Source organism: Equus asinus, chromosome 30, assembly GCF_041296235.1.
Source record: "Equus asinus isolate D_3611 breed Donkey chromosome 30, EquAss-T2T_v2, whole genome shotgun sequence".
Classification (NCBI taxonomy): domain Eukaryota; kingdom Metazoa; phylum Chordata; class Mammalia; order Perissodactyla; family Equidae; genus Equus; species Equus asinus.
Genome location: NC_091819.1, coordinates 9205683 through 9277771, shown reverse-complemented (window position 1 = coordinate 9277771; position 72089 = coordinate 9205683). Strand labels below are relative to the sequence as shown.

Genomic DNA, 72089 nt, shown 5'->3' with positions numbered 1-72089 from the left:
AACCTGAAAAGTTCCTGGCTTCTCCGTAGACCATGTCTGCTAAAGCAGATTCAATCCACTTTCCAGTGTAGGGGGAAGTTATCCACTCCCCAGTGTAACCATTATGGAAAGATTGACATCTAATTAGGCTCTTTAAGTTAGATCTTTCAAATTTCTGTTGCTTCCTGGGCACGAGGTTGAAGAGATTGGGGTTGTATGTTATCAGGGCCACTGAGTGCAAAAGAACTATTTCTGAAGTGTGAGGTGCTCAGAAATGGGGGAGGACATTGTAGCATCTTCCTAGGACAGGCAATTTCTGTCTACTCCGATGAAGCCTCGCCAGTGTTAGGTCTGTGGTAGAGGAGTGTATTAGCTTGCTGGACTGCAATAACAAAGTACCCCAGACTGAGTGGCTTGAACAACAGAAATTTATTGTCTCACAGTTCTGGAGGCTGGAAGTCCAAGATCAAAGTGTCAGTAGTGTTGGTTTCTTCTGAGGCCTCTCTCCTTTGCGGGTGGATAACCTCCCTCACTCTCTTCTGTCTTTGCTTGGTCTTTTCTCTATGCATGTCTGTGTCCTAATCTCTTCCTATAAACAGATCAGTCATGTTGGGTTAGGGCCCACCCATGCGACCTCATAGAACCTTAATTATCACTTTCAAGGCCCCATCTCCAAATACAGACACATTCTCAGGTGCTGTGGATCAGGAGTCCAGCATATGAATTTAGGGAGCTACGATTCAGCCTATAAAAAGAGAGAGTGACTGTATTGATACCACATTTGCTTAAGGAGAACATTATGCAGCATTCTTAAGGAAAAGATCATTTGCAAGCATCAAGCTCAACAAAGACCTCTCTTCATCTTGAATGCGACCATGTATTGCAGTTCATTACTCACGTACAGCCACTGCCAAGGACAAGAAGCCCTCAATAGCATGAAGTCATGATCAGCTAGGGTGCCTGCTCTTTACAAAACCAATAATGCTATTTTGAGTGAGACTGTTCCATTCTTCTAAAATAATTGGCACCCCTCCCCCTGAGGTCAGGGATTCTATCTTCTCTAATGCCACAGGGTACAATTCTCCAAAAAAACGACCTTCCATGATTGTGAGGTGACTTTCTCTGGCTACTTATAATTGGCATAAGTTGCATATATACTTATATATGAGACAGTTGTCGTATAGTTGACAAAAGAAAATCACATATCTAACCTCTGTTGGGGCCAACCCCCTGTATATGCATAATTCATATGCAGTTGAAGAAAGTGGTAGGTATGTTCTAGGCAGATAAGAGTAATTACAGGAGCACAGAGAGAGGAGGCAGCTCACAATGAACTACATACAGCATTTGGGATGAGAGCAGCTTAGGGAAGGGACGTCTGGTGGCAGAAGGTAAGATGGAAAGAAGGGAAAGTAACTCATGAAAGACCTGTGACACAAAGAATTTCAAGTTTATTCTGAAGGCTTTTCTCTGTTGTTGTTTTCTTTTTAACAGTAAATGTATTTTTATTCTTTCATAAATGATCCATGACTCAGAGTACCCGCCTCTTGGGAGTTTTACGGAACAACGGAAGTCACAGGTTCTCACTGTCATCAGACTATTATAAAAGCTTCAAGTTCATGAAAATATATTATGTAGGTGCTCTAAACACCTGATGAATCACAATGCATGTCATAAATTTATTCAGCAATGCCACATGTGTGCCATAGGGATTTGAGTTAAATGACTGAGATTTCATAAGCAAGAAAAGAACACTGAAAACAGATATGATACTTAAAATTTGTAATTCGCAACTTCAAAGGTCAAGTTAAGACATAATTAATTGAGGAAAATTCTTAAATGCTTTATTAAATTTCCTTTAAATGAAAATAGTCTCTGAAGCCATTTGGAAGTTACTGTCATATCACATGGTAAATGATAAACTCAAATTCAGACAGTGACTCAAACTGTGGAGGTTGTATATGTGCCTTTAAAATATTTATGCGTCTACTTTATTCCTCATGAGTGAAATGCTGCCAATTTAGCTCTTCACTTTAGGATTTCACTAGGAGTTTTTTAGAGAAAGCATTCCACAACAAGCCTGAAATGTTGTGTTCCTTCCGTTTTTGCATCCTCATCCATTGGCTTCATCCTCACTTCATTTATTTCAATAGAATGTTGACATTTGTCTCATATTATTTCTAGGTTATCCCTCCCAGCCTTTTGACCTTTATCCTCCAGTCTGAAATGTCCTTTTCATAGGTCTGATATTTGTGAAAATGGCAAGGATGCCTTTATTCGGGACTATAGCAATGGGTGTCAGTACTATTGCAATAGGGAAGAGAGAAGGCACTCAACCCCAAATGCAACAAGGGCAAGCGGGGATTTGTAGTCAGGGAGCAAAATGAGGGGATCAATGAATGAAAATTGCTAAGAAGAGACGTGAAGGGTAGGGGGATTCTTGCTAAACTGATTTAGCAGGATTCTTGCAGAAGGCAGGCCAGAGTGATCAAGAGTGAGGAATGAAGAATTTGATCAGGTATAAAGGGTGAGTAGATATCAAGGGTGGGAGTAATTCTTACTAAACTGACTCAGTATGATTCTTGCTAAAACTGGGGTAGGTAGACCCAAGACAAGGCCCAAGGATGAGGCCTACTCTAAAATGGGACTTAGAGGAGGCTGACCAAAGTTTTGTCAAGGGCAGTCTTTGTCAGTAGTCTACGGTTAGCCTTCCTTCTTATAGGAAATATGAGTTACCTCACATTTACTGGGTTTTTTTTTTGATCCATAGGCTGACCAAAAGAATCCGTTAGCTAAATTATCAGTACTTTCTCTGGAGACTGCTCTTCAACTGTTGCAAAGTAAAATTAGGAACAATAATTGTATGACATCTCAGCCAGGTTTTTGGTGAAAACATCCCAACCCAACCTTTGCATATTCATCTTTCAGCGTTTGTTTCCCACCTTTAAAAATACATTCTTCTTTGTCAAGATATGTGTAAAAGTTGCTGTGACTCAAAACACTATGCTTACTCCCTCAATGTTCTTGAATTTTAATTTTTCTCCCATTTAAACATTCCTTTCTTTAACTCTGTCCAGATTCTCTGACACATACGTATATCTCCAAACTACTCAAATGTAGCTGAAATTTACTGCTGACCCATTTTTATCTTCAGCTAATACCATATACACAGTGCTATGTCTTTGTTTGTGAGGAGAGGCTTTCGGCTCTAGACACTGTAAGGAATTATGTTGGCAGCACGTCTTCATCCCTCTCATTATTTTAAGTTCTTTCCTCCTTCCCCTCTCTAAACCTGTGAATAGTATTTTAAGCCTAGTTGTCTTTTTTCCAGCAGTTTACTTTTGGAAATGCCTATTTTTGCATAATTATAAAAAAAACACTCAACTTACTTGACCAACTGCACATACTTTCTGTGAATTTCAGAAAAAATTATTCTAAACTTCCTTTATATTTTTATTTATTTCCCCAAAGTCTAACAAATAGTCTGCCATTTTCTGGCCCTTTGTGATAGACTGCCGTGCTTGGTGAATCTTGACCTCTGACATTCTTGTCAAACTGTGTAGCAGAACTTTTGTAAAAATTCTCTAAATCAATGCTGAGTAATGTCAGAGGCTACAGTGTGGATGGCCTCCCTCTCCTGCCGTAAATGCCACTGTTGACACATCTTGAGCCCTGTGCCGGTCATTTCATCTTCTTCTCACACATCATTAAAATCAGGAGGAAATTCTTTTTTTCCAAAAGTCCTAAAGCCTTTGTTCATAAACAATACTATTTGATGACGAAACATTTTCACTCTTTAAGAGCTTGAGTGTGTCAACCAATTCTCTGTCTACCAGTAAATGCATTTCTTCATTCTTTGTCACCTGATGATATTCACCTACGTAATTTTCGCTTCAGCTACCAAGACATAATCTTCCTTCACAGGCAAACATCATGAAAGAGTTGTCTTCTCTTCCATTCCCACTACTATGGCAACTATGTACTGGATCAAACATCTCAATGAAAAAGACAAAAAATATTAAATACAATTTTAACTTCTTGTTAAAGAATATGCAATCTGGAAGAAAAAAGTTTTCTTTCAGATTACTGGGACCAAAAATTACTTGAAGACAGGAACACAGAGAATTAACTAAAATGAGCTTTCACCTTAAGGAATTTTATTTATGTACTTTTTTTAGTGTTTTCTAAATTTATTTTTATTTATTTGTTTTTAATTATTTATTTTTTTTAATTAATTAATTTTTTTAATTCAGTAACTGGATTATAACATTATATAGCTTTCAGATGTACTTTATAATATATTACAGATTCTGTGTAGATTACATCATGTTCACCAACCAAAAACTAATTATAGTCCATCCCCTCACATGTGAGCCTAATCACCCCTTTTGCCCTTCCCCCCTTCCCCCATGGTAACCACCAATCCATTCTCCGTTGCTATGTGTTTCTTTGTAGTTGTTTTTATCTTCTACTTATGAGTGAGATCATACGGTATTTGACTTTCTCCCTCTGACTTATTTCGCTCAGCATAATACCCTCAAGGTCCATCCATGTTGTCACAAATTGCCAGATTTCATCACTTTTTATGGCTGAGTAGTATTCCATTATGGATATATACCACATCTTCCTTATCCATTCATCTCTTGATGGACACCTAGGTTCCTTCCAAGTCTTGGCTACTGTGTATAATGCTGCAATGAACATAGGGGTGCATGTATCTTTATGCATTTGCATTTTCAAGTTCTTTGGAAAAATGTCCAGCAGTGGGATAGCTGGATCATATGGTAGATCTATTCTTAATTTTCCGAGGATACTCCATACTGCTTTCCATAGTGGCTGCACCAGTTTGCACTCCCACCAGCAGTGTACAAGGGTTCCCATCTCTCCACATCCTCTCCAACACTTGTTGTTTCCTGTCTTGTTAACTATAGCCATTCTGACCGGAGTGAGGTGATACCTCATTGCAGTTTTGATTTGCATTTCCCTGATAGGTAACGATGTTGAGCATCTTTTCATATGCCTGTTGGCCATCTGTATATCTTCTTGGGAGAAATCTCTGTTCAGATCTTTTGCCCATTTTTTAATTGGGTTGTTGGTTTTTTCATTCTTGAGCTGTATGAGTTCTTTCTATATTTTGGATATTAACCCCTTATCTGATATATGGTTTGCAAATATCTCTCCTAATTGTTAGGTTGTCTTTTCACTTTATTGATGGTTTCCTTTGCTGTGCAGAAGCTTTTGAGTGTGATGTAGTCCCATTTGTTCATTTTTCTTTTGTTTCCCTTGCTCGGTCAGAGATGGTACTTGAAAATATGCTGCTAAGACCAATGTCAAAGAGCGTACTGCCTATGTTTTCTTCTAGAAGTTTCATGGTTTCGGGTCTTACATCCAAGCCTTTAATCCACTTTGAGTTGATTTTTGTGCACGGTGTAAGGTAATGGTCTACTTTCATTCTTTTGCATGTGACTGTCCAGCTTTCCCAACACCATTTATTGAAGAGACTCTCCTTTCTCCATCGTATGCTCTTGGCTCCCTTGTCGAATATTAGCTGTCCATAAATGTGTGGGTTTATTTCTGCACTCTTGATTCTGTTCCATTGATCTGTGTGTCTGTTTCTGTGCCAGTACCATGCTGTTTTGGTTACTATGGCTTTGTAGTATCTTTTGAAATCAGGGAGCATGATACCTCCAGCTTTGTTCTTTTTTCTCAGGAGTCCTTTGGCCATTCGGGGTCTTTTGTTGTTCCATATAAATTTTAGGATTCTTTGTTCTATTTCTGTGAAAAATGTTGTTGGAACTTTGATAGGGATTGCATTGAATCTATAGATTGCTTTAGGAAGTATGGACATTTTAACGATGTTAATTCTTCCAATCCAAGAGCACGGAATATCTTTCCATTTCTTTGTGTCTTCTTTAATTTCTTTCAACCATGTTTCATAGTTTTTGGTGTACAGGTCTTTCACCTCTTTAGTGAAGTTTATTCCTAGATATTTCATTCTTTTTGTTGCAATTATAAATGGGATTGTATTCTTAATTTCTCGTTCTGCTACTTCGTAGTTAGTATATAGAAATGCAACTGATTTATTTTTTTTTAAAGATTTTATTTTTTTCCTTTTTCTCCCCAAAGCCCCCCGGTACATAGTTGTATATTCTTCGTTGTGGGTCCTTCTAGTTGTGGCATGTGGGACGCTGCCTCAGCGTGGTCTGATGAGCAGTGCCATGTCCACGCCCAGGATTCGAACCAACGAAACACTGGGCCGCCTGCAGCGGAGCGCGTGAACTTAACCACTCGGCCACGGGGCCAGCCCCAAAATGCAACTGATTTTTGTATGTTGATTTTGTATCCCACGATTTGACTGTATTCCTTTATTGTTTCTAAAAGTTTTTTAGTGGAATCTTTAGGTTTTTCTAGATATAAAATCATGTTGTCTGCAAAGAGTGACAGTTTCCCTTCTTCTTTTCCAATGTGGATCCCTTTTATTTCTTTTTCTTGCCTGATTGCTCTGGCTAGGACTTCCAATACTATGTTAAATATGAGTGAGTGGTGACAGTGGGCATCCTTGTCTGGTTCCTGTTCTTAAAGGGATAGATTTCAGTTTTTCTCGGTTGAGAATGATACTTGCTGTGAGTTTGTCATATATGGCCTTTATTATGTTGAGGCATTTTCCTTCTATACCCATTTTATTTAGAGTTTTTATCATAAATGGATGCTCACCTTAAGGAATTTTAGCATTCAGGGACACACATGCTCCCTGAGAAACCTCTAGTAGTATCTGCTCAGTTATTCTTTGTCAAGGCTGGATATTTTGTTGTAATTCTGACACTTGCCAATGATAATCACAAGCTTTCTCATTGCCCTTGGTCTTGAAACCTTACATCTGCAGCTCCCTTGTCCCAACTCCAGACTTTCCCATTCCATTAATGGTCTTGGTACTTCTGGGTATCATGGGGGAATTCTCAGCTGGTATCTCCATACCATCTAATGGGGTTACAGAATTCTGTAAAGTTGTCCTTGGGCTTAATCACATTTCTCAACAATTGTTACTCTACTAATCCCATGCCTTTTGAACTCAATACCATGCCAAACATGAGAATTTCCTGAGAAGCTTGCAACAAAAGGAAAAAGGAAGGAAGGAAGGAAAAGAAGGGAAGTAGACTTTCTATTCCTATTATTATTAAAAATAATAGACTATTATTTTTAGATTCCCCCAACCTATTTTGATCCTCCCAGCCACTCTGTACCTGTTTAGATTCCAAGATGGGAATAAGAGAATTGCATCTCAAAACTTCTCTTCTTTATTCTCCCTCTTTTTAATATTGTCCACCTTGCTCTTATCTTCATGCCCTCTCTTAAACACACTTCCACCCAGCACTAAGATTTCTTTCCCCTGAGAGCTTTTTTGAAATTTTCCCTGTTCTGTGATTGGATGTAGCCAAACTTGTAAGTCATCATTCAATCATTTGTCAAAAATATGTTGAGGATCTATGATCAGGAAGGACTATTCTAGACCCTAAGGACTGAGAAATAAGTGAGACAGACAAGATCCCTGTTCTAATATAACTTTTTTCTAGCGGATGGAGACAGAAAATAGACAATTTTAACATAATATAAATAAAGAAAATATCACAGATTATTAAGTGCTATGCACATATTTAAACCAGGGTAAACACATATATGGTAAGTACAATATATTGAGGAGTCAGGGAAAAATTTCTATAATGGTGACATTAATCTGAGATTTTAATCACAAGAAGAAGCTAACTATGTAAAGATAATATAGAAGAACATTCTATGCAGAAATGAAGACCAAGATGGCTGAAGTATAATCAGCAAGGGGAAAGTTTATTGAAATTTTGTAGCAGTCAGAGCATATGAGACTTTATAAATTAGGGAAAAGAGCCTAGATCTTATTCTATGTGCAATGAGAAGCCATTGGAAGGATTGACATCTTAAAATATCATTCTGGCTAATGCCTGGAGGAGTGATTCTTAAACATTTTGGTCTCAGTACTCTTTTAAATTGTTAAACATTTTTAAGGACCTCAAAGAGCTTTTGTTTACATAGTGTGTATCTATTGATATTTACAGTGTTGGAAGTTAAAACTGAGAAATGTGATCATGTTCTTTACTGATTCACTTAAAAACAACAGATTCATTATATGTCAACAAAAATAACAGATTTTTATTTAAAGTAACTATATTTTTCAAAACAATAGTAATGAGAATATTGGCATTGCTTTGTATTACTGCAAATCACTTTAATGTCTGTCTTAATACAAGAGAGCTACGTTCTTATTCCTGCTTCCACTTTAAATCTATTGCAATATGCTTTGGAGTTGAAATATATGAAAAAAATCTGACCTCCCACAGTTATACAGTTGAAAATTGGAGGAGTGTTTTCATAGCTCTTTCAGATAATTGTGGATATTCTTCTCTGATACTACACCAAAACTTGACAAGTGAAAGTTTTCTTAAAACTTAGTTGCAATGTGGAATTTGAAACCATTAGTGAACTTCTCAAACTTTGTTATTGTAAAATCTCTTGGTCTTTCTTGCATTTAGAATAGTCGTTTTTCCTGTGCATGATTTGGTAAAACATACACTACTCATTAGAGAAATATTAGTTGCACAATTAATGTGTATCTTCCTCATGTTGGCACATATCATTAAACAATTTTCAAAAATCTCATTTGTAAGTGTCACGACTGACCTCATCAGACAAGTGTTTAGGTGTTGGAAACTTGTCAGTCTCATGGAAGTGCATCCAGTTTTTGAAACTTCTAATTTTTCTCATGAAAGCTCAAATTTTATCATTGGCAATAAATACTGTCAGTTGTTCTTGAAGTGACAATCTGGCTTCATTCATTTTAGAGAATACCCATGTCTGAATAACCTCAGTTTTTCTGTCTGTCATTCTTTCAGCCAAAAATGGTGCTCTATGAATAAGATGCTGTTAATTCACCCCATAGCATGAAGTGTTTTGTCTTATGCAACTGTCATACCTTCGCATGCAGCAAAAGTGTTTTGTGTATACTTTGATTTAGTCACACAGAATAGTTAAAAGATATGTGTTTATAAGTTGGAGTTAAATAAATTTAATTTTGTTTATCACGGAGCTTCATAAATTAAACCGACTTCTTTTCAACTACGAGTGTGTGGTGGTGACAAATATAATGACTAGTAGTAGTTTTGTGTCATTGCCTTTATTTGCGCTAGGGCCCCGGCTGTTTACCCACCATTGCTTTTGCATCATCTGTGTCAAAGTTCACACGGTGAAAAAAGGCAAGTAAGATATTAGAATTATTATAAAAATAGTTTTGACCAGAAAGACTCCCTTAGTCTGAAAGTCTTGGGGACCCCCTGATGTCCATGGACCTTCTTTTAAGAACCACTGGCCTGGAGAATAATTAGGGAGGAGGGTGAAAATGGAAACAGCTCAGAAGCTTTTTGTAGTTTTGGAAGGAAGAAGCATGGGATTTTCCTTCAACATGCAGGTGATGAAACTATAAAGAAGTAAATGAGTTCAGGATATGTTTTGGAAATGGAGTCAACAGAACTTACTGTAGATGTGCGGTGAAGAATAAAGGAAAGAGGAATCGAGGAAAAAGCCAAGGTTTTGCCCTCAGGAGATAGAGAACTCTAGTGACACTTATTAAAGTAAGGAAGATGGGCAGAGACAGATTTAGTGTGTGAAACTGAAAAGCTTAACTGGTTCCAAAGAACCCCTTTCCATAATCTCAAAAACTTGGCTTTTTCTCTCTAGATCTAAAAAGTCTACTGTCTGGTTTAAAACCTGAAATTGAACACAGTCTTCTTTATTCTAGGCGTTTTCTTCTATCCCCTTTCCCTTTCCTTTTTGCCTAGTTGTTATGGTGCAATAACCAAATAAGTAAAATATCCCCTAATTTCCTAACCACCACTCCCGAAAAAGAACCTTAATGAGAAAGTGTAATATTAGGGGACAGGACTCAAACTACCCTTACTTTTGACACTAATTGCAAGTTTGAGGGTCTTCAAGATCATTCTCAGATTTGAAAACCCACTAGAAAGACTTACAGAACTCACTGAAAGCTGTTAAATCCACCATTTTTTACAGTGAAAGGATGCAGATTAAAGTCAACCACAGGATGAAACACATGGGACAGAGTCCAGGAAAGTTCCCAGCATGGAGCTTCTTCTCCCAGTGGAGTCATAGACAATGTTAACTTTGCCAGCAATGACATGCGACAATACACATTGCCAACTACGGAAGTTCACTCAAGTCTTGGTGTCCAGAGTCTTTACTGGGGCTTGGTCATATAAACTTGGTCAACAGCTCACGTAGGTGATCTCACTCTCTGGCTCTCTAGAGGCTGAGCTGATTTCGCATCATGCAAAGTCTCTGCCACATATCACATTTTTAGACTACTTGGCATGACCCGAGGTCCCCAGGTAAACAAAACACTTTTATAAGATGAGAAATCCCAGGGGCTTAGAGGTTACCTTCCAAGATCCAAGAGCAAAGACCAGACCTCTCATTGAACCAGGATAAATTCTTTATTACACTTGGATTCTTGGACCCAGGATTCTCTGTTCTAGCAGTTTCTTCTATCCCCTTCATCTCTCCTCTTGGCTTAGCCTTCATGGTTAAATGACCAGATAACTAAAATGCTTTCTATCTCTCTAGTCACTCCCCCCAAAAAAATTAATGAGAAAGGAAAATATTGGGTGATATTTCAAAATATTTTTTACATCTATGTAAAGAGTTTGCTATAGTACTTGGTTAACATATTTTGAGAATCTGCTCTGTGTTAGGTACTGCGATTTTAATGCTCATGATCTTATAAGATAAATAATGTCTGTGTCCTAATTTTACAGGTGAGGAAACTGAGACTTAGAGATGTTAAGCGATTTGACAAGAGTCATACTCAGAAAGTATGTAGCAGAGCTAAGGCACACATCCAGTGTGGCTCTGGGGAGCCTTCTCCAGACACCTAAGCCGTACATCTCAATAAGTGGAGGCGTTGTATCCATCTTACAGGCATTACTCTTATAACCATTCTCAGTCCCTTCTCTTACACGCCTAAATTTATTCTTCTCATTCATTTAGGTAAAATTTATTCATAAAGATTTTTATTTCATTTAATTCTGAGCCCTTGACTTTACTAGCTGTGGCTGTCCATATTTTATAGTATTGTCTTTGACAATTTGCATGGCTATGAGAGATTCCTTTCCACAAAAATGAGAGGTTACACACCATTACTCCTCCTTTAAATGCAAAACTCAAAGTAATCTTAATTTTTATTCTCCTCGCTTAGCACACCATACCCACAGCACATTATACTCAAGGCGTGGAGACTTCTGTAATGTATCTTTGGCTATTTCCTACATCACTAATAGCTTTTCTTCCTAAATGAAAAGCACCTGTTAGGTGATTATTCCCATTTTTCCCTTGTCTCAGTTTATATCACCATATTTCCCTATGCAAATAGGTGTTTCACTGAAAAGAGTTTCACTGAAATCAGAAAAATAATCACAGGATTCTTCGAAGCAATTCTATCACCGCTCCTCTTCCCCACAGTTCACCTTCAATGAGAATCGTTATTTAGCGTCAACCTTCAAGGAAAAAACACCATGACATACTTTAAATAGTTGTGTGCTCCTTCTCCTTCTTATTGATACAGTTTCCAGAGCAAACCCATCCTTTCAGCAGATGTTAAGTGCTCACAGACCTCCTCATTTTCAGTGATTGCAAACACAACACATGATCACTGGTCCCACAGTAAATGAAATAAAAAACGGAAAGAATAATCTAGCAGCATAAGTACTCACAATGAATTTCCCCTCAAAAGGGCTCCAAAATTATTTGACTAGAAACCTCCCTGCCTGCTGTTCAATTGCATTCTCTTCCTTGTTCTTTCCTCATTTTGTTTGTTTCCTTTACTGTTTCCGTTCTGTTACTCCCACCCAAATTTCTCCATTCCATCCAGTTTAAAGTTGTGGGGTTTTTTGCTTTCAATCCTCTCTAGTGTTCCCTCTTAGAGGTTTCCCAATGTGTCTGAGAGGAGAAGGTCATGGTGTTCTTATCTGTGGCTGTAGGTGTGGTTGAAGTTCAGAATGTGGGTCTCCCAGTTCCGGTGGATCTGCCTTTGTTGCTGTCCCCTGACATTTATTTCTTCAGCTGGTTCTGCATCACTTGTGAAACCATTATCTTTATAAGAAATCATTATATCTTCAACCCTAAATCCACTTCTCTGAACCACTGTAGAATCTAGTTTAATTGCTGCCGCGTCTTTTTTTTTAAAGTATGCTACTCACACCTAGGTTAAAACTGTTTAAAATTTATAACGCTCCATCAGTTATTATCCCATTTAGAAAGATTTAAAGAAGAAAAAGAGGTTAAATTACCTTTTCAAGGTCACTAAGCTTGAAAATGACAATGACAGACAGGCCTGGCAAATAAAGTCCATTATTTAGAGAACCACATTGCTTCTAAGTTGTAGTATGATAAATGATCATTTAAATTATACTACACATTAAAAAATTAAACCACTAAAAGATGGTCTTTTTAAGGATTTAACGGAGGAAGATGCTATTCTTTGCAAAAATACTATATTCCAACTCAACTACCATGATCTTTCTTCTACGTAAAGTTTCTAAAAATTATTTCCGCCTTGAAACTTCTTGATGAGACAAACATAGGTTTTCCCTGGTGACAAATAAAATGATGCTATGTTGGTTCTTCATCACAATCATATCATCATAAGAGTGTTGGCACAATTAAGGTTTTCAGGAGAAGTAAACTTATAATGAATATTCATGTGAGTTTTGATAAATTGCTGAAACATTTCCTATGAGGAGTAGATTTAAATCATAGGTAAATTCATTCAAAACATGTAATTTTAAGTTTCAGCGCTTCAACTTGCATTGCAGTGAAAATGGAATATTTAAGCTAATCTTTCTTAACATTATAAATAGAATCACTTACATCAACAAGCAGTTTCTATGTTAATTCCAGCACCACCAACTTCCCCTTCATTTAAATGTAATAATATTTAAGAGGTATTTTACTGAAGAACTTTTAACGGGATGATAACAATCATTTCTTGTGAAAACAAATTTAAAATTAAATACCAAAATTCCATTCGGAATATTAACTTTTGAAGGATTCTTGCTAATGGGTTGATTCCCTAATATCTTTCTCTCTAAGATGTATTTGGGAAAGTGATTAAAGCTTCCTTTTTGTGTCAGTCCAGATGGGTAAGGTTATATCGTGGTAACAAGTAACTCCCAAATCGCGTGATTAAAACCTAAGATGGAATAGTTTTCGCTTGCACTACATGCCTATCAAGGAGCACAATATGGGCCTCATCTCATCACAATCACCCCTGGTCCCACCCCCGTCACAACTGGTCCTAGCATCTGGGAATACTGCCTGACTACTGCTGACATCTCTTCCCCACCCCCAAGTGAATCTTTTTTTTTTTTTTTAATTTTCTGTATTTTTTTTTCTCTCACTGTTCACAATATCTCTCCATACCTTTAACTCCAGACTTAGAATTTGTTGGTTTATTTAGGACCTCGCCTTTTAGAAGTTTCCAACTGCTATTGAGAACAGAAGTATTCCATATTTATGTTTGAATTTGGGAGGATACAGAGAATTCTGAAGTTTGTTGCACCACCAATTAGATGCTCAGCCCTAGAAGGACATATGTTACTTTTGCCCACAGCTTATTGTCCATAACTGGTTAGATGACTACACACAACAACAGTGACCTAGGAAAAATTCCACTACTGTAAGCCTGGAATGCAGAGAAACAGAAATCTATAGGGAACAGCATTAATATTAAACAGTCCAATCTCTGGTCATCTACTTTGTTCATTATCCCTTCCAAAGCAAAACACTTATCCCCTCCCAAAAGGAGATAACTGTAAAGTCCCATAAAGTCAAGATGCACTCCCCAAAGTCCACGATCTCTAAGAGATGAGCAGCAGTCACTTCAGCAGGTCTAGATAGGATTCTTCTTTGATCCTTAGTTACATCAGAACTGAATGACCCACCTCCAAAATATCTACAGTGATTGAACAAAAATAAGACAATCAAAATAAGCACCCCCATCCGCAAATGGGAAGAAAGGAAAATACACAGATGTTACTGGTCCACAGCAATTCTAAAATCCCATGGGCAAAAATATGAGACGACCCTATTCTGGTTGTGGTAAATGTATCTCAATAAGGTCCCTATTACACTCTCAGGAAGAGCTGGTCTTTAGCTTAGCTCTGCTCTGCCTCCTAAGGTATCTTCTCTCTCCTGTTATCTTGGCACTTCTAAAGTGGGCACTGAGGACTCTGATGTCCTTAGGTGCTGATCAGCTTTCTCAGCCTGCTTCTTGTCTGTAGAAAGTTGACAGTCCAAGAGTTAAATTTCAAATAATCACAGATGGTTTTATCCCAGGCTCATGGTCCCTTTAGCAGTGTAACTCTCTCAAAAAGTTAGTTTCAAATCTATTTTATTCTAGCCAGTCCCATGTGCCATGAGCTACATCCAGAGTTACTCGCGAAATATGCTTCTCTCTTGGTTTACCTATAGGTTCTTTGAGCCTTTCCAGTTTAGCAGGAGAGTCAGACCCCTAGATTCTTTTCCCTGAGTATTTTGTCTAACCAAATGGATGTACCTCCCATCGTCTTAATCCATCAAGAGATTTTTTTTAACAATAGTTGTGACAGCTAAACCCTTATTGCATTCTTGCTGCATGGCTGAGATTTAATCAAACATCATTGTCCAAAGAATTCCTCAATATTATCTTTTACTGGTCAGCATTGAGAAGTAATTGCTTTTTCCAATCTGACAATTCCTCACATTTTTGGACTCTAGTCTCTAGACTCTTTCATTCCTGCTTCCAAAGTGGCAAATTATTTCTGAGTCCCTTTCTTCATCTGCTCATCTTTGCATTTCCCAAATGCGGCCAACAGTAACCAACACATACTACTAACATACTATTTCCCCAACAGTTTCCCTAAAGTTACAAGGTCAAACGTTCTGCATTGTAAATGATCACATTTGACAGTTTTATCATGTGTTTCTCTTCTACATAACATAGATGAATATCCTCCTAGTCTCTTATAATGCTTTCCTCGCCATCTAAGCAAAATTTTTAAAACAGTATAAAATATGTTGTTTCATTAGTATTGCATGTGGCTTCTGATGCCAAAGTGGCATCAGTTAGGATAGGGTAGTTTAGGCTGTGGATGAAAAAAAGTAAAGAAGCAGAAAAACCTTCTAAATCTCAATACTTTAAGGGCACAGAGTTTCAGCTTTTGTTTTCCTTCTTTGTCACTATGGCTTGGCAACCATCCTATTACACACAATCTTCAGTCAGGGAACTAATCTGCCAGAGCACTCTCTTAAATGTTGCTACTCACCTTATGTATTCTTTTCCTATTGCTTTGTAAAAAACTACACAAACTTAATGGCTTAAAAGAGTGCACATTTATTACCTTATAGTTTTTATGGGTCAGGGCCTAGGTACAATCTAGCTGTGTCTTCTGCTCAGAGTATCACACGATGGCAGTCAAGATGTTAGCTGGACTACATTCGTTACGGAACTCATGATTCTCTTCCAAAATCACATGGTTCTTGGCAGAATTCAATCCTTGTGGATGTAGGACTGAGATCCCCTTTTGAGTGTTGACTGATAACCAGGGCCTGATCTCATGTCCTAAGTGTCACTCACAGTTCTTTGCCACATGCTTCTCTCACAGACAACATAGTGGCTTACTTCATCAAGGTCAGCAGGAAAATTTCTCTTTTAAGGGATCACCTAATTAAATCAAGCCCACCTAGAATGATTTTAATTCCAAGTCACTTGATTAGAGACCTTGATTACATCTGCAAAATCCCTTCAACTTTGCCATATAGTGTAACCTAATCCCAGGAGTGATATCCCATCATATGCACAGGTCTTGTCTACCTCAAGAGAGGGGGGATTGTATATGGAAGGTACACTAGGGGTAGGAATCTTGAGAATCTTAGATTTTGACCTACATGAGGGAACATGAGAATTTTTGAGGCTCTTGCCCTACCATTCAATGCCCATTCCACAAGTCACTTCTACTTACAACCCATTGGGTGGAATTAGTCTCACAGTGCCACTGAACCACAGGACACCATGAACTGCAATCCTACCATATTTCTAAGAACATTAAGTCATCCAATCAATGACTCCTACATAGTCTACAGATAAAAAAATGTATAGGAATCACTAATTATCCACTATTTTGAAGGAACCAAATCTTGGAGATATGATAACACAGCTTCAAAATCAGTGATGTGAGAAGGTAACATTTTAGGCTTTTTATGGATCTTCCGTATTCATCTGGGTATAGAGAACAGGTCTTGAGTATGCAGAAGAAAGGTCAACCTCTCTGAGGTTAAAATCTTGCCTTTGGTCATACTGAGTGTTAGTAACAGAGCTAGCATTTAGCCTAGTTTGTCCATGCTCTGTCCACTGCACCAAGCTATTTTCTGTGTATGTGGACTGTGTAAGAACACTTTAACGTGAATTGCCAGAGTACTGGAAATTTGAAGTACAGATTTGTTTTGCTTGATTAGTGATAAAGTTCAAGTCATTTTTCCATTGACATTTATTTATCAAATGGGTATTGATCACCCACTACATTGCAAGGATTAGCTTTGAAGTAGAAATAAAGCTATATTAAGACACAAACCAATACTTAAAATTTTTTCATTAAAGATAAATGTGTAGATGACTTTTCTGAAGTTTCATACTTAATAGTAAATTCAATGAGACAAGGACTAATCATTACCTCCCTAACATCTCTTCTCCCCATCCTTCCTAGTATGAGAACTCTTTGGTTCTGTAGCGCAGTGACAAGACGATGTTCTGCTTGTGAGATGTGAGTGGAAGCCTTGGGGCCTCTGGTTTAACAGCCAAATCTAATTCTGATGCATCTCTCCACCAATGCCGTTGTCATCATTCTTAGAGACTTCACTACCATGAGGATGATTTACCCAACATCCTGGCTTCTCAGTTTCTCAGGTTTATCAACCCCGAAGATCTGCGTTTTCTACCTGACCTCACTCAGTCATCCACATCCACATCCTCATCTTGATTCATAGCATGAGTTTATTTTGAAAGCTTTTTTTCACTTATTGTTAAAATGTCACACACTTCCGGGGCCAGCCCCATGGCCTAGTGGCTAAGTTTGGTGGACTCTGCTTCAGTGGCCTGGGTTCCATGCCTGGGTGTGGACCTACATCAGTCATCAGTGGCCTTTCCATGGCAGCAACCCACATACAAAATAGAGGCAGACTGGCGAAGACATTAGCCCAGGGTAAATCTTCCTCAGTAAAAAAAAAAAAAATGCCACATATTTCCTCCCTGTATCTTACTCTTAGCTGATGACACAATATGCTCACTAGGCTGTTCCCTCCATGTGGATGCTTTTCTCCACATATATGCTTGGCTAGTCCCTTCTCAGCTTAAATATAATTTTTAAGAAAGGCATTCCTAGAGCAGCCACTCTGGAAAACAAGATGGAGATTCCTCCAAAAAATAAAAATAGAACCACACTATGATCCAGCTATTCCACTTCTAGGTATTTATCCAAAGAACATGAAATCAATAATTCAAAAAGATATATGCACCCCTATGTTCATTGCAGCATCATTCACAATAGCCAAGTCTTGGAAGCTACCTAAGTGGCCATCAACAGATGAATGAGTAAAGAAGATGTGGTATATCTATACAATGGAATACTACTTAGCCATAAAAAAGATGAAATTGTGCCATCTGCAACAACATGGATGGATCTTGAAGGTATTATGTTAAACAAAGTAAGTCAGATGGAGAAACACAATTACTGTATGATTTCATGCATATGTGGAAGATAAACAAACAAAGAAACACATAGGTACAGAGAATGGTTTGGTGGTTGCTAGAAAGGAAGGGGATGGAGGGAGGGCAAAAGAGGTAAAGGAGTGCTTATGTATGGTGATGGACAGCAACTAGACTTTTGGTGGTGAACACGATGTAGTCTATGCAGAAGGCGAAATATGATGGACACCTGAAATTTATGTAAAGTTATAAACCAATGTTACCTCAATTGAAAAAACAAAAAAAAGAAAGGCACTCCCTGCCTATCTGAGATAAAGTGCCCCATTTCCCCGATTAAATTACTTAACAATAGCTTTCATTGTATGAAATTATTTATGTTTACTTCCCATTTCTTCCCTATACACTAAAAAGAGTTTTTTTGGTCTATCTTATGTTTTTCTACTGATCTATACCAAGGGCTGAGAACAGTGCCTTATAAGTAGAAATTTAAAACATACTTATCAAACAAATGCATTATTGTATGGTTTTATAATGTATCCATAGGAAAAAAGTCCCGCTGGAAAGTTGTTAAATGAATTGCTAATAAAATGATTTAGACAGAAGACGTGAGAAAGAGAGAGACACTCCCTTTTTGATATATTATAGCAAAAATTCATAAAAATTTAAGGATAAAACTCTGAATAAGGTTAAAAAATAAATTAAATGATTACATGGAAGATATTTATTTAATGAAAAATATCTTTATTAACATGTGATTTTTATTTATACAACAATTTGTATTTGTATTTTCATCAGATTTTAAGAGTGTATTTTGCATAGTATAACTTGTGTTGTGTATACAAAATTCATTTTGCACAGACCTGAAAAATACCTCAAAGTGATAGAAAATTGATAGGCAATCATCTGCCACATAAAAGTAACACCAGGATGGATTTTCATCAAATAAGGTGGTTACGCTGGGGTGGAATACCATGAAATACAGACCACGTAGCCTACACGTAAGTCGCTTTAGGGGTTACTGAGGGCGTTGCAGAGAAAGAGGCAGAGATCAATGGGAGCTGCTGACTCAGAGCCACAAAGAGAGATCTTTGTGATTGCTGATTGGCAGAGATGCACTGGACATAGTCAGAAGCCGTGGACGAAGAAAACCAACAGTGATTTCAAGTACAAGCTCCAGATCTGAAAGCATGGGGCAGATTCTCCTAATAGTGGGCAGCAATGTCCATTGAACTCTTCTAGGCTGGCAAATGTGATACAAGTTCAGAGGATGAGTAGCAGCAAGGATGTATATAATGATGGTCCACAGCATCACAGAGTAACTAATACTAAATTAAAAATACATATATTGTATGTTTAGGTTTTCATAAAAATGCAAATAATGCACGCAGCAATGTGATCCCTTAGATAATAAGGTCCCCTTCATGATGTCAGTTTACACCAGGTTGGGACCTGCCTGCAGAGCCAGTGAAGAGGGACAGGAGTCTGAGTAGGACTGAGTCACAGTTGAGTGAAGCAGGCCCAAGAGCCAGGAGGGAGAAATGACATTATATCCAGAAAGAAAATGAAGTTAGAAAACAACGCAACAGCTTTCTTACGAAATAAATGTTGGCTGAAAAGGCAATGCTGGAGCTGAAAGATAAGCCGTAATAGCACTTTGGTCAGAATAATTGAGGAAACAGGCCTGGAAGAGGTTGTTGACCAAGGTCCTTACTTGCCAGCAACCGAGGTGAGCTGTGTGAATTCCACTACACCTATATCACGGACTACAATGCAAATATTAGAAATGATATAAAACCATATTTATTGACCTACAAAGATATCCCTGACATATTGTTAATAAAAAAAGTTTACAGAAACATGTATAATATATTCTCCTTTTTTCAATGCTAAAAAAAGAATAGAAGAGCGTATTCCAAAACTAAAACTTGATAACTTGGAGTGGAAAAAATATAAGTAATTTATTCATTTTTCATGCCTGAATTTTCTATTTTTCTTTAGACCAAATACCGGATATTAATTATGTAATAAGAAGTAATCACATACTAAAAACCACTAGTTTGGAATAAATCATTCAAATGATCCACATGCATCATATGCATCGTTGAACATGAAAAATATATATTAAGATATACCAGATGAGAAAGACAAGTCAACCCAGGAGTCATAATCCTTATCGCATGCACCAGATACACTCCGAAAGAAGATAATACCCATGTGGTCAGCCTGAAATATAAGCAAATGGCATGCTCATTTCATAGAGAATTCTAGAGCAATTCACTAGCATAATGACAACAAAAAAGGCATTTTCCTAAAATCATTGAGAAGTCATTTTTTTAGGTAATACATCTCAAAATAAGTTTGATAGATCATAGTGTTTGTTTTAGTTCTTCATACTACCAGTTCTGAGAGAGAGTTTACTTACTGTGAGATGTGTTTCAAAGATGCTCTCAAAATCTAAAGGCATTACACTAGAATCATATTTCCATCAACTTAATTTTTATTTGTAGACAGAATTACTATATCTACCATTTTTTTAACATAACTATTTATAGGATACCTGGATACAGACTATTACCAGCAAAGAGCATGGTGACAAGTCAAGTAGCTGAAATTTTATATAGGGAGGGCCGGTTCCATGGGTATGTGACTTGCATAGTCACACAAGGCCCAGTGCTTAGAAGGTCCCCACACTTGGTTTGATGCTCTGATGTCGCCCTCCCTCTTGAAATTCTTAAGCATTTTTAAACAAGAGGCACCTAATTTTATTTTGCACTGGGCCCCACAAATTATGTAGCTGACCCCACTTCGCTATGTTATAACTTGCGATCTGCATTGTTTGGGGGTGAGTTGGAGAAAGTCACACCATCAAACACAAAAGATTGATCCATTGGATGTCAAATATACAGGTATTAGAAATAAAGTCAAATCCTCTTTGGGTGTTGGCTAAAGGGAATATTAGTTTGAAACATATTGGGAAGTTTAACGCTAAAAAGATGATAAGTTTGGTAGTCTGGTAAAGCAAATATTACTGCTTACGATTTGTAAACAGGAGAGGAGAAAAGCTCTGCATACCTTTATGATTAGCTTCAAAGGTGTTTTGAAAATGGCTTCAATTATTTCCTGCTATAAAAGAACTCTTTTGTGAAGGATTTAAGTTAACAAAATCAGAAAGTAAAGTAGAATTTCTAGAATTGAATAATGGGTTATTTGAGCAGACTCTCTCTATGTCCGAATTTCTGACCATCAGAAGCTGGCAATTACAGGCCATCCCGGATCTCGCGAGAGTGGTAAGAAGCAATTGAACACTTTTATACTTATTCATTAAATGTAGAATTTGCCCAAGCATTGTTCCTGCTTCTTTGGCATTTTTTACACAGCCTTTGGACAGGCAGGCCGGAAGCTGACAGTGGTAGCCTTAAAGTGGAGCATATTTTTTTAATGTGAGAAGAAGGTGAGAGAGAAGAGATTTTGTTTTTCTAATAAAAACAGAACACAGCTTGATGAATATGACACCTTCTCACAAATCCATAAAGTTTATGCAATTTTAAGATACCTCAGGAAATGTTCATGAATATCTTTTAATTCCAAGTCATTTAACTTGCATTTAAACACGCTAGCCTGGCAAAATCACATTGGTAGTTTCATTGGTATAAATGAAATATATCTGGATGGAGTGGGATTTGGGGAAAAGAAAGAAAATTAAAATGATTGCCTTTAGGAAAATAACATTTTTACAACCGAAGAAAATTTTAATAACTTTAAGTTTATCTACCCAAAAATAATTTTTTTAAAGAGTGAATTCAAGCAATTAGTTAAGCTGGAGCGACAAGTGTGGGAATCCTTGCTTCTTTAGTTAGGAGCTGACTAGGGCATGTTATGTAACCTCTCTTGGTGGCAGGATGCTCATCTACAAACTGGGGCTAAATGGAATGCTTTTCTTTCAATGTTGTTTGAAGATGAAATGTGAAAATATATGCAAAATGATTGGCATATTGTTGATGCACAACAGATGCAACTTCTCCTTCTTGATTTGTATTTTTATTTAATAAGATACTATACACATATGCCACATGTATAACTATTGACTATCAGTTTATCATCTGTCTCCTCAATTGGCATAAAAGAGAACGGGGGCACGTGTCTCTCTCTCTTCTCCAAGCCCCTCAGTGTACCGGAAGGCTCTTAACTCCTCCGTCCTTCCCCCAGGGTCTGACTGGTTCTTGTTGTCAGCCTCTGGGCTGTTAGTTCCATCAAGTACTGGAAGGGTATATGGAGCACTTTAGGAATTCCAGGTGGGAGGGGAAGGGAAAAAGATGACCTCTTCCCAGTCCAGCCTTGAAATGAAACAGCTACAAGGCAAACATATTTCACCACAGCTAAGATTGTCTACACTTAGCACGTGAATAAGCTACCAAGAGTCCTGTTTTCCTTTTCCACCTTTCTAAAGTCTCCCTTCTGCTCTCTCGAATTGATCGGGCCATGGCTAGAAGGTGATGTGTGTGGTGCCCTGCTCTGAGAAAGAGGTAATCCTGGGGGTCAGGAATTCTAGAAAAATAAGTATGTCGATAAAGGTGTGTACATAAACATAGAGTATATTTCAGATTATCAGTTAGCAAGTGAGCTACATCTTGAAGATTTCATGGGTAAATGGACTTTTCTGAGCGGTTTGGATGGTTTCATTGGAGGAAGATGAACAAAGCAGAGCCAGCTCTGTGATGTTGATCTGAGCGAATGTAGACACAGGCTCCACACTAAATTCTCATAAAGTCCCAACTCCCGTCTACAAGTATGAATTGCTGACATTAGAATATTGGACTAAAAACGGTAAGGCCTCTTGTGAAAATGATTAAGGAAGCCTGAACGAGTCACAAAAAATGGCAGTGGAGAAGAATCCATGAATGGCGGTGGTTGTGAGGTGGTTTTCCTCTTTGAATCTGAACACGTAAACACCAAGTAACATATTACAGAAAAATTCTGCTCCATATAAAGTCTTCATTTGTCCAGCAATGACAAAGAAAAGACGAGCAGTTATATTGTTTAAAAAAATTACTTGAACAATTTAAGCTAGGTCAATATGCTTTCGTTTGTCATTAGGACAGTACAGTTCAGATCATAAATTACAGGCCTGGGAAATGCTATAGCTTAGTGAGGTTATTTTTTTTTTTTAATTTTTTTTTGCTGAGGAAGACCCACCCTGAGCTAACATCTGTTGCCAACCAATCTTCCCCTTTTTTTTTTTCTTGAGGAAGATTAGCTCTGAGCTAATATCCGTGCCAATCTTCCTCTACTTCGTATGCGGGTTACTGTCACAGCATGGCTGACTAGTGGTGTAGGTCCACACCCAGGAACCCAGGCTGCCAAAGCAGAGTGTGCTGAACTTAACCACTTAAGCCACGGGGCTGGCCCAAGATTAAAATTTTTAATGTCATACAGTGAACTGACATCGCAATGTGCACTTGTGTTTGTGTACTGTTTGTATAAATAGGGGCCTTTTCATTACTTTATATATACTTTATATATAGAAACTATACTTGAAGTTTACCAACGTGGTTAATTGCCCTGAGATTCCTGAAGGAAGAACCCTTATAAGGAAGCTCCTTTGCCTTCCCTTGAAAGCTACATCAGGGACCGGACTAAGCTACCTAAGTCTCAACATTCTGGAAGCTCTCCATTCTCTATCTTAGCAACACTGAGTGCCTTTAAGTTGGCAGACTCAAATAGCAGCTGCTTCTTCCACATTATGGGAATTTCAGAAATGTATGTCTTTCCTGGTCAAAGTCTAGTATTTAGTTGACCTCAGCAATTAATCAATGAAAATAATATCTACTTAGAATTTTAAAAGACTATGAGAACTAGCCAAAATGTGAAGTATCTTCTAAAGTAACAATGCGTGTCTCTCTCCATAGATACACACATAACACACACATTAACACAAACTCCAAGACACGTATGTACACACACTACCCATGCACTTTGAAGTGAAATAACGTTTTTTCTAGGAAGTCAGTGGCAACTATTTTAGATATTAAATATAATATAATAAAGTACGTAATTGGTCTGATATAACTAAATTTTTCTTAGTAAACATGTTCAGCCTTATTCTAAGTAATTTATGTATGAATTCCCCATGTATATTAGCTCCACCCTAAGAAACTTTTCGATGTGGATAATGTGAATGTTAAAAAGGCTGATGAGAGGGCCGGCCTGGTGGCACAGTGGTTAAGTTCACGTGCTCCACTGTGGTGACCCAGGGCTCATAGGTTCGGATCCCAGGTAGGGATCTAGCACTGCTCATCAAGCTGCACTGGCAGCATCACGTGTAAAATAGAGGAAGGCTGGCACAGATGTTAGCTCAGCGACAGTCTTCCTCAAGCAAAAAGAGGAACATTGGCAACAGATATTAGCTGAGGGCCAATCTTCCTCACACACACAAAAGAACATGCTGATGGGAAATACAGAGAAAGTGATCTCTTCTTCTGTCAAAGGATTTGCATTTAAGATCAGAAAGCAATAAACACAGCTTTTATGAAATAGAGAATAGTGTTATTAAAGGGATTGGCAATAGAAGTTCAAAATACTGAATTTAAGTAACTTGGTCACACTCTCCAGAAATTATTCCTTTGTTTAAAAATAATTATAAAAATATTCATTCTACAAAATTCTTTGCATAAACCAATATTAAGTCCTGGAACTGATGCTATACTATCTAGAAATAAGTAATTTATGTTTTATTTCTCACTCATTTCTCTGGAGTGTCTCCACTGACTGGAGACAAATAGAAATACACCTATAACGAATATTACGGAACTGTTTGTATCTAAAATAGCATAAGGTTATGATCCAGCAATTTCACTGCTGGGTACATCTCCAAAGAAAATGAAAGCAGGATCTCAAAGAGATATCTTCACTCCCATGTTCATTGCAGCATTATTCATAATAGCCAAGACATGGAAACAACCTAAGCATCTATCAATGGATGAATGGACAAAGAAGATGTGCTGTACATGTAAAATGAAATATTATTCAGCCATAAGAAAGAAGGAAATCTGCCATTTGCTACAGCATGGAAGCACCCTGAGGGCATTACGCCAAGTGAGATTAGTCAGACAGAGAAAGACAAATACTATATGATATCACTTATATGTAAAATCTAAAAAAGCCAAACTCATAGAAACAGAGTAGAGTGGTGGTTACCAGGGACTGGGGGCTGGAGGAAATGGGGAGATGTTGGTCAAAGGGTACAAACTTCCAGTTATAGGATGGATAAGTTCTGGGCACGTAATACACAGCTTGATGACTATAGTTAATGATGCTGTGTTATATACTTGTAAGTTGCTAAGAGAGTAGACCTTAAATGTTCTCACCACAAAAAAGAAACGGTGATTTTGTGACTTGTAAGTTAATTTTATGGTGGTAATCATTTCACAACATGTAAATATATCAAATTAACATGTACATTGTACACTTACACAATGCTACGTGCCAATTATATCTCAATAAAGCTGGAAAAAATAAATAAAATAAAGTAGCATATGGTTACAACAAAAATGCAAAAGGTAGATTTCTTGCATTCCTCAGTTATTATGCATAACAGGTGGCCCTAAAAGCACTCATTCATTAATATGGATAGTGTATCTTTACATTCTCATCCAGTATGTGACATCATAATAGAGACATAAAATTATGCAAATATGTAAAAGTATGTAAATTTTACTCCACGCTATACTGTGATTTACTTAGTCTTTCAGTCATTTAAAATATGTTCCAAAGTAAGTTTAGTTTGAATTAAATTGTAATACAGAATCTAATTCCTTTTTCTTCTGCGTATGGGCCAAGACCCATTTTTAAACCCCATTCAACAGAATAACTAGATTTGTGTTATTTTCCAGTTAAGGATGATGTTTACAATCTAAGACAGTGATCCACAATGCAAATTAAGACATTTTACATTCTATTAAAACCAATTTACAGGGCTTCCTTTAGAATAACAGAGGATAAATGGCAAGCATTACATGGTCTGAGAGATGCTCAATGATTTCTCCTCTCTCTACTTCTCCACCTGTATCTCGAGTCTGCAGTCAGCCCCTGCCCCATTCTTCATCCCAGGGGCCACAGAATCTAAAGCCTTTGGAGGCTTGACAGCTTACCTAAGTGTGTGCTCACAGTTGGTCCCTCCTCCCTGATTCCTAAGTCCACCTCTGAATTCACCTGCAGCTGTAGAAAACAATTTTTGTCATGTTGATAGCACTCCACTCTAAACACTACACTTCTCTCCTCTGCATGAGGGCTAATCCTAGCTCCATGACTAAGGGCAGGTGCAACTGAAGCTTAGGGGAGTGATGGCTTCAAGGTGCAACCTTCAAGCAATGGTGTGTGTGGAGGGGTGGAAGTTGGTGAATACATGCCCCAGTGTCTCCCTCTTCCCATGGAAGTATGTTCTACAGATTCAGAAGTATGTTCTACAAGGTTTCTCAGAGAGTCCCCAGAAGGACTGAGCCCTATTTGCCCCAAATGGAGAACCTACTTATTAACACAAATCTTCTTTGCTTTCTTTCTTACTGTTTCTTTCTCAACACGTTTTCATTTGTGTTTCCTGGGTTCATCTCTTGAGTAAAGTACTTATCCCCAAGTCCTTGTTCCCAAGTTTGCTGAATTTAGCTTAAAAAGATTGGCAAGGGGGGCTGGCCCAGTGACACAGTTTGCACATTCCACTTCAGTGTCTTGGGGTTTGCTGGTTCAGATCCCCAGTGTGGACCTACACACTGCTTGTCAAGCCATGCTGTGGCAGGCATCTCACATATAAACTAGAGGGAGATGGGCAGGGATGTTAGCTCAGGGCAAGTCATCCTCAGCAAAAAAGAGGAGGATTGGTGGCAGATGTTAGCTCAGGGCTAATCTTCCTCAAAAAAAAAAAAAAAAAAAGAATGGCAAGGGGCCAGGCTGGTGGCATAGTGGTTAAGCTCATGTGCTCCACTTTGGTGGTCTGGGGTTTGCAGGTTCAGAGCCCAGGCATGGACCTACACACCTCGCATCAAGCCAGGCTGTGGTGGCATCCCATATATAAAGTAGAGGAGGATGGGCACAGATGTTAGCTCAGGGCCAATCTTCCTCACCAAAACAAAAAAGAAAGAAAGAAAGAAGGAAGGAAGGAGAGAAAGAAGAAAGGAAGAGAGAGAGAGAGGGAGGGAGGGGGAGAGAGAGAGAGAGAGAGAAAGAGAGAGAAAGAAAGAAAGAGAGAGAGAGAGAGAAAGAAAGAAAGGAAGAAAGGAAGAAAGGAAGGAAGGAAACAAAGATTGCAAGCTCTATGTTGATCTGCAGAAACTATGATCCACCTAATAGCATTTGTTTCTTTTAAACAAACCAAGGTAGGAGGAGGGAGCATCCAGAGATGTTGACCCCTGCAATTAAGCTTTCTGATACAGAATTGCTACAGGCTCCCTGTATCCATCGTTCTATTTCCTGATTCTCACATTATTTTTTTAAATGAAAAGCCCTTTCCCAGCTTCTTCACTTGGACAACTTCTTATCCTCAAGAAGCAGCTCAGCTAGGATACTCTGTTTGAGAAACCCAGAGGCAAGCTTCTCCCATAGCAACTGGCATGGATTTCATATTACAACCCTTGACACATTATATGGAGATGATCTATGTAAGCCCCATTCCCCATACTGTATTGTAAGTTTTTTGATAAGAGAGGCCACAACTTATTCACCTCTGAGACTCCAGGATAGCACAGCGCCTGCTATGGACTAGGCACTTACAAGAATAAATGAGTTAATACTTTCTTTCGAAAAGCACTTCGAAGATGTCAGGCAATGTTTTAAGTGCTTTTCCTATATTAATTCATTTAATCCTCCTGACAACCTCTTGACCTAGGTACTATTATTAACACCATTTTAAAAATGAGGGAACTGAAACAGGGAGGCTGAGTGACCTGCAGGTCACCCTGCGAGCAATTTATGAGCCCAGGACGGGCTGAGGCTACACTGTTCTTCATAGCGACCCATCACTGCTTCTCTTGAATTAAATATCAAACAGGCACATCTAACTAACATAAAACCCAATTTCTTATTTTGTTAGAAATCTTCGTATCTAATCTGGGCTAACTCCTGCCCTATATCTCTACCTCGTTTTCAAAAAAAGAGAAAATTCTCTCTCAAATCAAACAATACTATTTATAAAAGCATCAGGAAGAGAAGATTGTCATCACAGCATTTCTAAATATCACGTGATTTCTAAGTCGCAAGGGGAGATTTCCTTGTATACAAGAAATTTACTTAAAAAATTTATTTAACACCCCAGAATAAATAAGATGTTCTGCTTAGTTGTTACTGCTTTTTAGAGATTAATACTCTTTGGGGTAAAGATTCAATGATTATTTCTGAAAAGTGAATGATAAATGATCGATTCTCAAGACACTGTTTAGCTATGTAAATAAAACCAAAATGTTAGGCCCCGGATACACGTGCTGTCCATGGCAGGAGCTGGTAAATTGCAGAGAACGAGCCTCAAGTGATGCTGCAAGTCTTGTTTCACACTGTGGGCATCCTGTTTCCTGTCAACAGTGGCTATAATGGGCACATAAACTAAAATTTACGCACTATTTAGTCTGCAAATGTTCTGTGTCCTTAGCCCTTAGCAATGGAAATATGCCTGTATCTTTTTCTTATGTAATCCTACTTCTCCATTGACTTTGACGAAATTTTAACTATCACGGAATTATAAATTGTTAATGTTATTTCTGCATTGATAATTTCCCGATATTCTTAAATCCACAAGAAGAGTTATTTTAAAATAAAATCATACCAGTCATCTGATCAGAGAAGCCCACAGAACATACCCAAGATAGATTCCATTAAAAACAACTTTAATGCATCATCTAAGTAAAGTCGAAGAACTCTTTAAAAATTTAGGAGTCCTTGGCCAAGTCTTAACTGAGAGAGAAAACTTCTGGAAGCATTATCTAAATAAAATGGATAGGACAAGATGAAGAGATTTATTTTTCCAGCCCAACCATATAATTTAACCTTGACCTTTACTTTTTACTAAGTTAAATTTTCGAAAATCTCATTTAAGACATTATTTTAGGGATGTGATTTATTTCCACATTCTTCTGTTCTAAGTCATTCTTTTTTTTTTTTTAAGATTTTATTTTTTCCTTTTTCTCCCCAAAGCCCCCCAGTACATAGTTGTATATTCTTTGTTGTGGGTCCTTCTAGTTGTGGCATGTGGGATGCTGCCTCAGCGTGGTTTGATGAGCAGTGTCATGTCCGCGCCCAGGATTCGAACCAACGAAACACTGGGCCGCCTGCAGCAGAGCGCGCGAACTTAACCACTCGGCCACGGGGCCAGCCCCTGTTCTAAGTCATTCTTAACAAGCAAACAGGGAATTTTTTTTTTTTTAGGAAGATTAGCCCTGAGCTAACATCTGCTGCCAATCCTCCTCCTTTTGCCGAGGAAGACTGGCCCTGAGCTAACATCCATGCCCATCTTCCTCTACTTTATATGTGGGATGCCTGCCACAGCGTGGCTTGACAAGCGGTGCCATGTTGGCACCCGGGATCCAAACTGGCAAACCCCGGGCCGCCAAAGTGGAACATGCACACTTAACCGCTATGCCACCAGGCCTGCCCTGGGAATTTTTTTTTTTAACGTGATGATTGTTTAAAATTTTAACTTCTCTTATTTTTTCTAGTATTCTAGTAAGTAGTAGCTGGACTGAAAAATGCAAAGCAGAAGAAAAAGGAAAATTAAAGGAAAGGCTGTGACAATACTTGAAGTACAATTGTCGCCCATTATAATTTTTATTTATCTCATTAATGTATTTATTTATCTCATTAAGCATTCTAGAAGTTATTTTTTTATTATGTTTCTATAAAATGCATCCATTTCCCCAGCAGAGAGAATCGCTAAATGAAACAATGCACTTCAGATTTCGGTTAGAGAATTTAATATTATTATAAATGCCTACGAAATATTCTTCACTTGCATGGAACTGGGGTTTATCATAAGTGAGCATCCTAGTTCTTGAAGGCTTAAATCAGGAGTAAACTTTGAATATACATTTGGCCCCGACAATTTTTCAGAAACTTCTGAAAGACTGTGGGTCAAATTAACAAGTAATATTTAATGAGCATATCTTAATTCTGTAAGTTAAACAAATTTTAAATTACATCTTTATACTAGACACTACTAGAGATGGGGATAAAAAATTTATTGATTTGCACATTTCTGTTTCAGAATTTTTAACACTTTTCTTGCAGATTCCTAGGTTCTTGATTCTTTCTCAGTGTCAAAAATGATGCAATCATAATTTGCAGTGCTCTGAAATATTTGAACGGAAACTCCTGTTGTTGATGGAGATTGTGAAGATAGATTTGAGAGGTGTTTGACTTTCAGGAAGCAGTTTACAATCTGGGTTTACATGGATTTCTGGAATGCACTTACTGCAAGGGGCCTGTGAACCTGAATACTTACGTGTACAAAGCCGTGTATATAAAATGAAGACAGAGAATAATATCATCCATGTATATGTTCCATTGTCTGAAATATATGCATGTGCCACGAAGAATAATGCACATGTTTATTTATAACCATTAGTAAAATCAAGGTAGTTTTTCCTATGGTATATTTCTCAATCAAGAGAAGTTGAAAGTATCAACTAATTTGGTGTAAAATTATATCAATATCATAAAAATATCTTTGTGTTCAAAATACCTGGGAAATACTGTTTGGGACTGGAGAGAAAAAATCCTCTTCTTTCCACATGTACATTTTTATTAGAGATCTGAACTCTAAAATCTAGGCATCAGTCAGAGAGACCATTGAAGAAAACTATTTGCACAATGAAATATATGTGGACTCGAAGTCACTCATCTTCAAAATCAGACATTGTCATTGAACCAAACTCTCAACTGTCAGGATGATTTTATTCTACCCCCACCCTCTTTTCTGGAATTTTTAAAGATCGTATGTGTGGTAGGCAGAATAATGGCCTTCCAAAGATGTTCAGGCGCCATTCTCCAGAACTTGTGGATATGTTATGTTACATGGCAAAGGAGAATTAAGATAACAGATGAAATTAAGATCACTAGTCAACTGAGCTTAAAGTAGGGAGATTAGCATGGATAATCCAAGAGGGACCTATGTAATTAGAAAGGTCCTTAAACGTGGAAGAGAGAAGCAGAAAATCAGGGTCAAAGTGATTGCCATGGGGGAGAGACTGGACCAGACATTGCAGGCTTTGGAAGGGGGCCATGAGCAGCCTCTAGAAGCTGAAAAAAGTCAAGAAAATAGCCCCTAGAGCCCTCCAGAAAGGAACACAATCCTGCTGACACTTTGATTTTAATCCAGTGAATCACATCTTGGACTTCTGACCTTCAGAACTGTGAGAGAATAAATTTGTTTTGTTTAAAGCTACTAAGTTTGTGGTAATTTGCTAGAGCATCCGTAGGAAACTGATAGAGGATGCTAAGGCATAGGCGTAGAATAAACATAAACGTTCATGAACACGGAAAGAATTCAAGTGAAATAACAACAAATGAGGTTTGCCTTCTCTCAACATAATGGCTGAAGCATAATGACCTTTGTTGCGGAGCTCAACATGACATAATGAGAAAAGATGTCCTGTTTCTCCTCAGAAAAGAACATTGGAGCCAGGGGGAGTGGGGCGGAAACCTGCATGCGTGCCTCAGGTTGACGGTGGTAAGCAACGCACTGGACCCGGAGGTTCAATTCAGGCCATTTCAGGACCACCTGTCTTTTGATTTCATCATCACAGCACCAACTCTGCGCAGAGGTGGGAAGAATAACTAAGATGCATGGGCAAACGTGAGTAATTCATGGGAGATTTTAGGACTCCCTAGGGGAGAAGAAATCCCTAGGTGGGTGGAGGAGTAAGTTAGAAAGGAAATTATGGATTTATTCTGTGAAAGGCTGCAGGACCTCTAAGCAACAATAAGTTTATTATGAAAAATACTCGAGGGTGGAGCTAGTCATTCCATTTACATTTGAATTTGTCTTTCTTAATGGATTAATCAAGGGAGGAAAAACACAAAAGGAACCTTTGTTTTGAATAAAGAACAAGCTGAGAGGGAAGTTAGTTAGGAACTATGACAGAGCCTCTCCAGGGGGCAGGATCACTTAGTCCCAGGTCTGAGACCCATTTTGTCAGAAGCCCAGCTTTTGTTTTTTTGTGTTTTTTTTTTTTTTGAGGAAAATTAGTCGTAATCTAGCATCTGCCGCCAATCCTCCTCTTTTTGCTGAGGAAGACTGGCCCTGCGCTAACACTGGTGCCCATCTTCCTCTACTTTATATGTGAGATGCCTGCTACAGCATGGCTTGACAAGTGGTTCGTAGGTGCACATCGGGATCCAGACCAGTGAAAACCGGGCCGCCAAAGCAGAATGTGTGAACTTAACCGCTGTGCCACAAGGCCGGTCCCATCAGGATCCCAGTTTTGACAGTACAGTCCAAGTTGGTTAAGCCCTAGAAGACAGATTTCTACAGTTAAAAGAGACTGATACTAACCAGAAATCTAATTCATGTGTTCAAAACCGGGCGCAATTCTTCTGTGCCTTCTGTCAAGGGCACATCCTTCTCAGTGTCGAGATAACTGTGGTGCTTGAAAGCCTGAGTTTGCTTGATGGGCAGAGAATAAGAACTAAAGTGTTGAAGAGCCTGAAAGGATATTTTATCCAGGTCATGAAAAAGCTTGATGAACCATCCTTGCTCAAAAATCTAACTTTCCAGTGAGCTGAACACTAATGTCACTTGAAATACTATTTCTCTCAGTTTCTTAGACTTAGACTAAGCTGGAAGGAAAATGTCAAATTTTAGTATTTAAATCATTTTTATGAACTTCATGTGAACCATGTTTAAATATGAAGTTATGAAAAATGGTTTAAAATCCAAAAAATGCAATGCATTTTTTATGTATATTATTTTTTCTTTTATTTCTGTCCTAAGGATTAAATTTGGTCATCTTGAATTTGAAGATATCCTGCCTTCATTAGGAATCCAATTATAAGCAATATTTTAAATTGAGGCATTTCTGAAAATAGTTACGGAAGGAAGAACTATTCCTCTATCCTCTGAGTTCTTCTGGCTGATCTAAGAATTAAATTGACATGAGACAGAATCACAGCAGAAAATCAAACAAAGCTTAATAACATGTATACATGGGAGATACCCAGGAAAACTGAGCAACTCACCTAAACGGCAGAAGCCACTGCCTTAAATACCATCCTCAGCTAAGGACAAAGGAAGGTGTTGAGGGTAGTGGTTTGGGACTTCAAAGGGAAGGAAGACAATTTGAATGGAGATAGAAAAGGAAATGTTTGCTAAACAAATGTTGACCTTGACCATACCTTGCAAAGACAAGGGGAGAGGGCAAGGACTTAGATTCAAAGGCCCTTGTTAGGTTCATCTCTGATTACCACACTTAGTTTATATTATACTATGGTTATTGTATTGTATTAGCTCCTTCATGAAACAGGCCTTCCCTCTTAAATTCTTTCAGGCAGTTAAGGGGAAGGTCAAAGTTTTTTTTCTGAGTCTTTTGTTTTTAAAAATTATCAAGCCAAAGAGACACACTTTAGAGTAGCAAATTCTGATCTCATACAATAGTCTCTCTCTCTCTGTCTCTCTAGGTATACAGGTATTTTGGTTATCATTAGTTTCCTTCTCAGTTTTGAAATCAGCACTACATCCTAAACATACCTCACTCTGTATTGTAGTTATCTGTATTGTAATACTAAAAAATAAAGCAGACAAAACCTTTTTTGACTAAAGCTTAGGGAATATGGGTATGAAAGTAGCCAGGTTCAAAGGGCAGAGTAAAACTATAACCAAAGAAGGTTTTCATTAAGACTGCTTCTCGAAGGACCTTTCTTTCACACGCTTCCTAAGAACCATCAGATACTCGTCACAGAAGGAAGCTTGGAATCATAGGTAATCACTGACAAACGTCAGCCTGTTCAATCAAGACCACAAAGGAAATGTAAAAACATCACCAAACAGCAGCTATTTTTACCTTCAAAAGAAGAGTGTTGTGAGCGAATATGTGCATGTGGAGTTGGGAGGGGATTTCATTATAAAAACATTCCAGGACTCTGTGTGAAATGTTCATGAAATTAAAAATAACAAAATGATGCAGAAATTTCCAACGGAGATGCCTGCAACTACAATATATACTTAGCCATGACTGGCCTCCTCTGATTTGGCTGTTTGTCTACAGTAAATGTGAACCATGTGTACCGGAAGAAACATCAACATTTATAAATGGATATTTTTAATGAAATAATAGATATGTTAGAATCAGAACATTAAGCCTCTGAATTGTCTGTCATTCCTTTAAAAATTCTCATACTACGAAATTATGCTTGTTTTTATTTACCCATGTCTTCCCTCAAAACGGCTTTGCTGACAAGCTCTTCATTCTTAGAGGAGAACATGCCAAGATGATACAATGTGGTTTCTATCCATGAAGAGCTTTTATTATGTAGAGGAGGAAGTTATACCCAACTTGTCCATACAAAGAGACAATGTGAGATTCTAAGTTTACGCTCTTTTAGTGTCTTTGCTTTGGTCTCCTCACTTGATTTTGGGCTTCCCTAAGTATCCCTGGTCATAAAGCCTGCATTTTACAGCTCTTTCAGCTATAAGCCACTTTATTATACTAGAGACTTGCTGGTATGGTGGTAAGTGTGCAGGAAGAACATTCTATGATCTTGTAATTCAGTCTCAGTCATTTGGTGGGTTTGCATCTGGGGCCTGTGACCTTCACAAGCGTTTCTCCAGTGGTACAGCTTTTTGCCTTCAGCCCCCTACTCCTTTCTCTGGCTGGGGCCTTCCCAACTGATTTCCTTGAAGACCTGATCCCTGATGCCTATGTTTTTATGCCCCTTAAGTGAGATAGGATGGATGGAGGTCGTTCCCTTCCCTCAACTGGGATAAAGTTTTAGAATTGGGCTCTGGCAAAGTCCTTTCTCCCAGAAAGTAGGTCTTTGTTGTGGAGAAGGCTCTGAGCATTCTTCATAACGGTTATTCTTCCCTTCCATCTGCCAGAGACCAGAGGGGATCTTTCTTAGACTTTCACTATAAAAACCCGGTGGAGTTCCTAGAAGGAAAGCCCACAAAACTGTGGGATCTCCCCAAGGCTGTGGTTCCCAGGAGTTTCTCGTGGGTCCAAAATGTCATCGTCTAGTTTTTTCTTGTGGTAAAGATAGGAGTTATAACTTTCAAATTCTTTATGTGTTTGGGCTGAAACTAGAAGCCACAATTCATTTTTGATGTATAATATTTATACATGCATTACCACTGTGATACAATTTCTAAACATTCCCACTTAGAGATGATTTGCAAGAAAAATACCCTAGATTCTTATTTTCCCCTCTTTGAAAATGTAACATAAAATAACACAATTATGTAAAATGCATCTGGGGCAAAACTTTAAAATATTCCTGAAATACAAATAGAAAGTTTACTTTTAATTTAAAAATTAGACCCAATATAAATAAAATCTCAGTAAAGATATAAACAGTTCCCCTGCGCCCACCCCAGTGATAGATTAATTTAAATAAAGACACAGAAAAAAATAGCTACGAATAGCCAGGAAAACCATGTAATAAAGGGGAAAAGACTAATTCTACAAAATATGTAACATACTATATAGTGTCCATCATTTAAGAAATGTGACTACTGCATTTTTTGATAGATCATAGGACAAAATCCATGTTTAAAAATAAACTTAACATTAGAGAAATTTAATATCTAAGAAAAGTAGCATCTCAAATCAGTAGAGAAAAGATGGTATTTTAAAAAGAATTGTGTTTGGACAAATGTCTAACCATTAAAAATAAAGATAAGTGTCGATTCTTACCTTGCCATTTACAAGATGATAAATTCCAAATGTCTCAAAGATTTAAATATTAAAAATGAAACTATAGGGGGCTGGCCCCGTAGCCTAGGGGTTAAGTTCACACACTCCACTTTGCCTGGCAGCCCAGGGTTTAGCTGCTTCATATCCTGGGTGCGGACCTAGCACCACTCATCAAGCCATGCTGAGGCAACATCCCACATGCACAACCAGAAGGACCTGCAACTAAAATATACAACTATGTACTGGGGGGCTTTGGGAAGAAGAAGAACAAAAAAAGAAGATTGGCAACAAATGTTAGCTCAGGCACCAATCTTAAAAACAAAAAAAGGAAACTATACAAGTGTTAACAGGAATCATGGGTAAATTTCATTAAACCTGGGAGAGGATAGAATTCTTCTTAAATGTGACTCAAAATCCAAAAGTAAAAACTAAAATATTTGATAAATTTGACTATATTAAAATAAAAACAGAATTTTATTAAAACATAAACTGGAAAACCATAAGCAAAATTCAAAAGACAAACCGTGGAACAAACAAAATATAAAATACAGAGAAAAGGCTAACATCCCTAACATGCAAAGAGCTTCTAAAAAAATCAAAAAGAGAAAGACTAAAACCTGAGGGAAAAATGTTCAGGAGCCATAAAAAAAAGTTCACAGAATAATAAATGTAATTGGGATTTAAATATATGAAACTATACTCTGCCTCGGTCATAAGGCAAAGGATAATCAAACAAACATTTAGGGACATTTATAGAAATATTGGTGAAATCTGAAAGAAGTCTATAATTTAATTATATTGTACCATGAAAGGGTCCAAAGTTTCAGGCGTGCAAAATGAATGAGTTCTGGAGATCGAATGTATAGCACAGTGACAATAGTTAAAGATACTGCACTGTATACTCTGAATTTGCTAAGAGGATAGATTTTAAATCTTCTACACACACACACACACACACTATGGTAACTATGTCAAGGGATGGATAAGTTTTTTAGCTTGATTGTAGTGATCTTTTCGCAATATATACATGTATGAAAACCTCAAATTTTATACCTTAAATATATATACAATTTTATATGTCAAAGATATCTCAATAAAGCTGTTACAAAATATGATGTTGTACCCATGTTAATTTCCTTGCACAGTAGTCCCCCTTTATCCAAGGGGGATACATTGCAAGACCCTAGTGGCTGCCTAAAATCGCAGACGATACCAAACCCTTTATATACTTTGTTTTTTCCTATACATTCATACCCCTGATAAAGCTTAATTTATAAATTAGGCACAGGAAGAGATTAACAACAATAACTAGTAATCAAATAGAACAATTACAACAATATATTGTAATAAAAGTTGTGATGATATGTCAGAACGAAGATCATGGGCTTTCGGTCTAGGGTTGACCACGGGTAACTGAAACCTCAGAAAACCAGACCTCGAATAAAAGGACATTACTGTACTAGTAACTGTATCATGGTTATGTGAGACATTAACCTTACTTGTAGCTAGGTAAAGGATATATGTAAACTCACTGTATTATGTTGCAACTTTTCTGTATGTCTATAATTATTTCAAAATAAAAAATTAATTAAAAAAATTAAGCTACACACACTAAACAAAACAAAATAGTAAGGAGGGACCACTTCACAGTTATCACTTGGTAAAGACTCCAAAATCCAAAAGCTTGACAATGTAATTTGTTGGTGAAGCTGTGAGGTACCATGCACTCACCCTCACTGTTGGCAAAAATACTTCATGGTATGCCCTTTAGAGACAGAAATTTTCAACACAGTATTTAGGATTAAATTCAGCAAACCCATGGGCAATATTTTGACTTATAAGAAATAGTTATCTGAATGACATGGTTCCTGCTTCCTCATTCATCCATGGTTCCTGGTTCTCAGCTCCCAAAACCCTTGGAATTTCCTAAGCGATGAGACCCATAAAGGTATCTTTTGTTATGTTAATAAAGTAACCTTGAACCTCACTTGAGGATGGAAGCTGGTTTCCTGGGGGCCAACCCCGTGATTAGAGGGTCAGAACTTTAATTCCCACCCCCGGACAGTGCTCTGCTGATATTCTCAGGGTTTTCAAGGCCAATTTTTTCAGAAGTGGGTGGCTAAGTCCTTCTTCCTAGTCCGTGTTAGTCTGGAAGCTCCGCTGAAACCTGTCTATCATGGGTGACCCTGCTGGTATTTGAAATCCTGGTGGCATAGCTTCCAGCATCTCAGCAACAGGCAGCCACCACAGGATGACAACCGACAGACAGGTGGTATGGTTCTCTGGCCAGGAAACAAACTGAGACCACGGCAGTAAGAGTGAGCATCTTAACCACTAGACCATAAGGGCTGGCTATCAATCTATAAGTTTTTAAAAATTTTATGAAAACTAAAATCAAATTTTAAAACTTACCATAAGACTCCTGGCAAAATTAGCAATGAAGGATCAGAACAAAGCCCTGCAGGTGGGCAGGACTGCAGGTGGGGAAGAACACCATCCAACTGTGTAATGGCGGAGCAGAGAGAGTGGGAGATTTGTCAGGGGACTAGAGATTGGAAGAGAGGTAGGCCAGCAGTAGCTTTTATCCAGTTGCAGGTTAAACCACAGTGAGAGAGAAAAAGGAACCTGTAAGAATCTAGTAAAGTCACAAACAAAGAGAGAGACACTGGACATGGGCCATGAGTAGAGCCTTTTCTGAGCCTAAAGATTTTAGCCACTTTCAGATGAGCTTAGGAGAGCCCTAGGAGCTATAAAAATCATATTCCAGTTTCAGCTCTGCCAGTAAGATGCTGACAGTGAGTAAGTCATTCAATTTTTCTCATTCTTGATTCTCTCAACTGTGGGTTGAAATCCATCCATAGCTTTGATTCTATCAACTTTCAAAGGCAAGTTTTTCAATCCCTTTGGATATGCTGAATGAAGTTTCATACCTGACAATTACATAAAAAATTATAATATATTGCAATATAAAAAGAAAAGAAAAATAGTTCGGGTCAGTATACAAAGCTTTAAATTCTCATTTTGGCAAATCTTTGGATGAAGCAAGAGATAATTTATCACACAATTACAATGTATGCAGGTTTGACCATTGATAGCTATACCTCTGATTTCTGAGGTATTCATCACACTTGATATAATATTACCTGAAAGTATCATTTAGAAGCAGAGAAACATGTTGAGCTGTACCATGAATGTGCAATCAGCAAGGTCCAGACAGTGGGGAAAACCACAGCTCAGTTTTTCAACAAACGAATTGTAAGGGAAAGAAGGGGATTGATGAGGGTCCTATTAAAATAGACTTAAAAGTCATATTAAGTTTAAAAGGGGAAGAGATAAATATAATATCAAAGGCTGCCTATCTGGGTTATAAAACCATAAAAAGGAAGTGATCCTTGTGAATTTCAGGATAATAATTACCCAGGGGGAGGTGGAGGGTTTATAATTTTGGTGGGACACATGTGTGGGGCTTCTGGGTGGCTGGCAAAGTACTATTTTTTGACCCGAGTAGTGGTTACAGGGGGGTTAGCATTTTAATAATTCTTTATGGTATACATTTGTTTTGTGTGCTTTTCAATCTTTTTGTTGTTTTGTTTTGTATTACAACGTGTAATAAACCTTCATTGTGTTGCTGGCAGAGTGGTCTGTGCTACATTTATAAAAATGAGCATGAAACTTTTCCTATAGTCAGAGGCTAGAATCAAGTAGGAAAAAAAAAACCAATAAGCAATAAAATCTTGCAATTCTTATTATGAAATTATATATTAGACACGGTGGAGCCCAATAGATGGAGTGCTCAGTTTTGCCTTGCTAAGTTATGAATGGCTTTGAAGAAGAGAGAATGCAATGCTTAAGCTCAATATTTGAAGATTAATCATTGCTTCCAAATGGACAAGAGGATGGAGCAATCTAGAAAGAAAGGGCCAATTATTTTGTTAAAGGATATTTTTAAAAAGGTAAAATCATGACTCTCATACAAGTATAAAATGAATATATATCTAAAAGATTTTTTTTTAACTCACCAGTTAATGAGGGAGTCAGTAAGATGTCATAGGTGGTTCAAAAGAGAATTGAAAACAGGCACACATACATTGGCCATCAGGAATGCTAAAACGAATTTACACATAGATAGAAAACTCATCAATATCCATAGGGCAATAATCAAATGTACCTCCACTGGGCTAATTTGCATTTATATGAACAAGAAGCATGTGCATTACCATCAGTGTTCAGCAATTTATAGAACTGTAAAATACCTCAAAGACAACGGAAAGGAAAGATAACTCCAAAGGGTGAATGAGACAGGACACTCAATCTTTTCCCCATTTCAAAGTCTTTGAATATTTTTCCTGACAATATAAAGACTAAGTGTTGCAAAACAGCATGATCCATTGTAAGAAGGGCAAAAATGCTGTTTAGCTGGGGTTAACGGGACAGAAGAGATGAGGGGAGAAGTGAGGTTGAACTGATGGGTAGGGACCACACCATGAAGCCAAGGGAAGCCTTTTATTTTTTGGCATTAAGGAATAAGCAGAGACAAATCTGGATAGACCTGGTGGTCATTTCCTCTTCTTTTTCTGTAGCCTAGGAATAATTTAGCACAGCAGTTGTAAGTTAGCTCAGCAGAAGGCTGTAACAAATTTCTCCCTTTTTAATAAGGGCATGTCCTCAACCAAGACACTCCCATTGTTAGACAGATGTTATCTGTCCTCCTTGGCTTATATTTTGAGTGATTGGGGTGAAGTCTCTCTTGGAGCCCTTCCATGAAGTGTCAAATGCAGCTCTGCCCATGGCCAGCCTGCGTCTATGTGGAATAATGCAGGTGTGGAAGACCCAATGTGGTTCACTACTTCTCTCCCTGTGAGTTTCCTCAATAAGCCACATGCAACATTTTCACTGTGGATGTTAGGAACGTTTGTGTCTTCTTCCCCTTTGCATTAGAAGTAGTCAGTGAATTTGGTTTTTGTTTAATTTTATTTTTTATTACTATTAATACTATTAGTAGTAGTAGTAATATTTTGATTTTCAAACTGGCATAATCAGAAGTTTGGAAGACTAGTGTGATCAAGTATTTGCTTGTGTTGCCGTGTTGAAAAATAACCAAATTACTATGACTGGAAGTAGTTTGGGAATAATTGTGGGAAGGGAGACGATTAGTTTGATACTATGTAAGTTCTTGTCAAGTTCTCTTATCTCATGGGTTTAGACAGTTTTCTCTCAAAGTGGCTAATAAAATATTATGTTGATTGTGACTGCTTGATTGGGAGCAGTACGTGAGTGTTCCTAAATAAAATCCAACATCAGACTTTCAGGAAGAACAAATTAGGCAATTAGTCCCTTATTTCAGAAGACCTATTTGGCTTATAGATTTATATTTTTTTGTTCAATCCACAGAGACAGTTCTATTTTCCTGCTTAATTCAGCTTCTTTCTTTTTCTTACAATTTAGCTGTTGAAGAATCGGGCTTTAGTTTTTCCCCACTCTCTGCATCTCACTGATAGCACATTTGTGGTGCCATTCAACATGTTCCTCTGTCCTCTCTCTTTCCTGCTAATTGACAGCTCTGTCCAGAGACTGGATCAAACTCAGGTTTGATTTCTTTGGAAAACTATACGTAGAGTATGGCAAGGCTCTAGGAAGCACATAACGTCTCCTTGTTTCTCTTTCTGTGATTTTAGCAACCACTGGAGCTTAACGCCTATATGTAATCATTTGTTGGTGGTTAAAAAAGTTGAGACTTTAATGCTGTCATTTCATTTCTATTTGCTTGTTAGAATACTTTAATAAAGAAATCCTTCCTCTCAGCTACTGTTTGATCACCCATAGTAGAATTAGTGGGAAAGGTAGGATAACAGATTAATTCTTCTCTCCATTAACTAATTTTCATGATGAGTTAATTTTTATCAACCTCTAGGGGTAGACAATTCTTTTTAGCTATCACTATGTGCTTATACATACAAATAAGTTTGGCGTGTTCAATACATTCTAATTAAAATTATTGAAATTCACTAATTTTGCTTAATGGAACGCCAGCAAAGTTGGCCCTTAAACCATTTTGAATTGACTCCATTAGTTTTTGATAGCTTACTCTCTAACTCATACGATAAAATTTGCCACACTCAGCTTGCACATTTCCTGTCTCAAATCTGGAATCAGTGTTGTCTTTAATAATCCTAGAATGCTCTTAGTCAGAAGTGACATTTCAAGACCTCAGTCTGGGTCTCATTGCTATTGCATTAGTCACTGTATCTAGGTCTTTATAGTGGAAAGAGGCAGAAAATATTTACAGGTAGGAAAAATATATATATTAGCTCTGTCCACATAAAAGACTAAAAACAAAGACCAACCCAGTAGCAGCTTCCTAAGTTTATACTGATATTTGCAATCAAATTTCAAGACTGAGGAGATTTTAATTAAACTCTTCTCTATTGTATCTATATGTCACTATTCCACACCAAGAATTATGATTCTCAGGGGTACAGGGAATGATAAGTTAGAACATCCACTAATTATTCATTTTTTTTAATTCTCAGAAATAATAATACTAACACCATTGAGATTACTGAAATTAAGTAAACTAATGCTAGAAAAGCTTTCTTGAATCCTGGCTTATTCTAAAAGTACAAGAAAACTAATTTCACATGAAAGTAAACAACAAATATATCGAGTTTACATTCCATACAAAGTTATAAGAAGAAGAGAATAAGGAACATAATTATATAAATGTACACATTCACAAAAGATAAGTCTAAAACCTAGCCTCATTTTAGTAGGCCTTAATTTCTCCTAATGCCAAGGGAGAAGACAAGGATTTCAACTATCAACTTCCTATACTGAAGTTATAAACAGTATTATTAGGCTAGGAAATTAATTAGAGTATAACAATTAGAAAAGAGTTGTTGAAACTAATAATATTTATAAAGAATCTGTTTATTGAGAAATTTAAGAAAACTAGTTGAAAACTATGAGTACTTCTATGAGCAGTAATAGGATTCAATAAGGAAACAGGATACATGAGTCTCAGGTAAAAGATGGCCATGTTCAGGATGGATTGACTGCCATAGCACATTATTTCCTGCCATAAACAACTTGAAAACTGGAAAAATATATAATACAACTCTTTTAAAGTGCTAAAAATTGGTAGCATAGACCTAGCAGAAGAATGACAGGTAAGGTGATCCATACGACTTCAACTGCTTTCTTCGAAGACTTCAAATGAGGGAAGAAATGTAAGTGTCATTAGAAACTGAGACGTTTACAGGGGTACTCCTCAAATAGAGCAAAAAATACTGTTTGAAGTTGAGGAAATTGTGATCTGAGCTCAGTAAGAGCAAGACGGCTCAAATTTGCAAGAAGAAGTACTAGAAAGAGCTCCAGATATTTGTACAATGGTGCCTTTGAGTCTGGCTGAATATCAAGTAGCTCACATGCAGAATAAAACTCCATGAGTATTGGCAAAGGATACCTACCACAGGATAGAAGTGAACAATTTCCAGAGCTCACACAGGGCTCAGAGACATCCAAGTTCTTAGCATCTAGAATAAGAAAGCCTTAATGAATACTGAGAATTCATTAGAAACTTAAGAATCATCATACCTTAGTAATTGAGGCTACTCTAGATTCACAGTAACAAAGTTTAAATGAAAGTCTTTAAAAACAAAGCTGATCCTTAAATAACTGCTGGTCAGGACTAACTCCATCATCATTAAGTGAAGACTAACAAAATCCTGATATGTAACATCAGCAAATTCAAAATGTTCAGCAGGCAATAGTTAGTAGACATCTGAAGGAGCAGGAAAATGTGCCATCATCTGAAGGAAACTTGGCATAAAAGCAGGCTCACAGAGACGAATTTTCAGAAAAGAACTTCAATACAGGTATTTTAAATTGTTCAAGTACTTAAAAAAAAGAAGAGAAAAATGAGAGCTATAAAAAAATTGAATTTCTGGAGCTGAAATTAAAAATTTACTGGATACACTTGGCAACAGATTAGCACTGCAGAAGAAAAGATCAGTGGACATTGCTATGAAGACTAGCAATGAAAATGTCTGAGGAACAGAGAGAAAAGAGGTTGAAAAAATTGAATAGTTCTTAAGTAGTCAGTGGAACAATGTCAAGGGATCAACATACCTGTATTTGGAGTCTCTGAAGACGAGAGAAAGAGAAACAAAAAATGGAGAACCAGTGCCTGAAAGTTTCCAACTTTGATGAAAACTATAAACTCACAAGTTCAAGCAGCTCAACAAACACCAAGTAGAATGGACATCTTTTGTATCTTAATCAAATCTTTAAAAAATCAGAGATAAAGAAAAAATCTGAAAAGTAGCCACAAAAAAAAGACATGTTAAAGCATAAGAAGTGTTCTATAAATTACCACTGACTGCTCATCAGGAATAATAGAGTCCAGAAGAGAAAAAGGCAATGTATTTAAAAATGCTGAAAAATAAACAACTGTCATCCTAGAATTCTATCCTGTGAAAATATCTTTCAAATTGAAGATGGAAAAAAAAGGAAGATATGTTTGTAAAAATGAGCAAATTTGTTTTCAGCCTGCCTTCCCTATGGAAAATGTTAAAGGTCTTTAGGCTAGAGAAAAATGAGCCCAGATGGAAACTCAAGTCTGCACAAAAGAGTGAAGGGAGCTGGAAATGACAAACATGTGGATAAATATGAAAGCCTATTCTTTTGCATTAAAAAAAAAATATTTAAGGGGCCAGCCTGGTGGTGTAGTGGTTAAGTTCATGCACTTTGCTTCGGCGGCCCAGGGTTCACAGGTTCAGATCCCAGGCATGGACCTAGCACCACTCATCAAGCTATGCCGTGGTGGCATCCCACATAAAATAGATTAGCATAGACACTAGCTCAGCAACAATCTTCCTCAAGCAAAAAGAGGAAGATTGGCAACAGACGTTAGCTTGGGGCCAATCTACCTCACACACACCAATATATATATATATATTTAAAAGATAATTGTGCCCAAAAGAATGATTATTAGCTGAAGTCACCATGAAACATCCATACTTTTCTTCCTCTCCTGCTTCCGCCTGTCCGCATAGGCAAAGAGCAAATCCAGATGTCTCCCAATTGTCTCTCAGGCCTTTGTACGGGCTATTAATGTAGTTTACTTGTTTCCATATTTTCACAGTCTCTCTCTCCATATTTCTATCAGCTTGTGGATAGCATATCTTGCACATAATGTTAACAGATCTTATGACAAATAGTTCAGTAAGTTTATATCTTTCACTCCTCTGGATATAGTAATTCAAATATTGTCTTAGGGACTGGATGAAATCCATGCTCCTAGGGTATTCCCTTGGTCTCATTCACTTTTACAAAATTAAACCTCATAATTATAGAGAATGCTCATAAGTACCAGGGGACATCATGGTGGAAATGTGGTCTGCATTATCAGCATCCATTTCCAGCCAAACTTGCCATAAAATGCCCTCATGGATAATGTTTTTAGCAGCCAATTTTCAGCCAAGGGGAATTTAAAAGTATGTTCAAAGGAAAAGTGGCAGAATCAGGAGAGAGTATGTATAAATATACACTAAATATTCTTTAATTTCAATTCTGCAAATATTTTGAGATAGTACCCCTGATAACTACTTTCTTGAAATCAATAATTTGAAAGGACTGAAAATAAAATAAATTTTCTTTTAGATTTGTTAACTTATTTTTTTAATACACTCAATTTTAGAAGAATTAAAGCATTCACCACGGGAGATCTAAGGCTCTTGGAAAGACTCAAGCACGCTCTGCTAGTGATCAAAGGTTCTAATAATTCTAGATCTTCTTTTCCGCTGACCTCTAGGACTTTGCAAGAATGACTCACTTGATATCTATTATCTTTACTTTCTTTTTCTATAAAATGTGAGTTATGGACTAGATCAGTATTTCTTAGATATTTAGGTTTCATGAAACAGTAAAAGAAGCAGAGTCTGAATCAACTTGGAGATACCATTTGTTTATTAATAAGGACATAAAATAAATGAACATAAAAAGTGCCATGGTTAGTTAAAATATGTCACTAAAAAGAACATTTTAACAATAAAAAGGCAGAAGGATAAATTCAAAGTAAGGAAGTCCTTCATATTAAAAAAAATAAATATATAGCTTAAGAAAAAAATGCATATTGTCCTTTTTATCCTCATTTTCATCATGGACTGGTAAAAATTTCATAAATGTCTAAAATCATTCCATGAATCTGTGCTTAAAAATTATTGAATTGAATGCTTTCTACTCTCCCTTTCAACTATAAAACTCTGTGATCTACAGTCTTAGTTTGATCCAATATGTAAAACAAATGTAATTAATATAACATAGCATTATGTCAACTAAATATAATTTGCTAATTCAAATAGTTTAAAGAAGTAAAAATGCTTTTTTAAGAATGAGGGAAAGTGTTTCCTAATGTTTGATGTAGTACTTTGCCACGATACATTTTCAAACACACTACACACATTAAAGAACTTTCGAAAAGTTCCTGCGGGAAATGACAGTGTCATTTGGGTCTATTAAAGCATCATTCTGGTTGCACAAACTAGAAAGAGAAGTTCCACTGTGGTAATGCTAGTCTTTATCTTAAAGACCAAGAGTCATTTTGCAAATTTGTGGTATCATTTCCCTAAACAACTCAGGACCGAACGGTACTTCTGTTCCTCACTTCTACGTTTCTGCAGAAGCTGAAACGCAGCTCTTGACTTTTTTTAAGCATTGCTAACAGACTTGAGATAACTTTTTCATCTATCATGTATAACTACGGAGTAGCATTAACATGTGAAGGATGTAATAAATTAGACGTCTCTTCATTTTAGAGAAAGAAGATGGAAACATCATTGGTTTTCTTTTCTCAATTAAATATGTGCGAATCAAAAGAAAAAACTTTTTTCAAGTTAATACATGGTTCAGGAAAAGAAGAAACAAGCAAAGAAGCCAAACTCAGGTAAAGTCATACTTTTTAAAATCAGCCTTATACTTTTAAAAACAGGATGGATGTTGAAGATTTGTTAGCATTTATTTTTAAAATATCTGGTCCAGAATATACTGATTGTACTGTTATGATTGAAAAAAAGTCTTTATTTACTAGGAGTAAACAACTGTTAAATCTAAAATATTTTCATTTAAAAAAAAGAGCAACAATTTTAACTACAGAGAAGAACTGGTAACAATCTTTGTTGAAATATAATCTCAAATACTTTACAGTTACAGAAGGAAAAAACAAATATATTTTACATACGCCTACCCAAATTCCTCCACAAACATGCTATTTAAATGAAATTCTTTAGGAATATCATTGTGAGTGTGCGGTGAGTGGGGTGTGGGTGAGAAGGGGTGTTTAGGTAATTACCAACTCCAAACTTGTCTGATATCAGAAGGAGAGGTTTAAATTGTCATTTAAATTGTCCTGAAACTCACGCCTTCTCTTTTCAGAGCTAAGGAAAAAAGAAACAGGTTAAGTCTGCTCTTGCAGAAACCTGAATTTCATGAAGAGACCCACTCCGGTAGATCCGGGCACTTAGCCAAAGAAACGAGGTGAATAACTTTTAATTATTTGGGGGATATTTTGCTGATTCTACCGTGAAAGATTTAAGAAAGAGGAAATTAGGGATTTCCATTTTATTGGAAATTATACAGTAATATAAAGAAGGTTAGAGATCTCATTTCGACAAACTAGAAATATTCCATAAAATTAAACCACTTTAATAGCTGGAATTAAATAATCTTATAAAAATGTAAAGGTGCTCTTTTAAAATTATATAGCTGTCAATTTTAATGATATATTTTACTCCTTATAAACTGATGAAATAGTCATTAATTTAAGTGTTTTCACAATGTGATATTGTCATAGAGAAGAGCTATTCATCTCTTTCCTTAGTAGTTTTAAAAAATGCCCTACGTATAAAAGCAAATAAAGCACAAAAAGGAATATTTTGCAATTTTTAGCCTTTTCTTGAATTCAACCAGAAAATGGAATAGCCTTATATACTAGTATAATAGAAACCCTTCCAAATATGAAATATGACCAATAAAATATCCAAGATAAATATATTCAACTCTCTAAATTATCAACAACGCTGAAATATTTTTTGTATTAAAAATGCTTTGTATTTCTTGCCCTTTATAAGTTCATTAGTCAAACTTCCTGTATCTGTTAAAAAAAAGTTGCTGCATATTGTGGTAAGAGCTTCAAGGAAATTACAGTTAAAAAAAACTTTGACTGAAAGATATTGCCAGTTTAGTTTCTTCTATTTGCTGAATTAAGAAAGATAATTGACCCGATTTCTTTTTCTTTGTTTTTAACCTAATACATGATTAATTTTTCCTTAAAAAAATCATAATTCACATACTCATGAGAAAATATTTAATGCTATTTTAACACATTGTTTGATAGGCAAAATCCCAAAGAAAGTTGACCAATGGTTTTGAAATTTTTGGCGTAAATACAACTTTCATTATGTAATGAGCAAAGGAGAAACTCTGTGAAATATGACAGAAAAGAGCAGTATCCTAGCAGATGTCAGAGCAGATTCATAAACAGACTTTCTGCACACTCCATCATAAAACATTTTGCTTCTTGAACAGAATCTCCCCTGCAGAAGCCGTGATATGGGGTGAATCATTTGACAAACTGCTCTCCCATAAAGGTTAGTGGTATTTTTCCCAAATACTTTCTGCAGTAATGGAAATTATACAAAGTATGCATGTAACTATACAAAACAGGCTGTCATAAATATTTAGTCAGATTGGTAATTTACAGCAATCTGAGTTTCTGATCAATAGTAATAACTAAATAATAGAATAGGCAACCAATGGAAACTGTTTTTAGAAATATTCTCATTTCATTAAGAATTGCTTATTGTGGTCAAAATATTATTTCTTTGTGCTGTGGCTAGTAATTTCAAATCTTTAAATTTTTTGATTTTTGAAGGAAACTTGGTTTTACTAAATCCCAGATTATCCATGTGATTTTTATTTTTATTTATTTATTTTATTTTTTTGAGGAAGATTAGCCCTGAGCTAACATCTGCAGCCAAGCTTCCTGTTTTTGCTGAGGAAGGCTGGCCCTGAGCTAACATCCGTGCCCATCTTCCTCTGCTTTATATGTGGGACGCCTGCCACAGCATGGCTTGACAAGCAGTGCATAGATCCGCACCCGGGATCTGAACCGGAGAACCCCGGGCTATCGAAGCGGAACGTGCAAACTTAACCACTGCGCCGCCAGGCTGGCCCCTGATTTTTATTAAGCCATATAACATTTAAAGTAGTTCTTTTAATGGACATATAGGAAACTCTCATGAAAGTAGTTGGTTTTTTAAAATTTCATAAATACCTCACTTGTCACTCATCTGTTTTTAAAGCAGAATTTTATAGAAGAGTTGAGAATCAGGAGGGGAATTTGAGAGGAAGCTTTGTAGATGAGATGGAAGTGAGGACAAATATTGAGTCCCCAGTTGACTGTCCAACACTATGATCACTCTAGGTTAGAGGACAGGCTGCCTGGCTTGCTATTCTTTAGGGTCACCTTACATAAGGCAGCAGGTGAGCGAGCTTTTTTGTCTTTATTCGGTCCACGATTTCTTTCCGGTAGCGACACTGATGAGTTTAACTGGGTAGGCTGTGGGCCAAGGCAACCACAAGTCCATGATTTTCCACAGTGAACCAAGTAGAGTAAGCATAAGAAGTTCCACTTTCTCATTACCGAATATCCACACGCTTCCTCAAGCCTTCAGCTTTGATTTGTGTCTCAAATTTTCTTGTTCCTTACTTCATTCTTTGAAACAGAAACCCTCCCCCGATCCTCCCCAGACCATTCCAAGATGAGGCTGGCCAGACTACTCTAACTACTGTTATTCTAACTACTGTTTACAGCTTTGCAGGCGGGTTTCACATTCTAAGGTGCCTCCTGGAAGGAGCTCCTGTTGCTAAGACAGCTGGGAGTGTAGTACTCATAATTCAGCTTCAAACGCTCCGTTTGATGAAACACCAACTTCTCTTCTCTGTCCTCATCTTCCGTATTTTTCTCTTCAGTTGTCCTTCTCTCTATAAGGTCTTGCTGAACTGTTAATGGTCCCGTTAATTTACTGACATAAGAATTCTATTTCTGCAGACTATCTCTCAATACTTTCTTTGTTTCGATGAAAACAGATTCTACCTCTGAATTGTAGTATTGACTCCGAGAAGGGAAAATATAGGCAGAGAAATCAAGGCTTAAATTTAGGCAAGGATGTAATCACTGAAAATGGAGGGTAGTGGTAAGAAAGGAAGTTTATGCTGAAAAATGTAACTTGACTCCTTCCTCCTTATTTCACCTTAATACTGTCACTCCCTATTTTGGAGAAGAGTAATTTAAAGAGCTTTTCTCAACTATTCACTTTCTTCATTCTCAACATCCAATCATTTCTTAACTATTGTTAAAATTCTTGCCAATCATATTGTCCCATCCTCACTAACTCCACCGCCACTGTCTTGGTTGAGACAGTTATCACTTCTTGGGACTAATTACAACCGCCTGTGTAAACCTTTCCTCCATAATTCATGCCCCCTCAAAGTTGCTTCTATTTTTTAATCTCCTATTGTTTCCAAGATTTGGGCACATCCCGGCCCTTCAGTCTCTTCACCAGACAGAGCAAGGAGAAAAAGAGAAGTGGAATTCCTTTTTTTTGCTATTGACTGTTTACTATAAGGAAGCAGATGTCTTTTCATCTGTGAATCCCCAAATCCCACAAACCACCTGGTAAATATTAAGTGCTCAAATAGCATAACCACATTTGTTGCTAGAGAGAAGTTAGTGCAGGGTTCCTTTGAGATTTGAGTTCCGGTTCTCTTCTACAACATAATGGTTGTATAATCTTAGTTAAACTAATCCCTATAATTTCAGTTAATCCTCACCACTCTGGACATTTAACTTCCTCCAGTGTAATTGTAGATAATAGTGTCATGTCCTTAGCTCCGATAGAAATATATTTCTGTCAGGATTAAATGAGACGAATAAGAAACCAGTAACTGTTTGACATTACACAAATGCAAATGGTGTCTGGTACTATGAAAAATAATAATGATCAACAATAAATTTAATAATGTTTTTCTGTTTCCCAGTCTACTCCCAATAGGATAAACATCGCTCCCAGGGTTAAATTTCAATTGAAAGAAATATATGAGCTGGATTTATTTCTTTAACTTAATAAATTGATGTGTAATAATTTCATGGCACTCTCCCAACACATTCAGAGAGAAGCAAGATTCAGCAAGGGCAGTTAGTCCCACAGAAAATCCTGCCCTGTAATCATTCTGCTTTACAAGAAGTCAAAACCAAATGGAAAGAATTGAATTTGTTGCTCTCTCTCTTTTCCCTACTGGGGAAATATTAAAGAACTGTAAGATAGCAGCGATTTGAATCAAGAAGGGATAACACAAGTAACAAAAGTCAGCACTGATCCACTTGGAGACTGTTATCATCGCTCATGATCAAAATGCTAATTAAATTATGCTCAATTCACGAAAAATTACGTTACTAGTATTTTTTAAAATCAATCCCCCCAAATTCAATTATTTTTCATTGCAAAGCTTATTGCAATATTAAGTTACTAAGCTTAAAATAATCAGCTAAAAAAGGTTATTGGTTGCAATGGTTAAATTCAGCTCATTTCTATTGACTTGACTCTAGGCAAACAAAAAAGGAAGATCTTATATTCATACTTGCACACACACACACACACACATGCACTTCAAGAAAGACCTTGCTCAATCAAATTTTATAGAATTTCCCTTTGGTTAAGTGTGTAAGTTTCTCAAATTCTGTATGTCATGTCTGTATAAAGGAAGTAGAAATATTATTAAATGTAGTCAAATGGAAAATGAGGTAAGTCAAACAAAGTGCCATGGAAATTTGCGTATTCAGTTTGACAAAAATGACGGATATTAAAATCACTGTAGACCGATTATCAGCATCTTTGGGAATGGAGCCACACAGAGGAGATGGTTCTTACTCTAGATTTTAGGGAATTAATCAAAATTCACTAGCTGGGCGAGGAGAGAAAGACATTGTCCAAGCAGAGAACCAACAGAGGTATGGGGCATCAACCAGTGCCATTTATTTAGGGAACCAAAAGGAAAGTAATTCTTTGTTGAGAAACATAATTTGAAAAAGGAAGGGTGGCTTACAGTCACAGACAATAGATAGATGAGACTAAAACAGCAAGCGCATGGGTTTTGCCATATTCCACAGAAATCAAGGCTCCGTGGAGCATTTTGATAATCCCACTATTTTATTGAAATTTCATTCTTAGAATGTAGTTGAATCCTTAAAATTAAAAAAAAGAAGGTAAAAATCCAATAAAATCTAAACAAAGTATGGACTTCAATTAATAATAACGTATCAAATATTTGTTCATTAATTGTAACATATATACCTTACCAATGCAAGATGTTAATAATAGGAGGGAACTGGATGTGGGGGATATGGAAATTTGTATTTTCTTTATAACTTTTCTGTAAATCTAAATCGATTCTAAAATAAAATGTTTATTTAAGGAAAATGAACTCAAACACATTATATAGTAAATTTTAACACAATGAAGTCCCTCAACAGTTTAACTTCTGTTCCTCATTTGTTTCCAAGCAGATATTAGGATAAATAAATTTTTCTGCCATCCCTGTTTATTGACAAATTTGCCTGAAATTGCAAAATGAATTATAAAAATCTATAATTTAACAGTATATATGCAAATCAATAATTTCTAATGATGTTTAATAAAAACAAAAAGCACAAATAAGTCAAAAAATAATATCAGACTATATTGGTCAGTCATAATTATCAATTTCAAATTTAGTCATCAGTCTTTTTCACTGATTGACTTTTTAAAAGTAAACGTTTTCAGTGTGAATCTAGCGAATCAAGTAATTCCAACAAAATTTTATTTACATATATTATACTCACACATGTATGTGTGTGTTTGTATACATATATATGGTTCTGTGTAAGACATCTTTGGAAGTAAAATAATGCTGCTGAGTCATACATAATTTTGAAAACAATTGGCTAAATAGTTTAAAAAATGCTATCGAACTTTCAAAGGATCACACAGACTTTAGAAAATCATCAAAAGAGATTAGATAGATGTGTGCAAGATTTCAACAGGCAGAAGAAAAGGGGATTCTTGAGTGGAGAAAAAGACATGAAAACAGCTAGAGAAATTAGAGATTTTGCTGCCACCTGGAAAAGCAAGCAGTTCACTTTCACTGAGGCAAAGAGTAGTGAACAAACACACTGGAAAATCGAGTTGGGGAAAAACTTTGGAAGTGTGTTTGTTGGAAAGCTAACCCCGATGCATAGAAAGGTAGAGTTCTATGCATGCAGCATGGACTCCCTCCAGGACCGTTACAAATAGAAAAACTAACCTCAAGGTAAGGGCTATTTTGGAAAGAAAATGGGTGAACTTGGTGACTGAATGTGTACATATGCTGCAAAGTGAGAGGATGAAGAAATAGGAGATGGAGAAAAAAGATGAGCCAAAGATCCCTAGATTTTATTCCATATTAATAGAAGATAATTGTGCCTTTTACAAACGAGAAATAGAAGTGGAAAAACAAGGTTTGTGAGAAGATGACAGGTTAGAGTTTGAACTTATTTAGTTGCTGGTAAACTTTATCAAAAGTTTTGTAGGGTTTTAAGGCACATATCTAGAATATGGAAGAAAGATTGACTACAGATAGAGATTTTTTAAACATTTAATATAGTTAATAATTGAAGCTCAAAAGAGAATGTTATTTCCTGTGAAAGGAGGGTCTAACAATAAGAAAAATCTTCCAACTACTACTTAATTGTTTATTTTCCTGTGCAGCCTTTTTTCAGTCATTGCAAATAATTCCAGTATTTTTAACCTTTGTATTAATTACTGTTTCCCTGGACTCTTTGCATCCTGGATTCTGGCTCTACTAAGCTTAATTCTGAGAATAATTCATACTAAGATAGAAGTAAAATATGTACGTCATTGCACTCCTTTGATTTAAAAATACGAACTGATTATACTGTGGAAAATACTTATTACTGACTTTGGGTAAATGCTACTGGGAAATGCATCCTTCTCTTTGGGGAAGGAAATGAGTACTTCTCCTTATAATTTTCACCTTGTGGCTTTTCAAGTTGCCCTCCCCAATTTTCGGTTACCAATTTTCTGCAAGATAAGGGATCCCAGTGCTCTGCAAAGTTACATTTCTGAATCAAGCTGACTCATAACAAACACTCAATTTCTTAATCTAGCTAAAGAACAAAAATAAGTAAAAGCCAGTCTAAATTATAAATGGATCACATAAATAAATCATTATTGCAACAGTAACCACAACATTGTGTAGCAAGTCAAGTGCTGTAAAGCCAAATATGAAAGAAGGAAACCACTCAAGCCAGTACAAATATAAACCAGTAGAATATTATACCATACTTGGGTTTCCAACTTGAGAGTTTCTTGACTTTTTGTTTCATTTGGTTTCTTGGCATGAGAAAGATACTCCAACAGATGCCAGAGTTTCAATTTAGAAACATGCCATTACAAGCATTTCCTATGTGTATGACACATTGAGCCAGCTTCTTCCAGTGTGACTTCTAATCCCAAATTCTCTCGAGTAATTCTGACAGCTGCATTCACCACCGCAGCCTTCCGAAGGACTGTTGAGTGAGTTACTGCCTGTGTGAGAAATGGTTCCATGGTGACTTCACCTAAGGCAGCTGCCCCTGGTGAGTCAGAGAAACAGGAAGTAGCTAATGTGCTGGGATAACCGAGCAGGATATTGCATATTACTTTTTAAAAAGTAGTTTACTTGAACTTTTAAGTAAATGAACTACTTTCACATTCATCCCTAATTCATTTGTTGAATCAGTCTTATTCTTCCCTGTTATATCCATATTATGCCAACCAAATCCACTCACTTTGATTAACCCATAATGAGTCCCTTTAGTATACAGCACTCTTCCTAATATCCGTGCTGTGACTTCATTTTGAAAGGCTGTATCAAGTTCAAGACTAACCACGGTAACCAATGGGTTTTGCATGATATCCTAGGGGACAATGGCTGACACATAGTTGACACTCATGCTTTACAGATTAATGAAGAACTATATTTTAAGTAATGTTTATGTTATTGTCTGGAAGACTGCTATTTGAATTCCATGAAAGCTGATTTTCCTCTGCTGTTGCAAAGAGAATAAGTTACTTCTGCAATTGTCCTTCTTTATCCTTGGTATATACATGCCTGTCTTGCCCATTAACCTCCATGTTCCCCAACAATAGGGACTATGTTTTATGGCAGTTTATTGGTAAACGTTCTATAATTTTAAGCAAAACAAACCTTGGTTCAAACCCCTGTGCTTTTACCAGCTGTAAGATTTAGAGCAACTTAACCTTCTGAACCTCACCTTCTTCATCTGTAAACATGCGTAGAGCAGGACTTACTCCACAGGGCTGACATGAAAATTAAATGGAACTGCACCAATAGAAGGCATAGAGCAATGTGCCAAGACCTCAGCAAACACTCAAACCTTTCAACTATTGGAATTAATATTGCATTTTCAGTATGTAATACAGTCCTCAGGTTCATACTAGGCATTTCATAAACAATTAAAAGATACACGAAGGGAGTTATTTTTAATAAGTAATAACAATTTCAGTTGCCTGGCATATGGATGATTCCTTTTAGGTGTCAGTACAAAACATTTTGCTATATTTGAGACTTATTAATAGGAAAAGTCATGGCCATATCGTCCTAAAATTGTGACAATTACTTTTTAACTCACTTGAGGAATAATTTGGTATTTAAAAACTGGTTAATCCACGTTTATACGTGACATAGGAAAGAATTAATTGAAGTCAAAAAAATATTCCTTTCACTCCAGTCAAAGTAACTTCATTCATAAACCCAGTAGAATATATCCTTAGTTTCCTCTTTCCAAACCAGATCTGACCTGTAACAGATCGTTCTCCCATGTAAAATAGCAGGCATTTTATTTTGCCAACTTTAGTAACAGAGAAACAAGTAAAAAGCAAGTTAAAGTGTCTCTTATTGTGGATGGAGAAGAGGCAGAACCTAGATCATAAACAGAGCAATAAGACTCAACAATATGCTTCTTAATATCAGCAGAGTGTATATATCCATGACGACTTCTTGCTTTTTTAATTAGGCTGTCCTGAAAATGTTCTCACAATCATTTTGTTGTCTTGCTTTCAATGGCTCCTACTATCTAGAAATTCTCTTCAGAAATGTACTTTATGCAGCTGCCAAGCAAATTTCAGAATTCTCTTCAAAAAATACAAAGAACCTGTCAGTTTTGAAGATAGAGTTAAATGGAGAGAGCATCATTTATTTTTCAGAATTTGATCCAGTAAAAAGTGGATGTTAATCTGGGGGGAGAAAGACAAACATTTTAGACATTTGAAAGAGGAAGGAAGCATGGGTGCTGAGCAGCAGTTTTCCATTACGCTAAAAATTCATCAAAGGGAAAGTTCTCATTTTCTTTTAGAGTTCTGGCCAGCAGCTGGGGCACGTTTACAAAACTGCCTAAAGTTTGCTTCAAGCCAATTGGTCTACAGACTGGTTTTTTTGGTTGTGGTTTTGTTCTTACAGATCTAAACGTTGCCCACATTTCGAATTCTACTTCAGTTTCAATCTGGGGGTTGAAAGGCATATTTTGCCTTAGTCTCCTTGTTTCCTTCCAGGATCATTATAGAAGAAGAAAGAGGATAAAAAAGACAAAAAGTGAAATGTGGAATGATGCAACGAAACCATCTTTCTCGTCACACAAATGCAGAAGGAAGAAATATTTAAGCTTGGTCAATCAGTAGTCAAATGATGCTTATTCAGCCTCTTTCCTAAAGTCATCAGCCTAGGGCTCCAGTTTCCCCTGAAGTCTTAATAGGAGGCTACAATAAAGTTTCCAAAAGTTAAAGGAATGTAATCTTGGACAACAGTAATGGCTCAAATTGCTTTTCCACAAGTTCAGGTTCTGAGATACACAAGGTGAAAGGAATTATGGGAAGGAAAATCAAATAGAAACATATTAAAGACCAATAATTCCCGTGAGTACTGGAGTGCTAATAGACATTGTAAAACCAGCATGTTGGACTCTCTGTTCTTCCCTTTGGCAGCTATTTTGGTTCAAAAATATTAAAAACAGAGACAGATCACTCATTTTACTCTGAAACATATACATTTTTAGGTGTTTAGGGAAAATCTTCTATCAAAATGCTTCAAAGAATCATTATCCATTTATATTTCCTATCCACATTCTGAGAAAAGTGCAGTACTCAGCATGAGAAGTACATCTTGAAAATCAACCACCAAACAAGCTAGAGAAATAAGAAGAGTGGTTAAATATCACCCACATTGATCATTCTCGCTTCTTCTCAGCGATTAGAATTTGTTGAATCATTCATGACCTGCTGAGCACTAAGGCCTCCACAAGACCCTTGTGTTTGACTAGGAATCATTTTACTAGCATCTAATGACTGTAGACAACTTCTGAGTTACTTGGCAGTCTTACCACGCCTTCTCAAATTCCTGTTGAGCCTGACCTTTGCTTGTCTTCCTAGTTTCTTCACTTACTTAATTTACTAAAGAAAAGAAAAGACAGAATCTCCCCTCACCCCAGGGAAAACATCAATGGAAGGAACAGTGGGGTGGAACAGACCCAACGTGATTCTTTCCTCATGGTACAGGTTGAAGTCATCCCATACTCTAATACTTAGAAAACGTTGGTAGGTTGTCATGTCGTTTTCTGACGACTGATTTCTTAAACATTGAGTTCCTGGATCTCTAGTATACTCAAAAGATTGCTTACAACATAAAAAACATGATGCTTCATGAGAAAAGCAACAGGTGTTCTCCGTAGGAGAAATAAATGGTGATATGTAAAGCATAATTCAAGAATTGCATTAGTTTCTTGTTGCTGCTGTAACAAGTTACCACAAATACAGTGACTTAAAACCACACAAATTTATTATCCTACTGTTCTGTAGGCCAGAGGTACAGGATAGGTCTCATCAGAAAAACATCCAGATGTCAGAAGCCTATTGTCCTTTCTCAAGGACCTAGAGCAGAATCCCTTTCTTGCTCGTTCAGGTTTTTGGCAGAATTCAGTTCTTTACAGTTTTGGTCCAAGGTCTCCATTCTCTCGCTAGCTTTAAACTGAGGGCCATTCCCACCTTCCAGAAGCCACCACATTCTTTGGCTCGTGACCATCTTCTTCCATCTTCAAGGTCAGCAACAGTGTTTCTCATATTGCATCTCTCTGACCCACTCTTCTGCTTTCCTTTTCCACTTTTAAGGATTCCTGTCATTAGACTGTCTACCTGGATAATTCAAGATAGACTCCCTGCCTCAAGGTCCTTAACCATAATCGTATCTGCAAAGCTTCTTTTTTCTATATAAGGTAACATATTCTCAGGTTCTGGGGAGAGGGCATGGACGTTTTTGGACGGCTGTTTCTCTCCCACAGGAAGTATTGCCTCCCTGAGAAAGATACACTTCTACAATTTTTTTTTGTTTGAAAAGTGAGATCTTGGGTAACTGAACTTATCTGAAATTCAGTTTCCTCATCTCTGAAAACGAATATAAGACATATACCAGGCAGCTGTTGTAAAGATTAAATGGGGGTAATAATGCTTATAAACAGTATTTAGCCCTCAAAACCTCTAGACAGGTTATAAATGCAAAACCTCTGAATTATCATTATAATTCTACCCATAGAGATTTTTTCTTCCTGCTTCGTTCTATATGAAACTTTCTATATTAGAAATACTGACTGACCACAAGGAATAGTTTTAGAGAGCAGTGGATACAAAAAATTAATGTAAGTGAAAATGAGTTGAGCAGATAAAGAAAGCTATCACTTTATTTCACAAAATTTTCCAGCCATAATACTAGAATGTTTATCTTTTTTATAAAATTGCTGAATTTGTCTTTAATATTTTGTTCAGAACCTTTGCATCTGTGATCATGAGGGGTATTGGTCCTTAACCTTATTTCCCTTTTTCTTTTTTTCTTAGTCTTTATTTTATTTATTTTGGAGAGGTGGGAGGTGCTATATATTTGTCAGGTTTTGGTATTCGTTATCTGAGCCTATTAAAATGAGATGGAAAGTATTCACCCCTCCACTGTTTTCTAGAAGAAGTTGGGTAAGATTAGGATAATTTTTTTCTTAAATGTTTTATGGAGTTCACCAAATCTGGACCCAAGATTTTTTGGAGGGGCGCTACTTTAATTATAAAATCTATTTATTAATTGAATTATAGTTATCAGATTTTCCACTTCTTCAGGGTCAGTTTGAAGAGATTTATTTTTTAAAAACAATTTCTTGTTTTATTGAAATTACATTTATTGACACAAAATTGTTCATAGTATTCACTTACTATCCTAATGATATCTGTTAAGATCTGTTGAAATATCCTTAATTTTCTTCCTACTGTGAAACAGTCTTGCTGGGGGTTCTATTTTATTAATGTTTTCAAAGAACAAACTGTTAGCTTAATTTCCTGTATGGTTCATTTTCTACAGACTTCTGCTCTGTTTTACTTTTATTTTTTCCTTCTATTTACCGTGGCTTTACTTTACTCTTGCTTTCCAAGCCTCTTAGTGTGGAAACTTAGACCTTGATTTTGACTCCCTTCTTTTTTTTTTTTTACTAGTAGAGTGTTTCATGCAGTAAATTTCCTTCTAGCTACTGTTTAAACTACATCCCACAAATTTTGATGGGCTTGTACTCTCATCATTCAATAGTAAATATTTTCTAATTTCTCTTGTAATTGGTTCTTTGACTTATGAATTATTTATAAATGTGCTGTTTTATTTCCAAATATTTGGGGCTTTTACAGCTATGTTACAAGTATAGATTTTTGATTAAAATGCTTGTGGGCCAAGGACATACTCTATAAGATAGCAATCTTTCAAAGATTCATTTTATATCCTAACATGTGGTCTATCTTGTATAATCTTCCTTGTGCACTTGAAAAGATGTGTTGGGTAGAATGTTTTATAATTGTCAATTTGGTCAATTTGGTTAATAATGATATTTAAGTTTTATATATTCTTATTGATTTTCTATCTATAAATTTATAAGTGAGCAGAATTAAAATCTACTATTATAATTGTGAATTTTTCTACTTCTTCCAGTTTTATCAGCTTGCTTCATGTATTTTAAAGCTCTGCAATTAAGTCCATATATAATTAGGACTGTTATTTACCAGTAATGATTGACCATTTTATAATTATGAAAAGGAAATATTCTTTATTTTGAAGTCACTTTGTCAGACTGCATCAGATTTTTTATACAGATTTCTTATGCTTAACTTCTGTGTTGTGTATCATTTTCATCCTTTTATTTCACTTTCCAGATACTTTATCTTTAATGTGTCTCTTGTAGCCGATATATAGTCTAGTTTTAATTTTTAATGCAATCTGATAATCTCTGACATTTAATTGAGTGTGTAGTCCTTTTAAATGTAACGTCATCATTAATATAGATGGGATTGTATCTAATTTCTTACAATTTATTTTTTTGTTTGTCTCACAATTTTGTGTTGTTTCTTTACTCTTTTCAACCTTTCCCGCCTTCCTTGGATTAAATAATTTCTATCCAACTGTCTTCTAGAATACTTAGCCCTCCCTCTGCAGTCTTTAATCCAGTTTCATGCCCATCCAATGAATTTTTTACTTCTGATATTTTGCATTTCAGTTTTAGAATTTCCATTTGATTGTTTTTTACAGTTTCACTTTCTCTGCTGGGTTTTTGCATCTATTCATTTATATGTCTTTTTTAACCTTTACATTCATCACCATATCAATAATAGTTTTTGCAAAGTCCTTGTGTGCTATTTCCAACATTTTGGATACCTCATGGTCAGTTTCTATTGACTGCCTTTGTTATTGACAGCAGTCACCTTAGACATTTCTTTGTATGCCTAATAAATTTTTATTGTACATGAGTATGGAAGAAGATATAAAGTCTAGATTATGTTATCTTCCTTTAAAGAGTCTTAGATTCTTTTTCTGTCCATCAGTTAAATCATTAGTGCATCCTCTTGACTTTTTCTGGCCAGTTGGATCCTTTAGAACCAATCTCTTTCTGATTTGCCTTAGCACTAAGACAAAGTCTTTGCCCTTAGGCATAGTATTTATATCAAAAATACGGCCTTTGTTGGGATCTCCACTATGGCTGAGCCAGAACTCCAAAGTCTCCCAGACCAATGCAGATTCTTATATTTCCATTTACCTCTCAGCCCCACAGCAGCTATACCTTTCTAGGCTTCATAGAGTTTGCCCACCCATGTATAGGCTCGTCCTCCATCAAGGGTCTGCAGGGAACCTGCATGCAGACCTCCGGGTCCCCTCTGCTTGTTTCTCTTTTTTTCAGTACTCTGACCCACAAATTCCAAACATATCATGATCCCAGTCTCTTACCTCTGCCTCCTCAGCTTAAAGGGATTTTTAACTTTGTTTAGGCTCCATCTCCATGCATTTCAGTCTTACAGGTGCCCCCAGGTAAGAAGCCAGACCAAACCTAGGCTCGCTTCATATGCTTCTTTTCTCACACTGCTTCTAGGCCCTGTTGTCAATTGTACTCTGCTTGGAAATTACTACCTTGATATTTTGTCCAGTTTTATAGTTATTGATAGTCAAAGGGCAAGTTTGGTTCCTGTTACTCTGTCATGGCCCTCCATTTCATCATAGTTTAATAGTAATATTTCTTTGTATTTAAGGTAGGACTCTGTAGATTAAACATCAAGTCAAGGACTTTGCCTCCCTTTTACGGCTAAATCCTTAGTACCTAAAACAGTATCTGGATCAAAGTTATCACTCAGTAAATATTTTTTATAATAAATTAATGAGTTGTTCAGTGGGGAATTCAGGATGAAAACAAACTTTATTTAATAAGATAGTTGACCAAAGTTAGGAATACACTATAGAATTAGGAATATGCTTGAATAACCTACAGTGATATCCCCAAGAGAAGAGTGTGCCTCCAAGAAAGTTTGTCAGCTTGTCTGAAGCCACATAGGCTGGCATTCACCACAAACTGAAACCTTGCCAGTTCTGAATATTGATGCTGTCATCTTGTTAACGTGCCAAGAAAGACCCAACTCTCGGGAGCAGGCTCACACTGGCAAAACTCATGAGGCCGAGTTCCAACTCAATAATATACATTCAGGAATAAAACTCTCATTGGTAGGCATTTCTGTATGCTCAAAAAGAGGCCAAACATAATAAAAATTTTGCTTGATAAGCTTGAGATTAGAACGTTAATTAAATGTTTAATGGAATCAGGCTAAGATAAGGATTGACTTCTTAAATGGACTAATATATTATGAATTTCATATATTTGTGCATCCCTATTCATAATAGGACAAGATTTTTTTATTTTTTTCTTTATTGGTTTTTTGCTTTTTTATTCTTACTGACTCTGATTGACAATTTCTCTTATATTATAGAACTGATATCTCATTAAAAAGACAAAACATTTCCTAGAACTCTTGTATTTTTAATGAAATTTTGTATTTTTCTCATATGTTCGAATATTTCTTTCAGTAAGTAATTATTGAGTGATTTCTTCATCCTGGGGATTTAGTGGCAAATTAGACAAGAGTTTCCATCTTATGAATCTCACAGTGTAGCATGAGAAACAAAAGTGAGCAAGCAACTACAGTACAATATTTTAAGTGGGACCCAGTATGCTAGGAAGTCATGGCATGAAGACACCCAACTTACTCTTGAGAGATTGGCAAAGACTTTCCAGATGAGATGATCTCTAATTTAAACCTGAATGGATGGTACAGATTAGATTGATGAATTAGATTGATAAAATTAGAGTAGGAAGAGAAAAGTGTTTCCAAGAGAAGCTCAAGGTAAGAGATGTGGGAACACGGCACACACATGGAACTCAAGTATTTCTCTGGGCTTGGAGCTTATCGTGTGAAAAAGATAGTGGAAAGAGATGAAGGGTATTATTGGAAAATTTTAAACAGTGAAGAAACATAATGAATTTTGTACTATAGAAAGATATTACTGACTAGAATGTGGATAATAAACTAAGAGTGTTGGGCTGGGGTTGTGGTGGCGGGTGCCAGGCAGGGGGGAGCAATGGAAGCCTGGAGTCAGAGTCACCAATTAGAAAGTTGTTATAATAATCTAGGTGAAAGATAATTCTGGTCTGATTAAAAGTAATTCCAGATCGCATAAAAATAAAAAGATAGATGTATGATACATGAAACAGACAAAGTTGACAAGATTTCATTATCAGTTGGATGTGGGGTGAGAGGAAAATTGGGAATCCCTGAGGATGCCAGGGTTGTGGTTTAAGTTGTTGAGTGCATGGTGTCATTGAGTGGAAAACATTCTGGGAATGTCTTGGGTGATGATGATGAATTCAGCTCTAACATGATTATTTCGGTGGAAAATTCAATAGAGATGCTTACCAGATGTTGGTTGATAGGAGCTTGGAGCTCAGGAAAGAGATCTGGACTGGAGATGAGTTCTGAGAATCATCAGTGTATTCATTTTATCTGAGTGTTGGAGTGTTGAAGTTATTACCCAGGAAATGTAATTAACAGGAAGGATGAAGAAGGGTAAACTACAAACTATTCAGAGAAGCAGTGGTCAGAGGCCTAAGAGGAAACTCAGGAGGGTAGGTGCCATAGGAGAAAATTACAGATATTTCTCAACTGTGCCTACTGTCGTAGAGAGATGAAGAAACATATGGACTGGAAAAAAAAAAAAAGCCCACTGAATATAACAGTAAGTCATTTTGGTAAAAATTATATAAGTATTGAGTAGAAAGCACATTTTAGTGTGGGAAGTAAATGAAGTGGAGGGGATTAAAAGACCAAGTGTAGAAAACCTACTCAAAAGACTATATTTGTAAAGAGAAATATATAGATGAGTAGCTGGAGGAATATTCAAAGTCAAGAGAAAAATGTTTCTACAATGATTTCTCTTAATATGATTAAAATTATTAATGCTATCAAACGATTATTAAACATTAATGACATCAAAATTTAACTCACAGAAACTTTATTGTTTTCCAGGATTGTTTGTAATGCCTCATTTTGCCCACAGGTGCCAGCAATATGGGTTAGGTACAGCGGGACCTAAGGGAAAAAAGGAGTTTCCGGAAAAATGTGGGAAGAGAAGGTAGGACGGTAGAGAAAAGAAAAGGGAGCTAGAAGAGGAGAGAAAAGGAGAAGAATGTAAAGAACAGAATCCCAGCAAACATCACATTCAACCAGGGAACAGAAGAAGTTAAGCCATCACAGGCGACTGCATAAAGTGGTCAGATAGTGTGAAGTAGGAGATACAGTGCCCTGGAATCCTAGGAAGAAGAGTACTTCCAAAAGGAGGGGGTCAGTATTATCAAATATTACCAAGTAAGAAGTCCAGACAAGATTCATGAAATTTCCCTGTGTAATAAGGTACCTGTGATAGCAGAAAGAGAAATAGGTCATAACTAGAGGGTGAGACCAAATCTGAAGAAAGATGGCTAGTCATTTATATCCAACTCAAATGTGAACTTCTCTGAGAAAATTTATCTGAAAAATCCAGAAGGAACAATGTTCTTTTTTCTCAGTGCTTCTACAATGCACTCTTTCCTATTACGACTACCTATGACCAAGCAATTTCACTTCTGGGGACTTATTCGAGAGGAATGAAGACTATGTTTACATTAAAAAAAGAAATCTATACATACATGTTTATAGCATCTGTATTAATAATAGCCAAAAAAACCCTATGTGTCCTTCAATTAGTAAATAGTTAAACAAATGTTGGCATGTCCATACCATGGAATACAACACAACGATGAAAAGGAACATCAATTGATACATGCATCAATCTGGATGAATCTCCAGAGAATCATGCTGAGTGAAAAAAGCCATCCCAAAGAATATTTACTGTAGATTCCATTTACATAGCATTCTTGAGTTGACAAAATTATAGCAATGGAGAACAGATTAGTGGTTCCCAGAGTTTACGGAGGGATTGGGTGTAGGAGGGAAGTAAGTGTAGCTATAAAAGAGCAAAATGAGATATCCTTATAATCATGGGAATGTTCTGGATCTTGACTATAGCGATATTATTACCCTAGTTGTGATATTTTATTACAGTTTTGCAAGATGTTACATTAGTGGAAACGATAAAAAGTACATAGGATCTCTCTATTATTTTGTACATGTAAATCTATAGTTTTTTCAAAACAAAGAAGTTTAATTTGTAAAAATGTCTGTAAGCCAAAAAATGGTAGGATATCATAAATAGTTGAAAGAGCGCTAGTTTTAAAGTCAAAGTGTCTTAGGGTTGAATCTGAGTCTGCCGCATTTTTAGCTATGTTAACTTTACCTGACTAAGCCTTAAATGATAGTCGTCAAGATCATCATCATCATCATCCTCATCATCACTACTATCAAAACCCATATAGAGTACTTACTATGTGTCAGTCACTGTTTTAAGCCCTTGGCACATTTTAACACATTTACTTCTCCAAACAGCCCTATCAGGTAGGTATCATCATGATCTGAGGCACAGAAATGAAGCATAATTCACTCAGGGCAACACAGTAACCAGCTGAACATGCATTTGAACCCTGGTGGTTTTTTACCAGACTTGAGACCTGCCCCTAGCATTGATGGGGCTCAAATAGAACAAAGTCAAAACGGAGGCTCCATACCATATGTCTAAATGCTTAAAAGTTACAGACCAAGCTGACAGACTGTTAAAATTATTCATTCTATCCTTCTATTTTGAAAAATATACGGTGTAACAACTTGGAAGATTAGGTTTGAATTAAAAATTCTCAGACTCTTCACAGTTCTACTCTGTAAATATGGCCTCCCTCACTTCACTTTCCACCCATGGTTTGGTTCCACACTGTGAGAGGCCTCTTTGCACATTTGGGTGGACACCCTCAGGCTGCAAATTCAAGGCCTGTCCACACTCAGGCCTAACGGTATGCATACCACTGAGTCAGCGTGCCCTTGTTGGATGGACTTGGAGAAGACAGCTGTGCAAACTCTGGAAACACAGAGCCTTTAGACAGGGAATTCCAGGGTCCTGAGCCCAAGAAGCATGGACTAGAAGATGAGGGATGGGCTCCAGGTGAAATGGCTTCTTGGCTCTGTAGAATAACCTTGCACACACACCCCGGGGAGAGGCACAGCGGAAGGAGACCCAAAGTGAGGTCCAGAGTCCCTCTTACTAGGTCTAAGTATGATACAGCCTCATTTCAACAAGAAGGATACTTACCTTTCATAGTTGTGAAGATTTCAGCCAATTTATATGAGGTCCTTCTGCCATATCACGCAAGACGTATGCTACCGCGCTGCATTTGAGGGAAGATGAGCTGTTCTGCTAATATTTGCAGTTATACTGTAATATCAAGGAGTACATTTTCTCAGCATTCATATTTTATTGTAAAATATATCACTTCTTTTCTTGGTAGGTGGACTGGAGACTTTTACCAGATTTCTTAAAACCGAATTCAGTGAGGAAAACATTGAATTTTGGGTAGCCTGTGAAGATTTCAAGAAAAGCAAAGACCCTCAACAAATTATCCTTAAAGCAAAGGCAATATATGAGAAATTTATACAGAACGATGCTCCGCAAGAGGTAAAGATGACTGTAAAAATTTACACCTGTTTGAAAAATATTTGAGAGAATCTGCCTTCATCAAATGGGTACACCTGTACGTTGTACCAGAAAGGCCAGGATTTTGTTGAAGCAAAAATGGTGGTTATTTATATAGATTTCTACATACAAACAGGATGCAATGTAACATATTACCATGGAAGGAAAGATATAATTGAAGTCACTCCTCAGTGTTATTTTTATTCTAAATGAAGAGTGAATACAATTAATTGCAACATTTAGATTCATTTATCATGTTAATCACCTTAGCTCAAGCCTTCTCTCACAGAAACTAAAGATTTCTATAAGTGATAAAGGCAAGAGAACCTAAGATCTTTCTATCATGCACCATTTTAATCTTTGCTCATCTACATACACAAGGTTTTGTTTGCCCTGAAATGATTCTCTCTCCATCTTAAAGTAGACTAAAAGAAAATTTCATTATAGAGAGATGAGGTAAACCTAATTTGGCAATGGTTCAAGTGAAACACAATTGTGATTTTCTTTGACTGCAAGCTCAGTATGAGGTAATTGTTTGAAACAATTGCTAAAATGGCTATAAAACTAGAAAATATTACTTGGCTTTCCTCAAACGTGAATTAAAGAGAGTTTCTATATTTTTATGTGTTCAATAAAGTGTCTCTTCAGTGTGGTGGTAGAGCTGGTCATCTATCACTGTTAAGAGACCTGTTTGACTGTAAATTAGATTGTCCATGGGGTAGCATTGTTCCTGTAGATATTGTTCCACATGAAATGATAGTTGTTTTCCTTGTTTCATTATGTTTCAATCTGTTTTCTGTTGTAATTAATTATTCTGTCTTCCCCATGGCCAACCTTACACACAGGTAAACAAAGGCAGCTAGTTGTATGGTGCTACTCACCAGGGAAGAGGAAGAACCTCTTCCTAAAAACTCACCACATCAGAACCAGATATGTCATCAGTGCATTGATAAACAGCATTAAAATATTTTATATCTTTCTGGCATAGTGGCATGGTAGTTAAGTTTGCATGCTCCACTACAGCAGCCCGGTGTTTGCAAGTTTGGATCTTGGGCACAGACCTACATACTGCTCATCAAGCCGTGCTGTGGTGGCGTCCCACATGCAAAATAGAAGAAGATTGGCACAGATGTTAGCTCAGGGACAATCTTCCTCACACACACACACAAAAATAATAATAATAATTTAATTTCTATGAAGTTGAGTTTCCACTTGAAAATGAGTTGAAGCTAATGATCTCTATGACATGTACCATTAATACTCCATTATTCTAAATTGGCAGAGAAAGTGAGAGACCAGGAGTATAGGGAGAGAAGAGCCAGATGAGATGCCATCCCAGAGTAAATCATTGGATCCCTAGACCCATAACAGGAAAAGCACCCAAGTGGCCAAGTGCCCTACCCCTCCTTGAGCATTGGGTCAGCCCTGTACTGTTCGTTTCTCAAGCATGTTTACTGAAGTAGATTGGCTATAATTGCACTTTTTTCATTATTATCCAGGTTAACCTTGATTTCCACACCAAAGAAATCATTGCCAAGAGCATCACCAAACCCACTCTCCACAGTTTTGATGCTGCACAAAGCAGAGTATATCAGCTTATGGAACAAGACAGTTACACACGTTTTCTGAAATCTGACATCTATTTAGACTTGATAGAAGGAAGACCTCAGAGACCAACAAATCTTAGAAGACGGTCACGTTCATTTACCTACAATGAATTCCAGGATGTAAAGTCAGATGTTGCCATTTGGTTATAAAGAAAATTAATTTTGCTCGTTTTGATGGCAAACTTGTACATTTGCTTCTAAGATATAGCATGTTTATGTTAACAAATGGGTACATCTTTTAAAATAAAACACATCATGCGAAAGGATTTTAAAAATGTAAATCAATACTTTTATTCTAACAGTGCATACTGTCTCTGCCAACATATTCTGTAAAACCTTCCATTTGACTTCACACCATTCATAATCATAAAAACTTATTACTTAATTAAAAGGCAGTAATGAAGTAATAACAATGTTTTACAAGATTGTAAAGCTAAGTAAAGTTTAAGCTTTTGTAAAATTGTCAACAGTGTGACCAAACATCTAGTTTGGATTTTCTTCTAGATATAAAAAACATAATGCTCAGATATCATATATTCAGACAACATTTTTCATAATGGTGAAGACTCTATCTCAGTTTTAGAGAGTATGGAAGTGGTCTAGCTCTCACAATGGGAGAGAACAAACATTTATTCTTGGGTTACTAACCCTGGCTCAAAAACACCAATTTTTCTAACTTCTAGCTATAAGTCATCAACAGGAATATTTGGGAGGGCACGTTCATCTCTATAGAACTTCCGGGTTAAGCGTAACCTAGGTTGCTGATTGAGAATGTGGTCCACATTTGGGTTCATTCCTAAGGGAGCATGGACTTACCCAGTTATACGGAGCACACTCCTGCTGGTCACGGAAACATGCCCAGATGAGGCATAGCTCCACGTTAGGACTGAGTGGAGCAAAGAGAAGTTGCTACTGAGATAGCGGCAGTCAGTCATTTGAATGGCCACCAGAGGAGGTTTATTTCAGGAGTAATTAGCCCTCATCTTTGGACTTTTAGGATTAGGGCAAAAATTAGAAATGGGAGGAGGTAAAGAAGCAAGGAGTTTGAGGTCCTAGAGATCAGGCATCTGCCACATTGGCTCATATTCAGGAAGTATTCCTCCAGCGATCACAGTCTTCTTCCAAATCTGATTGAATCACTTAGTACTATATTATTCAAATAAGATTATGCTAATTAGTATGTATGTCTCTACTTTAGGGAAATATTTAATTTTAGATATGTGTTACATGGTCTGTAAGTGTCTGTATTTAAAGATGCCATACATTTGCCTTTGGCAAATGTTATTTTAGTTGAAATGTAAAATGTAAAAATCGTAGATCACCTATAAGAATAAATATTTTAATTTCTCCATTCATTCAACAGTTTATTTGACCACTAAATGCTCTCACTGATTATTGATTATCCTTCCTGTCATCAAATGAGACATAGACATATTTTCCTATTTTAGAATGATATTGGGGCTGGCCCCATGGCCAAATGCTTAAGTTCGAATGCTCCGCTTCAGTGGCCCAGGGTTTCGCCAGTTTGAATCCTGAGTGCAGACCTGGCACCGCTCATCAAGCCATGCTGAGGTGGCATCCCACATAGCACAACCAGAAGGACCACAACTAGATATACAACTACATACTTGGGGGCTTTAGGGAGAAGAAGAAGAAGAAGAAGATTGGCAACAGATGTTAGCTCAGGTGTCAATCTTTTAAAAAAAAAGAAGGATATTGGGATAGAAGGTATTAATTGAGGTATTTTGTCACTGACCTTAATGCTAAATCAATTCCTTATACTGTTTCAAACATGAAAAAACGGTACCATGCCTTTCAAAGAAGAGCTAGGAATGTTATTTTTAATTTTTCTTTGGCTGATTTGTATTTTCTTTTTTGGTGGCTGTCTGTTTTCAAAGAGTTTGATTGTTTTATACACAGAATTAAGACTTGATACAAACTCTCTGATCTCATCAGAAAAAATCATGGGCTGATTTTAACAGCATTGTTCTAAGACCACAGATAAGTATTATGTATCTTTTTTATCTGTCATAATTTCAGAAGCATCTACTGTCTTGTTTAAATTATGAAATATTCAATGAGACCCTTCAAAAACCTACCAGGACTTTTTGATGAAGTTAATCGCTGACTAAGGAGCTTGTATCTGCAGAGGAGTGACATAGCCAAATAAAGAAAACAGACTAAATAATTGGAGAAATGAAAGCAGCCAAGTAAAAATGTGCAGATGGTACTGAACACTGGCTGAAGGAATCACAGAAACATATAATGAGAGCCTGAGACACTGAGATGCTCAGCACCTGGGCTCCCGAACCAGATGTCCGATCCTCAGAAACTTGTTTAACTTCTAAGCATCCTTACCCTACACATTTTTTCAAGATAACAACTCAGGATTTCTAATTTCTAATCTTTTTATGGTCCCAACACATACTGGTTCTAAGCAGATGATCTGATATTCTCGAGAGTTCCTCTTGATGCCCAAGCAAGGAAAAGAGGCAAATAATTAAGGTTAATGAAGGACTATTTCAGATTAAAAATTACTATGGGATATTGGTCTCAGAATAAGGAGCAATTTTTTAGAAGAAAACTTAGAAATACATGGGAGGAAAGAAATCACAGGAAATATAGCTTCCATTTTTTTCGGCCAGTCACAACTAAAAACATCTTTAAAGATGGAGTTGGGTTGAATTAGATAATTTGATGTATCTTGAAGCCCATAGACAAAGTCAATACCTAGACTGTCAGATTTTCTCCATAACAGAAGCTCAGTAAAGGACTGTGGAATCAAGTGGAAACCATAGGAAGTATTATGAAGCAGGAAGTATAGGATTTCAGCAAAGACGAAAGGCTTTCAAATATGACATGTTTTTACTGGAATCCTGGCTCTGCCACTTATCAAATGCAGTGTTTGGAAAGTTATTTAAGTATTCTGAATTTCAACTTTTGGTTTGTAATATTGGAATAAAACTTTTACAGTGTTCTTAAGATGGTTAAACTTGAAAATACTGGTAAAGTGCCAAGTATAGATTAATTGACTTTAGTGAGAGGACATGATTATGGAAATTATTCCCTGTATTTAAGTATCACATTTAATTAGGATATATGTTTCCTAATAGCACCTAGCTTAAAAATCAAACAAATATCTTTTGAGAGTAATGAGATTTCTTGAATAAAATCTGGGGACAGCTGTGGCCCTCACCAAATCTTTTATAATTTTGCACTGTATACAAAAGTAAATAATGACATTTTAGCTAAACGAAAAATATTGGAACATTAAAAGCTTAAAAATTCTTCTAAAGACAAAGCTGAAAAAATTTAACTTTTTAGTTATGTGCAGTATAGCCCTCCTTTAAGAGAAAAAAAGAGAACAAAGCATATTGAAAATATATACCCCTCGAAATGCTCGCAGACTTAACAAGAAAATTGATAAATTTAAACGCATTGAATTTATTATCATTGTGTCATATTAAATGGCTTTATATATAATTTTGCTGCTCTTTAATTATCATCTGTCTAAAAAAGAAAACAAAACAAAAACCCTTGCAAATTTTTCCACAAGTTTGTTCATCTATGTCACCTGAACTCTTTTCAACAATGAAAATAAAGGGTAATGTAACATGTTCAAATTCCTCTCCTGTGACATGTTGAATGAATGAACAAACGTTTACTGAAAGCTGTGTACTTGATCAGTACTGTTAGCTGCTGGTCATTCAGAAGTGAATCAAACAGAAGGAGTGAAAGGGAGAGAGAAAGAAACTTTCTTCATGGTACTTTCTCTGATAAAGTTTGCGTTCTAAAATACACAGCTGAAAGTCATGCTTTAAACAAGACATTCCTTCATATTTATCCCAAATAGCAAATCCATCTATGACTGAAGGTGCTGAGATCACTCATCTTTTGAAGCTAGGAGTTGAGTAGTTAATTTCTTCATTCGTTTCAGAGAAACACAGTAGACTCACCAACTTGCACAAATTTTGCATAAAATAAAAACTGAACTAACTAAAAGTATAACCACATATATAAACACACAAGTAGTAAAATATTGCTTTTGAAAAATAAAGAGCCAGGATGAACTGTGATTTTAAAGGATATAATCATTTTATAGAAAATCCACACATTTCCGTGGAAACTTGCCTT

General features: G+C 36.7%; 1 protein-coding gene across 1 annotated transcript; it reads left to right on the top strand.

The window, feature by feature from the left end:
- Positions 1–46236: 46236 nt before the first annotated feature.
- On the top strand, positions 46237–68222 carry RGS18 (regulator of G protein signaling 18). Its single transcript, XM_014849891.3, has 5 exons — positions 46237–46636; positions 47125–47226; positions 48277–48338; positions 66164–66330; positions 67848–68222. Exons 1-5 carry the CDS (start codon positions 46518–46520, stop codon positions 68103–68105), a joined length of 708 nt encoding a protein of 235 aa, XP_014705377.1. The 5' UTR covers positions 46237–46517; the 3' UTR covers positions 68106–68222.
- Positions 68223–72089: the final 3867 nt, after the last annotated feature.

Coding starts and splice junctions, on each gene's coding strand:
- RGS18 (XM_014849891.3), top strand. CDS start 46,518: ATGGAAACATCATTGGTTTTCTTTTCTCAATTAAATATGTGCGAATCA. Junction 47,227..48,276: donor CACTTAGCCAAAGAAACGAG/GTGAATAACTTT, acceptor CTTCTTGAACAG/AATCTCCCCTGCAGAAGCCG. Junction 48,339..66,163: donor CAAACTGCTCTCCCATAAAG/GTTAGTGGTATT, acceptor TTTTCTTGGTAG/GTGGACTGGAGACTTTTACC.